The sequence below is a fragment of the Arachis ipaensis genome, chromosome B9 (assembly GCF_059453495.1).
Source record: "Arachis ipaensis isolate K30076 ecotype BB chromosome B9, ASM5945349v1, whole genome shotgun sequence".
NCBI classification, from domain to species: Eukaryota; Viridiplantae; Streptophyta; class Magnoliopsida; order Fabales; family Fabaceae; genus Arachis; species Arachis ipaensis.
Window position 1 is genome coordinate 142,935,653 of NC_142444.1, and position 67,698 is coordinate 143,003,350.

Sequence of the window (67,698 nt, forward strand, 5' to 3'; positions counted from 1 at the left end):
CAAGTTAATTGTTTCTTTATGCTTCTCCCACCTTTTCACTCTTTCTTTGACACTTTCAGCATATTTTTCTGTTGCTCTGTCTGTACCATATATCTCAAACAGTTTATCATAGTGTTTGATTGGAGTACGCATCCACTTTTTCACTTCTGGTTTTGTCTAAATCAAATAGAAGAATATTTACTATGAGTGTGTCTATATGTAAATATATATTATTGATATAATTCTTCAATATTTACTAGTGAAATTTCTAACCAAAAAAGAGAATAAATGCATAAAGTTTACCTTAATCAGCCTCAAACATCTTTGTAATTGGATTTCGAAAAAATCCACTAAGCCCATGAAAATGATCATAACAAACTCCAAAATGATCCTTTAAAGTCTTGAATCTATTCTTAAGATTCTCTTTGCGGAGGTGGTTACTGATAAACCACTATTTTATGGTTTATCTTGTGTTTAATTGAATGGTTTCATCAAGTTTTCACCCACTTATTCATATTAATTGCATGATTTTTTAACTCCTTCCTAATGTTATTTTATGATTGAAAACTTGCTTCCTAGAGATCTTTAATTAGTATATTTTGATTCTCCTTTATACCATTCGATGCCGTGATCCGTGTGTTAAGTGTTTCAGGCTTCATAGGGCAGGAATGACTTAGAGAATGGAGAGGAAGCTTGCAAAAATGGAAGGAACACAAGAAAATAAGGAGATGACCAGCGAACACCAACGCGTGCGCATGGCTCACGTGAGCGCGTGGAATGGAGAAAATCGCAGCGATGCGAGCGCGTGCCTGAAACGAACGCGTGGATTGGAGTCTGCACGAATGACGCAAACGCGTGGACGACGTGTACGCGTGACAAGGTAAATCGCTGAATGACGCGAACGCGTGGACGACGCGTACGCGTGACCTACGCGATCTGCAGAAATAACAGAAAACGCTGGGGGTGATTTTGGGCCGCGTTTTGACCCAGTTTTTAGCCCAGAAACACAGAATAGAGCCAGGAAACAAGCAGAGACTCAACACACACGCATAGATGGAGAGATACATTCATTCATATTAGGATTACTTTTAGTTTTAGATCTGAATCTAGAGAGAGAATTACTCTTCCTCTAGTTTCTCTTTACATTCCTAGTTATTGCTTTTGCTTTTGGATATTGAAGAGTCATTACCTCCGTTGAAGATATTATTCTAGTTTGTTTACTTTGTCCCTTATTCTTCCATATCCTTATTTATTTTATCTAGAGTTCTAATTGGATTATTTTCATTGATTGTTGATAAAGAGGATTACTTTTACTTTTAATTAATTTTCAGTCTCTATTTTATTTGAATTAATTTATTATGTCTTCTTATATTTTTCTGAGTATTATATTCATGTCAATGGAGTAGATTTTCCAAACTTGACATGGGGGTTGATTAAAAGGAGACACTTGAGTTGGAAGGCTTAAGTGCTGATTAAATTGGAAGTTGTTGGCTAGTTCTGTATTTACTAATGCTAGACCTTCCCAAGCGAGATGACTAGGATTTGCGAATAAGGATTAGCTCAATCACTTGACTTTCCTTTATTTAGTAAAAGTTAACTAAGTAAAAACAACAACCTTTTTGATACTACACTTAAGAGATCCCAACAAGGATAGAACTTTGATGAACTAAAAGATTGATGGTTTAGAATTCACAATAAATTCTCGTTTGCAAGTATAGTTTCTAAACCAAGCAATAATCCTTTCTTACAAAAACTTGTTTGTCACTTAAGCAAACCCAATAAAATTGATAACCGAAATATTGAAACCTCGGGTCATCTCTCAAGGAATTACAGGGAAGTATGATTTATTATTGGTTATGAAATTGTATATTTTTGGGTTTTTGAAATAAGGAACAAGTAATTTAAATGGCAAGAAAAATAAATTAATAATTAGAAAAATCTCTTGACAAGGTATGAGAACTGGAAATCCTATCCTAGTTATTCTTATCAGGTGTGATGAGAATTGGATTTTGCTCCCACTTAGTTAACCCTTACTAAATAAAGGAGAGTCAAGTGGACTAATTAAATTGATCCTCAAGTCCTAGTCAACTCCTGTGGAAAGACTAGCTTTAGAGCGATCCAATTCAATCAGCAATTCCCAAATCTTAATCAACTGCTGAGTTTGACAACTCAAGTGTTACCAATTACTTAACCAAAGCCAAAAGGAGAAAATAAATCTAAATTAAATTGAAAGCATCATAAATAGAGTAAAATAATCATTAATCTGAAATACCTCAAATTATATTAAATAAAATATTCAAATCTAACATGAGAAGGTTCATAAGCCAATTTGGAAAGATAAATAATAATTAAAGTAATAGAATAAATAAAAGTAAAAATAAATTAAAGGAACATTGAACCTGGAATGAAGAGAAGTAGCCTAATCATAATAGAAATCCTAAATCCTAAATCCTAAGAGAGAGGAGAGAGCCTTTCTCTCTCTCTAAAACTACATCTAAAACCTAAAAATTGTGAATATGAATGTTATCTCTGTTGTTTTTAGTTGTTCAATAATGAATGGATGCATTCTCCCACTTTATAGTCTCTAATCTGTGTTTTCTGGGTCGAGAACTAGGCCAGAAACAGCCTAGAATTCGCTGGTTGCAAATTCAAACACACTGATTTTCGTCACTGCGACGCGTCCATGTAGAGTACGCGTTTGCGTTGCTTATCTGTATGGCCACTATAGCAAATTATATATCATTTCGAAGCCCTGGACGTTAGCTTTCCAACGCAACTAAAACCGCATCATTTGGACCTCTGTAGCTTAAGTTATGGTTGATTTAGTATCAGGAGGTCAGGCTGGATAGCTTTAGTAGTTCCTTCAGTTCCTTGTATTCCTTCCACTTTTGCATGCTTCCTTTTCATCCTCTAAGCCATTCCTGCCCTGTAATCTCTGAAATAACTTAACACACATATCACGGCATCAAATGGTAATAAGAGAGGATTAAACATAGGAAATTTAAGGTCAAAGAAGCATGTTTTCAATCATAGCACAAAATCAGGAAGGAAAAATGTAAACTCATGCAATTACATGAATAAGTGAGTAAAGAATTGATATAAACCACTCAATTGGGCATAAGATAAACCATAAAATAGTGGTTTATCAATCTCCCCACACTTAAACATTAGCATGTCCTCATGCTAAGCTCAAGATAAGCTATAAGAGTGAAGAGGAATGGTAGAATGAATGAAATGCAACCTATCTATATGAATGCAACTATATGCTAAGATGCTTCTACCTACTTGGTAAAAAGTAATAAATATTTCAAGAACAAATATGAACTGGATTTCACTAATTCAAATCACAAAATAAAGTACAAGTAAACTTGCGGAAGAAAATAGCTCATGAAAGCCGGGAACAAAGAATCGAGCATCGAACCCTCACCGGAAGTGTATACACTCTAATCACTCAAGTGTTTAAGGTTCGACTCTCTCAATTCTCTACTAACCTTGCTTTCTAAGGCTTTCTCTTCTTCTACCAATCAACAAAATTTTAATGCACAAATACACATATCAAGAGGTCTTTTAAGGGTTGTAATGGGGTTAGGGTCAAGGTAGGATTGTATTTGGCCAAGTGGACTAATTAAAATCTGAATCCTTAATTAACTTAAACTTTCCACCTAACTTTAGACAATCTATGTAATTATAATACCACATCTAACTATCCATTAACCATGTTTTCCACATATTCATGCATCCAAATTTTGAGTACAGTACATATGCATTACTTTCACCACTTACTTTGGGGTATTTTGTCCCCTTTTACTTATTTGCTCTTTTTTTTTCTCTTTTTCTTCTTTTTTTTAATTATTATTTATATTTTTTTATTTTTTTTATTTTTTTATTTTTTTCAATGCATATGATTAAATTATTGAAGAATGCATGAACATGTTCTAAACATTTCTTTCACATTTTCATAAAGATATATAACATACTCAATTCTCAAACCAAATGTTTCCAAACCTACTTTTTCCCACACTTAATTCATGAGTACTCTCACTAGTCTAAGCTAACCAAGGATTCAAATTAAGGACATTATTGTTTTTTGCTTAGAGTTAATGATGTGCTAAAGTAAAGAATAAAAGGGGTAAAATAGGCTCAAATTGGTTTGCAAAGGATAATGAAAGGTTAAGGCCATATGGGTATGTAAGCTTAGTGAAACAAAGCCTCTATCACATAAGTTCATGCATACATCAAACCATGGAAATATAGAATTAAGCAAGACAAAGATCACAATTTTAGAGAGAACAATGCACACAAAAAAAAATTGGTTGATAAAATATAACCAATCAAATAAGCTCAAAAATCTCACAGGTTTTGTGTGTTCGAGTTCTAAACCATGTTCCAGTATAATATTTCTTCAAACAAGTTTAAAAAAATTTTTAAATCAAATTAGTGAAATGATATAAAAAGTTTCTTGAAAAAGAAAATATTACTTTAACCAAGCAGTGGTAGAATATGCACAAAATCAAGCAAATATGCAATCAAACATGCAAATGCAACAATGAACAAACAAAAAAAAAATAAAACATTGGTGTTAAGAAGGAAATAACTAACCCACGGAAGTCGGTATTGACCTCCCCATACTTAAAGATTGCACCGTCCTTGGTGCATGCTAAGATGTGCGAGTGGACGGGTTGCTCCAACTGACACTTGTAGATAGAGGCGCCTTAGCTGGAGGTCTCTTGGTTCCTCTCCGTGCCGGTATCTTGTCAGTGGCCTTCTCTTTTCCTTTCTTGGTACCCATGCCTAAGGAAGAAGAAAAAGGAAGAGTGTGAAATATAGAAAACTAAGACCAGAAGGGAGGAAATTCCAAGTGATAAGGAATGCCAAAGGAAAGATGATAGCCCAACTACATGGTAGCTACAACATGTAGGGAAGATAACAATAAAGATCAAAAAGGGCAGTTCAAAATAATTAGATGCAAGAGGGTAAAAACATGCAAATAATAGGCATGAGAAGCATAGCTCAAGCATCAAGTAATAAATGTGCCAAATTAAAGGGCATGTGTAATGATGACAATTGTGAATGATAATTCCAAATACATGTGGAGCACAAGTGTTGTGAAAAAGAGGTATGCAAGTGAAAGAGTAAAATAAAATAAGATTCAAAATGCCATAAAAGCTTTTTCACAAACACTGGGTGTGAAAGTTAAAATAGGGATTAAAATAATGTAATCCAAATGTATATGAGAGCCATAAGTAAATGTTAATTGTCAAATCTCTTCTCAGAATAGCCACAGGCTCAAGTAAAATAAGGTACTATCCAAATAAAACTCCAACACCAACATAAAAATGCATGAAAAAGAATTAAAAAAGAAACCAAAAGGAATTAAGCTAAGATAAAATTAAGAAGAAAAAAAGAACAAATAAATACATTAAATTAAAGGGATATAAGAGTAGAGGGGAGAAGAAAAGAAAGAAAGAAGAAAGAAGAAGAAAGAAATTAGGATTTGTGGAAGAAAAGATAAGATATCTTGGCTGATCTGGATAAGTTGGACGTCGCATATGACGCGGACGCGTGGGTGACGCGGTCGCGTGGCCTGATTTGTGCGGTCAAGTGGACTAATTAAATTGATCCTCAAGTCCTAGTCAACTCTTGTGGAAAGACTAGCTTTAGAGCGATCCAATTCAATCAGCAATTTCCAAATCTCAATCAACTGCTGAGTTTGACAACTCAAGTGTTACCAATTACTTAACCACAGCCAAAAGGAGAAAATAAATCTAAATTAAATTGAAAGCATCATAAATAGAGTAAAACAATCATTAATATGAAATACCTCAAATTATATTAAATAGAATATTCAAATCTAACATGAGAAGGTTCATAAGCCAATTTGGAAAGATAAATAACAATTAAAGTAATAGAATAAATAAAAGTAGAAAATAAATTAAAGGAACATTGAACCTGGAATGAAGAGAAGTAGCCTAATCATAATAGAAATCCTAAATCCTAAATCCTAAGAGAGATGAGAGAGCCTCTCTCTCTCTCTGAAACTACATCTAAAACCTAAAAATTGTGAATATGAATGTTGTCTCTGTTGTTTTTAGTTGTTCAATGATGAATGGATGTATTCCCCCACTTTATAGCCTCTAATCTGTGTTTTCTGGGCCGAGAACTAGGCCAGAAACAGCCCAGAATTCGCTGGTTGCGAATTCAAACATACTGATTTTCGTTACTGTGATGCGTCTGCATGGAGCACGCGTTCACGTCACCTAGCTGTATGGAAACTATAGAAAATTATATATCATTTCGAATCCCCGGACGTTAGCTTTCTAACGCAACTGGAACCGCATCATTTGGACCTCTGTAGCTCAAGTTATGGTCGATTTGTACCAGGAGGTCAGGCTGGACAGCTTTAGCAGTTCCTTTAGTTCCTTGTATTCCTTCCACTTTTGCATGCTTCCTTTTCATCCTCTAAGTCATTCTTGCCCTGTAATATCTGAAATCACTTAACACACATATCACGGTATCGAATGGTAATAATAGAGGATTAAACATAGGAAATTTAAGGTCAAAGAAGCATGTTTTCAATCATAGCACAAAATCAGGAAGGAAAAATGTAAACTCATGCAATTACATGAATAAGTGAGTAAAGAATTGATATAAACCACTCAATTGAGCATAAGGTAAACCATAAAATAGTGGTTTATCAAACTTTCAATTAATCATTCCCCCAAGTCAAGGCTTTTTATTAGAATATTAATAATCATTCTTCAAACTCAAACTCTCTTGAAAATTCCTGATTAATAAGTTAGCACCCTTCCTGCAACTTGTTGGGAGATGACTTGGGACTCATACTTCCAGTATTTTTATTTCTAAATTTCATGACAACTTTTCTAAATTGACAAGGCGGATCTTAGCTGGTTAAGAACTATACTCTCAACGCATTCTCTATATTGATTTCTTAATTAGCTGACTTCTGTCTGCACGTCAGTTTTTGGCGCCGTTATCGGGGAGTTGTAATTGTGTGCTGAATTATTAATTAGTGTACATATTTTATTTTATTTGCATATTTTATTTTTATTTTTACCATGAGCTATATGCTTCTTTCATTGAATGACGTGTTCATTGCCTGATTTGAGCTTAGCCGCGTTTGATCCTGAAATTGAAAGAACTCTTTCACGTATTAGGCGAGCTCGACGCAGGATAGCCTCTGAGGGTGGTGAAGTGATTGTTATCGATTCACCAGTCTCATCTGAGGGCGAATCTGAACCGCCATCTGAGAGCGAAACAAGCTCCTTTACTACTGATTCAGTTGATTCTCGTGAAGATAGAATGGCAGCACCTAGGAGGATTACTCTCCAGGAGGCTGGAGCCCTAGATTTTACACTGCAGCCGTATCAAGTGCATCATCCAACTCTGGCTGTAGATTTTAAACTGAAAACTGCACTAATCAACTTGATGTCCAAGTTTCATGGCTTACCTGCTCAAGAGCCTATCAAGCACCTAAGAGATTTTCAGACAGCCTGTTCTACTGTTAGGCGTAATGGTGCAGATGAAACTTCTATTTTGTTAACCACCTTCTCGTTTTCTCTTGAGGGAAAGGCGAGGGAGTGGTACTACTCCCAACCTGAAGCGATTGTTACCAACTGGGATACGCTCAGGAGAGAATTTTTGGAAAAATACTTTCCAGCTGAAGTCACAGATAGACTAAGAAAAGAGATCTCCTGCATTGTTCAAGGAGAATCAGAGACTCTTTATAAGTACTGAGAGTGCTTTAAGAACCTTCTAGACGCATGCCCCCATCACATGATCGACAGACTGGTGTTGATCAGCTACTTCACACAAGGCATGAAGCCTCAGGATAAAACTACACTGGATGGTGCTAGTAATGGTTCTATGAAAAAGTACAAGACCGCAGGTGAAGCATGGCAACTGATCAGCGAGTTAGCTGAGTCCACTAGGAATCACAGGCACAGGCATGGCCACTCAAAAGTTGTTGCAGAGGTTTCCTCTAGCATTGAAACTACTGCTCTTACATAGAGTATATGTGAAATGACCAACCTACTAAAGCAAATGCAGTTGAACCAACAACAACAAGCTCAGCCTCACCCACCACAACAGAGCCAACAGTTAGTCCGACAAAGAGTATGCAGAATATGTGCTGATTATAGTCATTATACTGATGAATGTCCGCAGCTCCAACAAGAAGACAACACTGTGGCAGCTACTCATAACTTCTATGACCGCTCGAATCAAGGATACAATCAACAAGACAGCAATTACAACCAAGGTGGAAACTATAACCAAGGATGGAAGGACAACTCCAACCAGGTTGGAGAGATAATTCCAACCATGGCTGGAGGGACAACTATAACAGAGGAGGCAGAGATAACAATGGAAACTAGAGATAGAATAACAATAACAGACAGCAGAATCAAAACTAGCCTTACAGAGCACCTCACCTAAGACAATCTCAAGGATTCCAGCATAACCAACAACAAGTTTCTCAGATCACCTATCCTAATTCCTCATCAAATGACAAGATGCTTCGTTCTCTTGCACAAGGACAACAAGACATGCAGGTGCAGCTGAACTCTACTTTGAATGGTCTGAATGCCACTTTACAAGCTCTCGCCTCTAGGATAGATTCATTACCTAATTCCATTAACCAACCTTTAAGCTCTAGTGGAATTTCTTCTCAACCCCTACCTAATCCCAAGGGTGGCATCAATGCCATCACATTGAGGTCCAGAACCACATTGCAAGAGAAGAACCATGAGGAGCCAAGCCCACCAGAACACGCCCCAACTGAGAATGTAGTAGAAGTGGAAGATGCTGAAGAGAAAGAGGACGTACAAGACATAGTTGAAGAAGAAGCAGTTCAACCAAAGAACGGAGAACCAAAGGAAGCTGGAGCTGTACAGGACGCCATCCCTATCCCTTTTCCACACCTTGCAAAGAAATCCAGAAAGCAGATGAAACTTGATCCCAAAATGATAGAAATATTCAAAAAGGTTGAGGTAACTGTTCCCCTTTTTGATGTCATTCAGCAGGTACCTAAATACGCAAAGTTTCTAAAGGATTTATGCATTCATAAAGATAAAATTAATGAGTTAGAATCTATTCCTTTAGGTAGTTCTATATCTGCTTTAATGGGAGGTATACCTGAAAAATGTAGTGATCCAGGTCCATGCATGGTTAACTGTACCATTGGAGGTGTAATATTTTCTGATTGCATATGTGACTTAGGAGCGTGTGTTAGTATAATGCCATTGTCTATATATGATACCTTGAGGCTCCTTCCCTTAAAAAGGTCAGCAGCTCATTTTGTGTTAGCAGATAAAAGCATTATTACAGTAGTTAAAATTGCTGAAGATGTATTGGTGAGCATTTAGGGGCTCACATTTCCTATTGACTTCTATATCCCGGAAATGTCCCCTAATGACTCAGGAAGACCATCATCAATCCTGCTTGAAAGACCATTCCTGAAGACGTCAAAGTTCAAGCTGGATGCATTCTCAGGAACTTACTCCTTTGAGATAGATGGCAGAGCAGTGAGTTTCAGTTTAAATGAAGCTATGAAGCACCCTCCAGAAGATCATTCTATCTTCCAGTGCGACATCATTGATGAAACTGTAGCTGAAGTTCACCAAGAAGAAATAGAAGAGGAGCACATGGAGCAAGGTCAAAGTGTGGGGACACCCTCCGAACACAATGCGGACACTTTGCCATTATCACTAGCCCCGAATGATCCAGAGCCTAGCCATGAGCAGAAATTGGAATTAAAGCCCCTTCCTCCACACCTCAAGTATGCTTACCTTGAGGATAATCAGAAGTTTCCAGTTATCATTGCAAGGGAACTCACTTCTCAACAAGAAGAGCAACTGCTCAGTGTGCTGAGAAAACATGAGAAAGCAATTGGATGGAGCTTGGCAGATATAGTAGGCATCAACCCTCAAATTTGTGAGCACAGAATATTCTTAGAAGAGGGAGCAAAGCCTGTCCGTCAGCCTCAAAGAAGATTGAATCCAACCATCTTAGAAGTTGTCAAGAAAGAAGTAACCAGACTACTTGAAGCAGATATCATTTACCCCATCTCAGACAATGAATGGGTCAGTCCAATACAAGTGGTGCCCAAGAAGTATGGAGCCACAACAGTAAAGAATGAGCATGGAGAGCTCCTGACAACTAGAGTGTAGAATTCATGGAGATTTTGCATTGACTATAAGCGTCTCAACCAAGCTACTCGCAAGGATCACTACCCCTTGCCATTCATTGATCAGATGCTTGATCGCCTGTCAGGTAAATCCCATTATTACTTTTTAGATGGTTATACAGGCTACTTTCAAATTCATATAGCTCCTGAGGATCAAGAGAAGACTACTTTTACATGTCCCTTTGGAATGTATGCTTACAAAAGGATGCCTTTTGGCTTGTGTAATGCACCGGCTACTTTCCAAAGATGTATGATGAGCATCTTTTTAGATCTTATTGAGAATTGTATGGAAGTTTTTATGGATGATTTTAGCGTATATGGTGATTCGTTTAGCCTTTGCTTGGATAGTTTGTCTAGAGTATTAGACAGGTGTGTTAGTACAAACCTTGTATTGAATTTTGAAAAATGTCACTTTATGGTAAAACAAGGAATTGTACTAGGACATGTTGTGTCTAATACCAGTATTTCTGTAGATCCAGCAAAGGTAGATGTCATTTCTAGTTTACCTTACCCCTCCTCTGTGAGGGAAGTCCGTTCGTTCCTTGGCCACGCAGGTTTTTACAGGAGATTCATTAAGGGCTTCAGTAAGGTAGCATTGCCTTTATTCAGATTGCTACAGAAAGATATTGAGTTCGAGTTCAGTGAGGATTGCATGCAAGCGTTTGATAAGCTGAAGATCGCCCTAACTCAAGCTCCAATTGTGAGAGGACCAGACTGGAGCCAGCCATTTGAAATTATGTGTGATGCCTCCAACCATGCAGTAGGAGCGGCGCTGGCTCAGCGCGAAGGTAAAGACCCTTTTGTAATTGCTTATGCGTCTAAGACTTTAGACGCTGCTCAGTCTAATTACACTACTACTGAAAAAGAGCTTCTTGCTATTATTTTTGCTCTGGATAAATTCTGAGCCTATTTACTTGGTACTAAGGTGGTAGTGTACTCATACCATGCAACTGTAAAATATTTATTAGCTAAAAAGGAGTCTAAACCAAGATTGATACGTTGGATACTGTTGCTGCAAGAATTTGATTTAGAAATTAAGGATAGGAGTGGTAACTAGAATTTAGTGGCAGACCACTTGAGTCGCCTTGAGCACATTAAGCATGACTCCACCCCTATCAATGATACTTTCCCATTTGATAGTTTACAAGCAGTATCTGAAGTAGTTCCTTGGTATGCACCTGTAGCTAATTATCTAGTTAGCCATACTTTCCCTCCCAATTTTACTAAGCATCAAAGGGACAAGCTGAAAAGCGAGTCTAAATACTTTATATGGGATGATCCATATTTGTGGAGGTGTGGTGCTGACCAGGTAATTAGAAGATGTATACCACAATCAGAATTCCAGTCCATTTTAGAGGCATGCCACTCTTCTGAGAGTAGAGGACATTTTGGCCCTCAAAGAACAGCTAGAAAAATCTTAGACTGTGGATTCTGGTGGCCTACTCTTTTTAAAGATGCTGTTGAATTTTGTAAATCTTGTTCCCCATGCCAAAGGTTTGGTAATATATCCAAGAGGGATGAGATGCCTCAAAAGATTATGCTTTTCTGTGAAATTTTTTATGTTTGGGGCATTGACTTCGTGGGACCCTTTCCAAACTCTAATGGTTACCTTTATATATTGTTAGCTGTAGATTATGTTTCTAAATAGGTGGAAGTAATTCCTACCCGTACTGATGATGCTAACATTGTTGTTTCCTTTGTTAGAAACCATATTATTTGTCGCTTTGGGTCACCACGAGCAATCGTGAGTGATCAAGGCACTCACTTTTGTAACAGGAGATTGACAGGATTACTGAAAAAGCACGGGATTGTTCATAAAGTAGCAACAGCTTATCATCCCCAAACCAATGGACAAGCAGAAGTGTCTAACAAAGAGATTAAATGCATTTTGGAGAAGATAGTAAAACCTCATAGGAAAGATTGGAGTGCTAGGCTACAAGATGCACTCTGGGCATATAGAACAGCGTACAAGACACCCATTGGGATGAGCCCCTTCCGCTTAGTATACGAAAAGGCTTGCCACCTTCCAGTGGAGGTGGAACACAAAGCTTTCTGGGCTGTAAGGGAGTGAAACATGAATTTTGAAGAAGCTGGTGCTGAAAGGAAGCTGTAACTAGCAGAATTGGAGAATCTTCGCCTAGAAGCATATGACAACTCCAGGCGTTACAAGGAGAAGATGAAGGCTGTCCATTACAAGCACATAAAAAGGAGAGAATTCAAACCAGGAGAGTTAGTTCTTCTATATAACTCCAGGCCGAGGCTTATGCCAGGTAAACTGAGATCAAGATGGGAAGGTCCTTATAGAGTAAAAAAAGCAGAGCCATACGGAGTTTTTCACCTGCGTCACCCTTCTAGCTCTAAATTCATCAAGGTCAATGGACATCGCCTAAAGCTCTACCATGGAGAAAAGATTAAGGATCACAAAGAACTAGAGGGTTTCTTCTTGAAAGACCCACCAACAGAAGCAGAATGAGCCTAAAGAACGTCCAACTTAAGGACGTAAAAGCAAAGTGCTAGGTGGGAGACAACCCACAATGGTATGATCGTTCCGTTTCAGTCTTAGTTTTATTTTACTTTATTCTATTTTTGTTTTTGTTAATGACTTTTCTCATAATCTCTGCATATAGCCTGCATCTGCATTTGCATTCTGCATATAAAAAAAACGCACGCGACGCGCAAGCGTCGCTGACGCGTCCGCGTCATAATTGCATTCGAAAGAAAAGAGAATTGAACAGAAAGTCACGCGAGAGCGTGGTTGGAGGCGTGCCTTAAGCACAAATATGCCCACGCGACCGCGTCTGCATCATGTTGAAAAATAGCCTTCCCACGCGTCCGCGTTACCCACGCGACCGCGTGGCCCTGCAAAATTGACGTAAAGAGGTGTATGGCAGAGAGTTATGATGGAGCTGGGCTGAACTCGTGCTGGAAGCACAAGTCCTATCACGTGAACGCATGCCCCACACGTCCGCGTCATTTTTCAAAATATGGCCATTCACGCGATCGCGTCACTCACGCGAACGCATCACCCAGATTTTTGGCAAAACGTATATAAAACAGAGAGTTGTGTGTACGCGAGGTTGCACTCGCGCCAATAGCACAAATCAGGCCACGCGATCGCGTGACCCACGCGTCCGCGTCACCTGAAAAATATCACACACCACGCGATCGTGTGACCCACGCGTCCGCGTCACATGCGGCGCACAACTTATCCAGATCAGCCAAATATCTTATCTTCTCTTCCCCAAATCCAAATCTTTTCTTTTCCTTCTTATTTCTTTCTTCTCCCTTCTTCCTTCTTTATTCTTTCTCACTTTTTACTTTCCCCATTCCTTATTTTTCACATCCATTATCAAGGTTATTTTCTTTCTTTCTTTACTTTTTACTTTTCCTTTATTATTTTTCTTTATGTTTTCTTTTTCTTTTTACTTTCATTATCTATATTTTCTTTTTTTTTCTTAAATTGGTGTTAAAAATCTAATTGGGTGATTATTTTCTTTTACATTTTGCTTGTGAATTATTGTGGTATTGTTTGACAATTAATATTACTTCTTAAAGGGTTGCTTGCATGTTCAACTTAATATTTTCAATAACATATTCACCATGCATGCTAAGTGTTTGTGAAAAAGCCTGTATGGCATTGTGCATTATTTTTATGTTACTACTATTCTAATGCTTATTTTTCACAAAACACATTTTTTATTTTATTGATTAAATATAATTGTCAATACAAACATGTTGTTAGTTTGAAAGAGTTGATAATCTAACATGGACATTTAATGCTTGATCTATGCTACTCATGCCTTTGCCGGCATGCCAATAAACATCTTGCATTTAATTGTCATCACCTGCACTTGCTATATTTCCATTGATGAACTTCTCACATGTAGTCATGACCATGTGTTAACGACATCCTTCTTCACCGTGCATTGATTATCACCTATACTATCCATTCCCTTGCTCGAACCCTTAGCTTTACATATTACCTTCTTTTTCCCTTTTCAGGATGGCCACCAAGAAAGGTAAAGAGAAAGCTACTCCCAAACCACTAGCAAGGAAAGGAACAAAAAGGACACTAACGACAAAGCCATCTTCAACAGTGGTAAAGCCCTCAACAAAACGAATCAAGAGGATCATCAAGGTCGATGAAAAAGAGAAAGCTTTTCCAGCAAAGGACACTGCGCGGTTCACTAACCGCTACTGTGAGCAGATGTTCCCTATCCTGGCATAGAGGAATTATAACAATGAGTACCTTCTCGTCCTCCTGACCAACATTGTTGAATTTGTTGAGCCCCGCATTGAGTGAAGACAATGGGAATTCCTACAGAGACAGCCACGGCAGGTTAACCTTTCATGGGTAGTTGAATTCTACTCTAATTTTCACATGCCAACCATGCAGTCTGTCTATGTCTGTCAGAAGCAAGTCCCTATAATAGAAGAGGCCATTCAATGAGCTTTAGATCTTTTCCCTGCTCCAGAAGGATTGGACGCATTCCAAGAAGCCTCACTCAAGCGCCAGACATACCAATTTGACTGGGACGCCGTTCTCAGAGTTATCGCACAACCTGGCAGCATATGGATCTACGGATACCATCGGTCCCGACCTAAGGGAATATTGGCTTCAGCACTCACCTTGGAGGCTCGAGTATGGGCACAGATCAGGTCCCATTATGTCTTTCCGAGCACTCATGAGTCCTCCTTCATTGCAGACATGGCTGTTTTACTCTGGTGTATCCTTACAGACCGACCTCTAAACCTACTAAGACACATTCGGCATGCTATGGGACACGTACAGATTGCGGACAACTTACCTTTCCCCGCCTTGGTTTCAGATCTAGTCTCAGCAGCCAGAGTCTCCTACAGAGCTGGGGACACTAATGCCATTGATTCCACGAGATGATCAATACGTCCCTAACGGGAAGTATATCAGACCTCCAGCAGCCACTATCAACCGGAGCATAGAACCAGCAGAAGATATCCCTTCTTCTTCCACATCACAAGCACCTTCAACAAACCAACTGCTCCATCAGATACTTGAGAGGCTAGACTGGCTTGACTGAAAAGGAAAGCAAAGAGAGCACCGTAACAAGCGCAGATTTACATACCTCAAGGAGCTACTTGTTGGTAACCACCCACCTCAAGAAGACCCAGACACCCCGGACTCCACTTCATTTACTAGCACAGGGAGCCATGACGGCCCCGATAGTGGAGATGCTGCTACCAGCCCCCCTTTGTTTCTGACTGATGGCACCGAGGACGGTGCAAAGCTTTAAGTGTAGGGAGGTCGGTCAGTACCTGACTTCCGGAGGTAATTTCTCTTCCTTAGCACCAATAAAATAGGATATTTATTTTATTTTTTTCTTCTTTTGTTAGGATAGGATAAATTGCATAGTAATAGGTTAATTGCATGCATGTTCTATTTGGTTGAAAAATTAATAAGTTTCTTTTTAAGACCATATTTTTGAAAAATTTCACTAATTTAAATCAAAAATTTTTTGTTAAAATGGTTAGAAGTTGTATTTGGAACATAGTCTAAAAAGCTAAGAACACACAACCTGAGAGATTTGAGCTTAATTACATGGTTACATTATTTAACCATAATATTTTATTCTTGTGTGTTTACTTCTCTATGATTGTAATCTTTATTTTGTTCCATCCTATATGTCCAATGTTTAATGTGTTATATGCATGCATATGATTGAGGTCATTAATTATTTTAGCTCACTTATCCCAAAATAGCCTACCCTTCCTTTCACCTTTGTTAGCCACTTTGAGCCTTTTAAATCCCATTTGTTCTATATTTTACCACATTACTAGCCTTAAACGGAAAAACAATTAAATATCCCAATTGAATCTTTGGTTAGCTTAAGATAGAAATTGTGTGTCAATTGAGTATGGGAAGATTGTGGGAACATGGGTTAATAAGGGAATATGTCATGATAAAATAATAGAAATTTGGGTACCTACTCATGTGAAACTAGAAAAATTAAAAATTCATGTGCATTGGCAATGTTATGTTTATTTTTATGCTGCAAAAAAATAAATAAATAAATAAATAAATAAATACTCAAGTAATTAAGTAATTAAATAAGGGGACAAAATTACCCCAATGCTAAGTTAAGTTAATGAAAAGATCAATGCATATGTGATACAAGTTAAGAGAAAAGTTGATGCATGAGTATGTAATACAAAAGTGGGAAAACTTTGGGTAAGTTAAGGATGCTTTAAGAAGAAAATAAGAGTGTGTATGTTAGGTAAGAGCTTAGGTTAATCAAGGATTCAATTTATAGTTCACTTAGCCATATATATACCCTCACCTTTACCTTGGTCCCATTACAACCTTGAAAAGACCTCATGATGTTTGCATTGGTACATTAAATATTTGTTGATTGGTTAGGTGAAGAACAAGGTTTAGAAAGCATGATTAGAGAAGATTAGAGTGATTACCCTATACACTAGAGAGACTAGAGTGCATATACACCACCAATGAGGGTTCAATGCTTAAATTCTATGTTCCCTACTTTCATGAGCTATCTTCTTACAAGTTTACTTGTCTTTACTGTATAGTTTGAATTAGTGAAGTTTGAGTTATTTTCGTCTTGAAGAACTTATTTATTCTAACCAAGTAGACAGAATCATATAGTTGCATTCATATACATAGATTGCATTGCATTGCATGAGTCTTACTTTTCCCTACTCATTTATTTTATCTCCTTAAGCTAAGCATGAGGACATGCTAATGTTTAAGTGTGGGGAGGTTGATAAACCACTATTTTATGGTTTATCTTGTGTTTAATTGAATGATTTCATCAAGTTTTCACCCACTTATTCATACTAATTGCATGATTTTTTAACTCCTTCCTAATGTTGTTTTATGATTGAAAACTTGCTTCCTAGAGATCTTTAATTAGTATATTTTAATTCTCCTTTATACCATTCGATGCCGTGATCCATGTGTTAAGTATTTCAGGCTTCATAGGGCAGGAATGGCTTAGAGAATAGAGAGAAAGCTTACAAAAATGGAAGGAACACAAGAAACTAAGGAGATGACCAGTGAACACCGACGCGCGCGCATGGCTCACGCGAGCGCGTGGAATGGAGAAAATCGCAGCGACGCGAGCGCGTGCCTGACGCGAACGCGTGTATTGGAGTCTGCACGAATGACGCGAACGCATGGACGACGCGTACGCCTAAAAAGGAAAATCGCTGAATGACGCGAACGCGTGGACGACGCGTACGCGTGACCTGCACGATCTGCAGAAATAGCAGAAAATGCTGGGGTGATTTCGGGCCGCGTTTTGACCCAGTTTTCGGCCCAGAAACACAGAATAGAGCTAGAAAACAAGCAGAGACTCAACACACACGCATAGACGGAGAGACACATTCATTCATATTAGGATTACTTTTAGTTTTAGATCTGAATCTAGAGAGAGAATTACTCTTCCTCTAGTTTCTCTTTACATTCCTAGTTATTGCTTTTGCTTTTGGATATTGAAGAGTCATTACCTCCGTTGAAGACATTATTCTAGTTTATTTATTTTGTCCCTTATTCTTCCATATCCTTATTTACTTTATCTAGAGTTCTAATTGGATTATTTTCATGGATTATTGATAAAGAGGATTACTTTTATTTTTAATTAATTTTCAGTCTCTATTTTATTTGAATTAATTTATTATGTCTTCTTATATTTTTCTGAGTATTATATTTATGTCAATGGAGTAGATTTCCCAAACTTGACATGGGGGTTGATTAAAAGGAGACACTTGAGTTGGAAGGCTTAAGTGCTGATTAAATTGGAAGTTGTTGGCTAGTTCTGTATTTACTAACGCTAGACCTTTCCAAGGGAGAGGACTAGGATTTGCGAATAAGGATTAGCTCAATCACTTGACTTTCCTTTATTTAGTAAGGGTTAACTAAGTGAAAACAATAACCTTTTTGATACTACACTTAAAAGATCCCAACAAGGATAGAACTTCCAATTAATCATTCCCCCAAGTCAAGGATTTTTATTAGAATATTAATAATCATTCTTAGTTTTATTGCTTTAATTTATAATTATTTAATTGCTCATTATTCAAACTCAAACTCTCTTGAAAATTCCTGATTAATAAGTTAGCACCCTTTCCTGCAACTCGTTGGGAGACGACCTGTGACTCATACTCCCAGCATTTTTATTTTTAAATTTCGTGACAACTTTTCTAAATTGACAAGGCGGATCTTAGCTGATTAAGAACTATACTCTCAACGCATTCTCTATATTGATTTCTTAATTAGCCGACTTCTGCCTGCACGTCAGTTACCATAGATAAATCTCAAAAGTGAAAGTATATTGTCATATGCCATTGTAGTAAATGTGCCATACACTATATTTTTTTTGCGACATTCTTCAATCAAAGCATCAATGAAGGTTGTATCCATTTCATCGGTCCATCTTAGGGTATCCCGGCTAGTGGCCTCACTTTGGCATGATGCTTTCTTTGTTATTAACACCTGTCAATCTACAAAATAAGTGGATAGAAACAACATACCATAATCTTAAATCAAATTATTTGTAAACTATCTTATCAGTTATTCAACAAATAAAGATTCAATACACTCCATAAGTACAACATGTGACAAGTTGATTCAATAATTGCACACCAAAATCAATAAACAGAATATAATAATACATCAAGAGGTAACATGAATTTAATAATAACACATCAAAGTTAAAATATCAACTCAGCATACACATAATACAACTAAAAACTTTATTTGCAAAATTTTTTAAATGAGTGATCAGAGCCCTAGTTGATAGTCAGCCCACATTTGAACAGCTATTTAATCCCTTAACATGGCTCTCCACCTATAGTCTTCATCTTGTTCATGTCGAACTATTTCATCCTCTTCTGGATTATTTTCTTGTAGTTCTCGGTCAACTTGAGCTATGAGATGTGGATCAGGATCTACATCCATTAAAATGTTATGTAATATGCAACAAGCTAGCACAATTTCAGTCATAGTTTCAAAGTCATAATGTGGTTCAGTGCCACTTGTGATTATTGCAAATCTTTTCTTCAAAACTCCAAATGACCTTTCGATAACATTTCTCAATGAAGCATGACGAAGATTAAATAATTTCTTTTTATTTTCTGGGTCACGTCTTGCATACTCTTTTAAGTGATACTTTACACTTCGATATGGGGTAATTAATCCATGCTTCAGCATGAATCCAGCATCTCCAAGGTAAAATTTTCCTACAGAATCCATCATTTAAAATGATTAATTTAGTATAAATACACAAACTACTAATCTTTACCTACTAATGAGACAATGATGTTTTATGTATATGCTAACCTCGTGGAAGTTTAAGATTATCATCCCTCAATAATGCATTTTTAATAACTTTTGAGTCAGATGTTGTTCCTTCCCAACCCGTTAATACATAAGTGAACTTCATATCAAAATCACATGCAACTAATACATTTTGTGTCGGCCACTCTTTTCTCCCTTAAAATTTGGGTTGATCTGCTATTGGTACTTTGACACGAAAATGTGTTCCATCTACAGCTCCAATACGGTCCTAAATAATAGTCCATTATTTAATAAAATAACATGAAATTGTATATATCAATCAAAATTATTTATTCCTATAATTGTACATGTCCATACCTTAAAATAAGGATAAAATCTATGATTGTGAAGGATCGCTGGAGAAATAATGGATGCAGATGGTTGTCGAAGAAATTCATCTTCTAGTAAAATAATTGCCCATAACATAGCATGGAAGTAGCGGCTAACAGTTTCTCCAGACCGGTGGTAGAAAAAAGAAACGGTTCTAATTTTCACATTATGAGCTATTATATACAAGAACCTAGCAACTTGCTCCTCTATTGTAACATGTTTTGTATCTCTCACTTGACATGTTACTCTTAATTTCTCACACAATTGAAAAAATGCATCAGGGTCCATGCGTATGATATCACAACACCTATGAGTTTTCCTTAATTGTTGCATTAAAGTAGCTCGAATTTGTTCTCGCCCAACCATTTTATGGGAGATGAATTTGTCAACTCACGTAGACATCAATCTCAATAAATATAACATGTACACGATGTAACATATCAGTGTTATTGTGCATAATTTCTGTCGTCTTTTTCAATCCTCCTTCAAAACTGTTAATATATGTTCTTGGTTTTCAAGGGTTAACATATTTTCCTGATTATCAACCCCAAACTTAAAGGAAGGGTTTAGTGGAAAATCACAATTAAAGATGTCTTTCATATTGGCGACCAAAAAACGTTCTTCATGATCAGCCTTATCCATTTAACAAGCACTTTGTAGTTTTAAATGTACATATCGTAGATTTACGGCACCAACAAAAAGAAAAAAAATGTAGCATCATAAGTTAAGCATAAGCAATGCAATTAAATAACTATTATTTATATATAGAGTAAAGTATTATTTTTGTCCCCAACGTTTGGGGTAAGTCTTATATTTGTCCCTAACGTTTCATTCGTCCTATTTACATCCCCAACGTTTGAAAACTGATTCAATGTTACCCTCCCGTTAAATTGACTGACGGAACACTAACGGAGATGCTTACGTGGCTAACTTTGTCCACTGTGGCAAATGTTTTTCCTAGTGACCGTTACTGAGAAAGAAAAAAAATAAATATTTATTTAAATGGGGGAACCCTAATTTGAGAATGCAACTCTTGTCCCCTTCTTCTTCTCACCATCGCCGACTCTGCACTGGTCGTTGGTGAGTCCATGGCTTCGCAGGCCTCCCAGGCGGCGCCTAGTTGGAGTGCTTCGTATCGAAACAGCAGCCAAGGGAGGCGACGGAGAACAACTTGTTACTGTGGGGAGAGGCTAGTACTTGTGACTTCATCAACGGCAGAGAATCCCGGAAGGAGGTTTTGGGGCTGTGTTAACTATGGGGTAAGTAGAAAACGTAATTGTTGGGGTTTAGCTGTTACCTGGTTATCTGATTTGAATTTTTTTTTTTTGTTTTGGCCTAGATTGGAGAAGAGTGTGGGTACTTTGTATGGGCAGAGTCTGAGAAGGAGCAAGAAGTTGCACGATTGAAAAGGAAAATCACAGGCTTGAAGGGTAAAGTTACAACACTTGAGAGGATGTTGACAATGGCGGTAGCAGTAGCTCTGGTTGGATGGACATGTGCTATGATTTTATTGTGAAAATTTGTCACTGACAAGAAATGGGAGGTTTTTTCTGCATTAAGGTTGCAAAACATAGGTGGTAGTGTAGGCTTCTTGGCAATATCTTGTCTGTATTTTGGAGTATGGGTGTAGGAATTGGGTTGGATGAAATGTAAGATGTTGATTGAATGATTTTGAATGAAAATTCATTGTTACCCAATTTTATCTGTTCAGTTTACATTGTCATGGAACATCATTGAAGTAACTATTTGCAACCTTGATTAAATGAATCATTGACATGGGAATAACATCAAATATTTGCCTCAACATTAGGCCTATATAGGCGATAGTCATACAAGTTAACCAACATAGATGTCATGTAGATATCCAAAAACTGGAAATATAAGTCAACCTAGATGATAAACATTGTTTTTGAAGTAGCAGCACCTCCAGATACAAAAAGTGAAACCAACAACCATAGTTTCTAACAGAAAACAAAATGCAAAATACAAAAGGTATCACAAGTGATATAAGTTCACAAGTGACCATAAATCACTCCAAATTCTTCCATGCTCTTGGTGGAGTCCTGGCCATGAACCTAAGGGTGGACTGGCTGACCCTCTTCACTGGAGTGGACAGAACCCTTGCAGTGGTTGGGGCTGGTGCAGAAGCAGTTTGTGAATGATCCACTTTAGCCCTTTTCACTGTAGCTTGTGATTGCTGGGAGCTGACACCTGAGTTTCTCTTTGGGTGTGAGGGTGATTTGTTGTTGCTTCCCTTCTGATTCCTATTTCCACTTTCACTAGCCTTACTAGAAGGTGTCTTGGCGGAGAGTCTCACACTTTTTCTGACCCCTCTCTATGACCTCCGCTTTGAAGCAGAATTACCAGCAGTCTCAACCTATACACAAGACAGAGCAACAATTAATTGAGATAAGAAAATGAAGACATCAGTAAGCACAACAACAAATAATATATGACATATACTTACAGCAGGAGATGGAGTGACTTTGCGCTTCTTTGGACAACTCCTTTTGTTATGACCAGAGCACAAACAATAAGAACACTTTTGTTGCTGTCCTTCACGAGACAGGCCAGTCCTACTTGATTGCTCATCAGCAGCTCGTGTCCTCTTCTTCTTTGGCCTCCCAATGGGTTTTCTATAAGTGGGAGGCAACACATCCTCCATTTGTGTTCTGTCCCAAAGGTTTGGTCCATTAACAGGGAACACAACATGTTGGTAGCAGGAGATGTATGCAGCCTTCTTATAGTAGCCAGATACATAGGTATCAACGTTGAAGCACATTTTCCTTATACAAGTCATCGCATGTGCACAGGGAATCCCAGACAGTTGGAACTTCCTACACGAGCACTCTTGATTCCTAAGATCCACCACAAATTTTTCCTTCCCCCCTGGATGCTAACCACCTCATATGTATCACGTCCAGCATACACACTAACCCAGTTCCCACTTAGTTCTGCCTGTTTTTCTACTTTAATTCTAATCCGTGGTAACACATCTCTATTGTAAGGCATTATCCTATCCCTATTGTCAGCACAACGTTTCATTATATAAACACGAATATCCTCTAGCATAGTCACTATTGGCTTCTCCCTAGCCTCAACCAGAACAGAGTTAAACACTTCACACATACTGTTAACTAAAGTGTCACACCTAGGTCTACACACAAACCTGTGACGACACCAGTACTTTGTCGGTATCTCCATTAGATAGTTGTATGCCCCTTGATCCACCTTCTGTATCTCACCCATCCTCCTTTCCCATTCTTGATAATAGGTAGCCTTGGTAGCATTCCACATTATTAGCTTCAACTGGATCCCTGGATATCTCTTCTTGAAATTTGCATACAGGTGTCTAACACAAAACCTATGGTCAACCCCAGGCAGAAGCTCCTCAAAAGTTGGCACTAAACCTATTGCATCCACAAAATAAATGAGTGTGCATTATTCAATGTATGCTACAACAGTTGTATAGTAAGGGGTAGAGAAAAGAATAGTACCTTCTGTTGGTCAGACATGAAGGTGCAGGTCCTAATCTTGTCAACTCACAGATCATCACACAGAAGCTGGAGAAACCATGTCCATGAGTCCTTGGTTTCAGCTTCGACAACTGCGTATGCTATCGGTAGGATTTGATCGTTTGGGTCCCAACCCATTGTAGTTAGGAGCCAGCCTCCATAGGGTGTCTTCAGGAAGCAGCCGTCCAGCCCAATCATCGGCTTACATGCCATGAAACTCCTCCTACAAGCATCTAACATCACATATACCCTCTCAAATCTGGGTCTTAAATCTACCCCTGGCACTGGTCGTTCAGAAGCAAACTCCGAGGCCTTTGGACTTTCAAATGCACGGAAGACCCTAGGTTAGTCTTCAGCAACTCATGGCAGTAGTCATACAACCTTCTATACTGCTCTATGTATGTCTCCTGCAACTCATCCAGAGCAAACTGTCTGACCCTAGAAGCCTTAGACTTGGTCAACTCCACATTCCACTTTGTGTAGGCTTTCCTCATTAGTGTGGTTAACTTAATCTTTGGGTTCTCAGCAATTTTATTCAGAAAAACTTTACTCAGCCACTTGGCATGCATGATACCAATCTTCAACTCCCTGGAGTAGTTGTGCTTGTTATTGCAACTCTTCAACTGCCAACTTCGCTCATGTTTCATCTTTTCACAGTATGCATACCACTCACAACCCTCCACACACTCCACTTTAACCCTCCTCAGATCCACCTTAGAGAACCTAAGACCTCTTCCACTACTGACAGCATATGCAGTCACACAGTCTTTGAACTCCTCCCTTGACACATACAAGGTTCCCACTTCCCACTTGTATTCACTCATGTTCTTCAAGGGCCTGTGAATCGGAAACCTCTTTCCCATGTCCTCTTTATCATCACTCAACGGAATATCTAGAAAATCCTCACTATTATAGCCTACATCCTCATCCCCAAATCCTCCTACAATTTTTTTCTTACCAACAGTTGGTGTAGCTGGCTGTGAAGATTGACCCTGGGACTGACTAGGTATAGACTTTTTTTGCCCCTCTTCCGTGATGTTCACATCAACTAATCCTTCAGCTCCCTCCCTATCATCATCACTGTCACCAAAGCCAAGGCTTTCATCTGATGCATTCCTAGCAATTGATTCAGAGCTCCATGAACTTTCACTCCCCCTAGGTTCATAGTCATCATCATCAGTGGTCTCACTCCCCTCATCCTCTTCTTCAACAGCATCATTGGGCCCAACCTCATCCTTTTCAGTGGGCCCATCAGTAGCTAGTATTGACCCAAGCCCAACACCAGGGCCTTCATACACAACAATTGGGCCAGGCCCAGCCTGAACACTTCCTTCAGCAGGAGCAGTAATTTGCCCAGGTTGCACATCTTCTCCCACTTCACTTGTCTTGTGAACAACATAAACCTCAACCATATCATCTCTCACCCCAATTCTTGCCATATCCATGGCATCTTTATCATTTTTTAGCATGGTCAATTCGTCCTCTAACCTAGCATTCACAGCTTTATACCACATCGCAGCGATATCCTTCTTCAAATATCCCTGTATACTAACTATCTCATACACCTCAATCAAACTCCATTTATCGTCATTACAGAAGTCTACAATGGATGTCTCCCCACCCAAATACCTAACAGCACCTCCTTCAAGCCGAAACCTCCCCTGGTGATAAATTTTTACACTAAAGTCACTCATCTCTTCCGCTACGTTTCCTATTACAAGTTTCAAACATTATAAAACCACGGTGATCAGTGTGAAGGCCAGAAAGTCTAAATCAAAATATTGCCTTACATCAACAGCCTCAAACCCTAACAGCAACAACATAACAATGACAGAACCTTATGTATACTCATCTTTACTTGCATGACCTATTCACATCAAACGAAAATCAAACATAGATTCAACATACCTTTTCACTCTGTCTCGTTTCCGAGTTCCTGGTACCACCAACACGGGGCAATGCTATTCTCTGTAGGGAATATAGACCACACCAGCACGCTTCAATCGGTCTTCTTCCTTAGTATTCAAGGGCAAAGAACATGCGATCACAAGTCGATAGGGTTTACGGAGTGTGGGTGGAATGCGAAGTGTTACGTTTTTTGTTGCTCTCCTCTGTTTGCAAGCATTTTGTATGCTTAAAGGAAACATTACGCGCGAAGAAAAACTCGCGTCAATACACACGAGTGGGGTTACCAACGTGTCTGGTCCACGTAAGCATCTCCATTAGTGTTCCGTCAGTCAATTTAATGGGAGGGTAACATTGAATTAGTTTTCAAACGTTGGGGACGTAAATAGGACGAATGAAACGTTAGGGACAAATATAAGACTTACCCCAAACGTTGGGGACAAAAATAATACTTTACTCTTATATATATGACCTCCTAATCAAAGAATATAATTAATTGTAAAAGAATCTTAACCAATTGACAAATAACTATTTTTTATAACTTTCGAACAAATTTAAACATATACTGCATATGAAAGGAAAAAAACAAAAAAATAAAAAAATAAAGCAACTAATAGGTGTTAATGTGGTTTTGGGTTTAAGTTTACATAAAAAAAATTATGGATATATAGAAAAGAGTATTTTAGAAAAAAATTATTGAACACTATAAAAGAGAATTTTCTTTATATATAATGACTATTCACATAAAGATAGTAATTAATTTCTTTATGTTATATCATAAATTAATTTAATCAAATATTTAAAATTACTTAACGATTTTTAGCTGTCCTTTTTATATAAAAAAATATTTTAATCATCTTCATCACCTATCCCATAATCTATGTGAGAATTACTTATGAATTTTGTGTACAAATAAATAAAATAGCTGAATAGTTATAAAAGTGTAGATTATGGAGCAAGTTTGCGAACAAACACCGTGGACCAAGTTTACTTTGTGTGTGTCCTGCGAAGTCAATTAGTTTACCTTAACCAAGTTTACTTTACGGGTTATATTTTCAATTAGAGCATTTTATCAAACAGTTTACAGACATAAAAGTTAACAAACTAATAAATCAAACTAAAATGTAATCTCTGTCCATATACTTCAAAATTGAATCACAAACACACAGATCCATCAATATATAGAGTGAAATATGAAATAAGAGCAACATAAAAAATTATCTATAGTCTATACACATGTCAATTCTCCCAATTCTGATTAACTTACGAATAAGTAAATTTGCATTTTTTTAATTGGAGCATTTGATCAAACAGTTTACATATATGAAAGTTAACAAACTAATAAATCAAACCAAAATGTAATCTCTGTCCATATACTTCAAAATTGAATCACAAACACAGATCCATCAATATATAGCGTGAAATGTGAAATAAGAGTAACATAAAAAACTTATCGTCCATAGTCTATACACTTGTCAATTCTTCCAACTCTGATTAACTTATGAATCAGTAGGTTTGCATTTTTTTCATTGGAGTATTTTATCAAATAGTTTACAGACATAAAAATTAACAAACTAATAAATCAAACCAAAATGTAATATCTGTCCATATACTTCAAAATTGAATCACAAACACACAGATCCATAAATCTATAGAGTGAAATGTGAAATAAGAGCAACATAGAAAACTTACCTAATTTCACTAGTAGATGCAAGACAATGTAACCAGACTAGTTGAGCAGTGGTGGAGGAATGGACCGTTGGTAACAGCTACAGTGGTTGATAGTGTTGGAAGTGGGTAGCATGAATGGCTGAATCCCAGGTTGAAGAAGAGTCTTGGAAGAAAGGAGAAGGGTAGGATTTGGAATTATGGAGTGGAATAATTTTTCCTTCTGTTTTCTCGCCTAAGTTGGGGAGAAAATTTTTTGGTGGGTCCCTTTCACTTTTTGTCACTGTTGTATATTTCCCTTGACATTTTCTTTCGAAACCAAACAGGTGAAACTTCACATTTCCCTCCTATATCTTTCCGTCCGTGTTGAATCCCTCCTATTTTCCATCTAAATAAACACAGTGTAAGTTATTCCACGGTAGATCTAAATTCTAGTTAAGGGGTTAAAATGCTTTTATTTTTTCATAGTTTGCCATTGGCTAATAGGTTGCTGTATACAAAAGACAAGATTCGAACCCACGATACTTATTTAAGTTGACTAATTAACTAACCATAAACAAACCCAAATTGGTTTGAAATGTGAGTTTAATTTGATGCACTGACAGTGTAAAATATTTTACGCATTCGTGCAATCACATCCGTTCTTTTGGATGATGATTCACGCGGTCACTATAAAAGATAGTTATTTTTACGATGTGGCGTTATGTAATTAGATAGACGTGTAAAAGTAAAACTACTTTACACTACAGTCTACAGTGCATCAAAATTAAGTTCTTTTTTTTTGGTCTTACGTTCTTTGTACATAAGCCAAATTATAGTTTGTATTTTGAAGGACTAGATTCAAGATCCTTTGATGCCTTGTTGGTCCAAATTTCAGCAACGATCCCAATCGAATTCGCCAACAAAATGGATTTTCCTTTTCCGGACCCTCTCCGACTCCAAACGAGCTGGGAAAATCTTAGTAATTAATTAATGAGTAAAAGACAAATAGGTCTCTGACCTTTTTAAACGCGGACATTTTCGTCCCTCAGGATTGAAAAATACATTTAAATCCCTCACCTTATAAAACGCGTGACAATTATAGCCCTCCATCGAGTTGGGGCTCAAAATGGCAACGGAGAATGCTGACTTGGAGGGGTGGAGAGTGAGCTGTCCATTTTGGTTGATGATGTGGATGGGGAACAAATTGTTAATGGACAAATTGGTCTTTAGTCTTCAAAATGACGCCATTACCTGGAATGAGCCCTATTTGATCGAAATGCATCGACGAAGCCATGGCCATTGATGGTGCGATCGTCCATGACGAGTGAAGGGACTTTTTCATGCACAAGACCTAGAGGGAGATCTTCATGCACAAGACCTGGAGGGAGATCTTCATGCGTTGTGCCAGGGGGATTTGAGCGAGATGGGGTTGCGCCAAAGTGCTCCTGCAGCGTATATGCCATTCTGTATAAGTCAAGAACAACAACTAACCCTAACAGAATGTTTCTCAGGTGTCCATTCTTCAAGGTAATTTACTATTTTGGCAACAGTTGGATGAGACTGTAATGTGTCTAATTGGGTGATTTTTTAAAAATTTGCTCCAGGCTAAAGAACGTCACTGTCGGTTCGTTGTCTTACTTGATGAACACCTGAAAAAAATCAGGGCCATAGAGTCTGAAGCATTTGGTCCTGTGGATGATGCTAAGGGAATAGAAGTTGAAGAACAGCTGTTTCGAAGGCAAGAATTGGAAAAAAATGGAGAATTTGGAGAGGAAGCTGTTATCTATGTCTCTAATGTGCATGTCTTTGAACCGGTTAATGAATTTCTTCCACATGTGCATTACATAGTTTTGATGATGTGCTCTCGGCATTACCTCCTTTAAGGCTAGTAGCAGGCCCTACATAGAATATAATGATGCAAACACATAATATTGTCAAACCAGTCCAGAGTCATGCAATATGCTAACCAATGATTACTAGCCTAATCTACCCAAAGAAACAGTGTAAAAGTCTGACCTTTTGCTGGTCGGACATAAAGTTCCAACCCTAAAAACACAGGGAGGGACTGTGGAATAGGCTTCACATCAACTCTTGCTGTCGACCCGGGGTTACTCTTAATTATCTCCATGCTGTAGTCCCTGAGCTTCCCATACTGTTCTTTTTCATTTTCCATTATCCTCTCTTTAGCCTCTTTCACTGCTCTGTAAACCATCTTCGGATGCACCACCAGGTTAAACTCTTCTCTAAGAAAGTCAATTGCCTCATTAGTTGTCATATGAGGTTGACTTGCCATTCTTTTTCCACTTTCTTACTGATCCACTGTTGATCAGCATCATTACTACCCAAGTCTCTTGCACATGTATGCTCTGACTTGTAAGTCTTTGCCTGGAAGCATAAAAGTGTCTTGTGGTAGGATAGATATGCCAGCCATAGACAGTCTTCACCCCTGCAGCCAACTCTCACCCTTTCCTTATCATTTTTTATCCAGAGAAGTTCCCTACTTTTAGATATGAACATATCTCTTATCAATTCTTTGAATCCATCAATGGTTGCAAACTTGGTTTCAATCTCAAATCTACCCTCTCCAAACCCATACTCATCATTAAACACTGGAAATTCATGCTTGTCTCCCTCATCCTCTAACGACACTAGTATGTGAAGATCCTCTGATTCATACTCATAAATGGGGTCATCATCATCTGAATCCTCCTCATTTACATAGAGGCCGATTGGAGGCCTATCATTGGGCTGCACAGTAGGCACAGCTTCCTTAGCATGTACAGCAGGCCTAGTTCTTTGGGGTTTTACATTAGGCCCAGTTCCTTTGGGCTTGGTAGCGGGTCTAGTTCTTTTGGGCTTCACAGTAGGCCCATTTCATTTGGCAGCACTTCCACTTGCACTCCTTGGTCCAGCCCTTTTTTTTACCTCCACTTGACTCTGCCCCCGTCCCTTCTTTCACACTGACCTTTTTTTTTTGTGGCAGAACCTTGTCCTTTCCTTTCAGAATTCTTTTTCTCCTCATCCCATCATCTTCCTCATCATGGCTAGAATAATCCTCATCTGAAACAGTTTCAGAAACAGTCGGAGGAAGTTTATACAGTTCGTCCTCCCCAGTTTCATGCCCATCATCTTCTGTGGATGGTGATGATTGAAGCTCCCTCATGATGCTATCAACATCAATGGGATCATCAAATTCTTCCGTCCCCTTTTCTGCAGCAGCATCTTCTTCCACTATCTGTGGCTCATCAACGGGATGGTCGAAGTATATGTAAAACTCATCAGTGGTTGAATTCCTGAGCTTGTTCTCTCAAAGTTCATTGATTCCTGCATCCCCTTTCAGAATTTGCAGTCCAGACTCAATGTCACTGCTTGTTGGGTCATACCAATAAACTGCCATATATGATGGATATCCCAGACTCTTGAACAATGTTACTAAATTCCCAAAATTCACAAAGTCTAAGTCCATCTTAGAAAAAATTTTCAACTTTTTCACTAATATACTCAAGAGTTCCACTAGGTGTTCTACCAAAATGGTCTCCGTGATGAAAATAGGTACCACATATATATCATCCATCTGCATTATCCACAAATACATAAATCGGAGATTATACCCTAGATCAAGTGCCCGAAATTTTAAAATCAGTAAACTCCACATAGCTTTTTCTCATTCTTTTACCCGAAAGAAAATATGCAATCACCCCTAAGTCCAACCCCATGCATTATATTGTCACAAACATTTAAACAACGACGCACGTAGCCTTGACTATTACCCTTACCTCTGTAGAAGATGTCAACTTCTTCGCAGTCGAAGCTTGCCGTAACCTTCGCCAACCACTACGTCCACTAAGCACACTACCACTTTCAGCTGGAGGAAGACGTTCTTTTTTTTTTTTTTTTGAGGGAGAAAGACGTTGTTAATGTTCTGATAGGGTTTTCTGTAATAACTGGAGTGACTTTTGGGTGTTATGAGGATTACAAAGGGTGAAATAAGGTGGGGGATAGAAACAACGTTGTTTTGAAGACTAAGGACCAATATGTCCATTAACAATTTGTTCCCTATCCACATCATCAATCAAAACGGACAACTCACTCTTCACCCCTCCAGGTCAGCATTCTCTGTTATCGTTTTGAGCCCCAACTCGACGGAGGGATATAATTGTCACGCGTTTTATAAGGTGAGAGATTTAAATGTATTTTTCAATCCTAAGGGACGAAATGGTCCACGTTTAAAAAAGTTAGAGACTTATTTGTCTTTTTTTCTTAATTAATTATAGGTCTTATTGGGCTCTGTGAGGAATCATGGGTCGGAAGGGAATGGCACCCAAACAAGAGAAGTGAATTGGGTCACTTTTTGATACTGTCCACAAAACAGATCATGCTTGATTCGGCCATGTCTACCTCAGAACGGCAGAACCTATTTTGTGGATCGTTTTTCAATCAAATGCAGTCAGCTTCCTATTATTCCTTTAAGCTCATGTTTCGGTTTCAATGTAATCAGAGAATTCTATTTCATAGTTCTATACTTCTATTCTAGCAAAAACCAGGTATTGCCAATCAATATTAGTACCAAAAGGTTTAAGGGAAAAACCGAATAATTCTCAGAATTTATTGTTTGCTTTGCTTGAATCTTGGTTTGGCACATCTTGAAGTTCTTTAGAGGCAACTGTGTAAAAATATAAAATGCTCTTCTATCAAAATCTTCACCTATATTTTACCTCAATCACATCACCGTATGCGCACAACGATGCCTAATGAATATCGGGGGCAAGGCAATAATATATTCAGAGGCACTGGTGCAAGGTTTTAAAATAAATCTTTCATTCTCATATTTTTCCTCCTTTTCATTTCTTAAAATCCTTTTTAAGTTAATCCACTAAACTACTTGTACAAGAGACTGGTGTGAGGGTCATTACTTGAAGACAAGATGTACATACAAGCAAAAGGTAAAAAAAATATGTACACAATTACAATATTTTCCCTTTTTTAGAACAAAAAAATAAACAACGGCCACTGCAACCCTTTGTGTAATAAAAATTGGGGTGTGATGATAATTTAGCATAAGGAATGGTTGACTCTACCAGTCAATCAAGAAAGTGTTCTGCCATCTCATTTACTGATTCTCCGGCCTGAGACTGAGCTGCTTCGGCTATTCTGACCAACATGGTGGCCTTGTAGATGGCCAAATCTGCATTCTCCATTAGAGACTGAGCCCTCTTCCGCTTCCGTACTGCATACTCCTTTGATTCGTTTGCCGATGCTTTTGCATGTTCAAACTTTCGCATCGCATTCTTCTCCTCCAAAGCATCTTGTTCAGCTACAATTGCTAATATAAATGAACAGATCAGATCAGATATAATCACCTTATTTTGGCTCTAGTTCTATGAGAATATTATGGATTTGAATGTGATTTGACTAAAAGCAAATCACTAGAATCAACCAAACAAGTGAACAATATAGAACACAATGTTAATTTTCACTATTAAACCAGAAAAGAGCCAAATATAGAACCAACATCAAATCAACAAAGAAAATTAATACATAAAAAGGTCATGTGAGATTTTCACAAAGGCTTCTATTTCTCTTTTACCTGGTTATGATATGCACTTTCTATTTTCATTTCATATTGTGTTTCAGGATTTTATGAAGGAAACTATATAAAGGTCAATTTTTCCCCTCCTCTGCTTGTTTTAATTTTATTCGCAAAAATTCTTGAAACTGAAAAAAGACAAGGAAAACAGAAAACCAAAGTAACAATTTATATTTCATTTGAAAACACAGATGATTACATGATATATTGAATGATGTACCACAGAAAAAAGCTGAATAGAAAAAGCCACTAAACAGGATCAGCGGCCAACACTCAACAAATTTTAGTATAACATGTGGGTATATAGCGTGTGGGTAAGATGAAATTAGTCAAAAGAATGATAGCGCCAGATTACCAATAAGATGTAAGCCGAAAAAAAAAAACATCACATCCAAAATATTCTCAGAACTAGAGGACTCGATCTTTGTTTATGAAGAGGACAAGAAATCACTACCTTACCTTGCAAAACCCTTGGATGTTTGCCTCTGCCAAATTGACTAGGCTGTCTCTTGAATGACCTCCTCTTTCTCAGCAAAGGCCTGGGAATGAGTGGAGCCTTCTTTGATTGATTACTCTGAGCAGAGAAAAACCATTTCAAACATGTTAATTATTGGGAGCACACTGTATATTTAAACATGCATAGATTTGATCCTCTCACTCTCATATAAGCTCACTTTTCTCACTAGGTATCTCCCCTATTCAGGTAAACATGGGACACATGCAGCTACAGACAGTGACAAAACCACTGACCCACTTGAAAAACTATATCCCTTAATAATGAATAAGAAATATTTTTTGTGATCCTCTATTGCTTCCAAAAATACAAAACATACATGGAGAAATATATTTAGGCCAAAAAATAATTAACAGATTCAAACGGATCCTAATTTACAACAGACCAGAAGTGTTTTTCCCGCTTTGCAACCAAGAGATGAGAAGAAAACAAAAAGGAACAATATCCAGAAAACTAATTACTTTTACAATATGTAAAAACATAGACAAGTTACCTGGAAAACCCTAAGCAGAGAAGAACGTTTTTGTTTCCGCTTTCTCATCCAAAAGCTACAAACAGCTTCTAAAACTACCTTGCAACAAAGATCCCGGCACTGATTAACAAGGTAAGTCTCATCAAGACAATCATCTGGGTTAGAGTAGCTAGCCTTCTCCAAAGCATCAACAATTAACTCAAATTGATCCTCAGATACATGTTCTTGATACTCAGCATTAAACTTGCTCAACCATTCTTCATCTTCAGAATCCAAGTCATAATTTGCACTCTTCCTTGTTATTGCTCTAGATAACTCGTCACCATTTGCTAATATATAACTTTCAGGCCTACAGAAGGGAGCCATGATATTATCTCCATAGCCAACGACATCTCGGACACCTGGCACTGGAATAAATTTAGAAACAGGAGCAGGAACATTTCTGTCAGAACACACTTTGTAAAGGTCTTTGAAGACAACCCAGTCCGGTCGATTAGGAAACTCCAGTTTCAACCCATGGTCCAACGAGAACATTATCACATGGGTATAACGATTAGAAGAGCAGGGTCTCATCACTTTTTCTGGTTTGAGGGTACATCTTGTCAATCCATCTTTCTTTACAGCAAGATGCCACTCCCTTGATGAAGACATTTCTACAGTGACAACTGCTCCTTCTATCCGGTAACATCTATCTGACTCTGTAACCAATATATTTGTAGAACAAGAAGATGAATCCAGTCCTTCGGTTGAGTTTACTGCGGCACAACCTGCTTCTGATAAGCTTACTGAAGTGTCACTGTTAGCCAAATTTCTAAGCTTCATATTAGATGCTACAGCTGCAATATTTCTTTTAGGCCCATTCCTTAAATTATAAGTAATTGTTCCATTACTTCTTTCTAACAATAAATTATTCCGAGTCTTCCGTTTCCCGAGAGAAGTCCTCCTCCGTTGAATGCCTTTAGAGTTCACATTTCTGTATTGTCCACTTCGACCAGGTAACCTGGAACTCTTGTTGGATGCAAGTGCTGATAAAGCATCATTGATTTTAACAACCTCAGGCAGGATCATTCCACTCTCATCAGGTTCTCTCACGAAAGAATTGTACGAAACCTTCAATTCATTCTGCAACTCTGGGAAGTCAATTTCATCCTCGACATCACTAGACTCATGTACCGGATTATATACAAGAAAAAATGATCTAAACATCGATCTCAAAAACACTGAAGAACGCAGATAATTAAAACAGTGAGGAACCGCAGAAAAATCCAGAGAGAATGATGGCCCAAGCCTCATGTTCCCAAAAAACTGACAAACACCAACGTGGACCATAGGAGAACCCTGAAAGAGAAAAGATAAAATACAACTTACATGTTAGGAAAGATAACCCGAAACTTAAAAAATGCGCAATCAATATGCGGATAATCACTAAAGAAAAACCTCTATAGTAAACATAACTAAATCGACTATCCTGTTTTCCATCCATTCATTACTACTATTCAAATCACAAATACAAACCCAAACATAATCATAATACCTGCAAGAACTGTATTCCCCTTGAAGCATAAGCACCACAGAGAGGCTCAGAAAGAAGGAATGCAGAGAGCTCCTTCATCTCAACCCCGGTCCTCAATGCAGCCCTCAACACTAAAACCAAGAACCGCGAAAACATATCATCCTCCGTGCCCAAGCACTGCCTCCTGACAACAGCTGCAAACACGCACGGATCCTTCCTCGGTTGCTGCCGCCGCGAAAACCGCAACCCAAACTTCTTCTTTTTGGCATCAACAACAGCCCTCTTCCTCTTCCTCGTATAGACAATCCCAAAGAACTTATCAGGGCCTTTGCTCAACGACCGAGCACCCTGCACCGTCCCCTGCTTCCTGATCTCAACGGCTTTAACAACGCTTTTCTTCTCATTGGCACGAACAGGAACTGCATTTTCTTGCTTCAATTTCGCAGTTCCGCCGCCGCCACGAGGCGAGGTGAAAGCTGCGGCATCAACGTTGTTCTTTTCGGGCTTCTTGGGCCATTCATCCGCCTTTCCACTACCTCTCTTGGGTTTCAAGCTCTCGCCGGATTCCGGCCACAGACGCCGCCCCGACCGCAGGACACGGGCGTTTTCAGAGCCCGTGACCACCCCAAACACCCTCGTGGTCCGCCTCATCCCAACCGCCGGCATTGCCGTCCGGTCCCCGAAGAACACCGCCCGGGATTCGATCTTTTTTGGCCCTATTCCCAACCACCTTCGAATTTCACCGAGTCCGTACAACGAGTTGAGTCAACTCAGCACCGAGTCGCAAAAGTTGCCCAAAAACCCCCCAACACTTACGGAGACGACCTAGACTCTATTTCTCAGCAACAAAGTGTTAAATAAGCCCAAAACCCAAACCAACTTTTTAAAATATAAATAAATAAACAAAAAAAAAAGAAAAAAGGAAAACACATACACTGATACACCCACACAAAGTCACAAACAACACCCTTAACCACAAACTTGATTATTCTAGAAGGTTCTTAATCTCAGAATCGGAACATAATAAACCATAATCATCAAAGACGAACAAAGTCGGTACAAGAGAAATTTAAAGAACGATCTCGTGTGATACATGAACGACGGATTTACAGTGACCAAAAACAAAATTTTAGGAGGGGGTATAAAGAAGAAACGGAGGGCAAACGTTACAGAAAGCGAAGACGAAGAATTGAAACCGAGAAATTAATCACAAAGCTCGAGATCTGCGAGAAGAGAGAGGGGGAGGGAGGGAGAGAGAGAAGGGGGGAAAAGGCGGAAGCGGGAAAGAGCGCGCGCTTAGTTAGAGAGAGAGAGAGAGAGAGGGTGATAGAGAGAGAGTGAGAGTGTGTTTCGATTTCGGCTAGGGTTTATGGTTAAAACAATAAAACCATTGTGTGGGGAAAGATGGGGGTAACCACTGGTGAAGGGGGAGTGATGTGAGCCGTTAGATTAGAAGAAGGGACGGTGGATGTTTGTTTTTTTGCAGAGCAGTCACTTCGATGGCTCAAAAAGAGCGTTTCGTGCTTCTCACTGCTCTGGTCTTTAGAGAGGAGAGAGAATGAGAGGAGGGAGGAACTAGGAAGAGGATATTTGTTTCGGTGACACGTACGAGTGATTTGTGGGATACGAAATGACTGATTTGGGCTTTTGTTGTGTAACGTGTGAGATGGAGAGAAGGTTATGGTTGTGAGTTTTGGTCTTTTGGAGGGTATTATGAGAATATTGAGAGAGGTGACTCATGAGATTCTAGTGAAATTATTAACTTCGGTAAAACTGAAACGGATTATTGACAGTTTGACACAATTTTTAATTATTTATTCTCAACATAATTAAATATTTTTTGATCAATTATATTAAATATTTGTTTAGGTGAATTTGTATGAAAATATTTTTTTAAGTGATATTTTTTTAAAGATAAAAATAATTTTATGTTTAAATATTTTGTATAAAAATATTTTTTATTATAATATTATATTTAAAGTACAATAATATAAAAATATTTTTTATTTATTTATAATGTTAAAAATATTTTTTTTAAAAAATATAAATTGAAACTTAAAAAGGATATTTTTTATTTTTTTACTATTTTTATTTTTATTATTAAAATTTTATTAAACACACTACAAAATTTAAAAAAAAGGGCGAATAACCTAATTAAGCTAAGGAGATGAAAATTTTACACAAATCCGACAAACCAAAATCTGGTTCATTAATCAACCAATGCAGGTTTCTATGTAATTCGAACCAGGTCAATTCGAACTCCATTTATATATAATTCGAATCATATCGATTCGAACTATACACAGACGCAAAGACACACTAATTCGAATCAGCCTTATTCGAATTACACACACATAGTAATTCGACTCAAGGTGATTTGAATTACTCCCTAATAAACCACTATTTTATGATTTATCTTGTACTCAATTGAGTGGTTTTTATCAATTCTTCACCCACTTATTCATATAATTTGCATGGCTTTACAATTCCTTCCTTATTATGTGATACATATAAAAACATGTTTCCTAAGCTTTAAAAATGTCAATTTTAATTATCCTTTATTACCATTCGATGCCCTGATGTGTGTGTTAAGTATTTTCACTCCCCAGCACGCAATCCCAAATAATTCGATACTGGCTGATTCGAATTACACAATGTATAGTTCGAATTAGACTGGTTCAAATTATATAGGACCAGACGTGTATAAATAAGGTGTGAACGTGAATTGATCTCATTAGAGTGGGAAAATGGCTAGTGAGGAGAGTTTTGTAGTGTTGGTTCACCATAGAGGATCGATTAAGAGGAAAACATGGTCCGGTGTGAAGTTTACCGATAAGGATCCTCTCAGTATTTTTATGAGGCCTACGACGAGCTATGATGACCTAGTTAATTCTGTACTACAGAAACTTAGTCTGGAAGGCGTGAAACGGGTTAAGAAGTTTTTCTATCGCATTCCAATTTCGGTGCTGCAAGAAATCATGAAGTATGATTGTCTCACGATAGGGAGTGATGAGGACTTGCAGGTCATGTTTCATTGTCGTCGGCAGTTTCCCGAAGTTAGGACACCTGAACTGTTGGCGAAGTTGGTTGACGTGGTATCCAGCTCGGGGGTTCGAACCGGAATACCCCGACTGTAGGCACGGTAGCCGGTTCTAGTTCCAGACCTGCTGGTGCATCTTCCTCCATCCCTGTGTATGAACCTCTGGTCGAGCATGTCGCCTCCCCTTTGTTCGCTGCTGATCTCAACTGTAGTGGAGGGGGCGAGGTTGGAATAGGGGATACTGTGCCGACCTCTTTACAGTGTGCTGCACCGGCTGGTCTGGAAGATGCATTGTTGAATGATCCAAACGATGATGATGTGGAGCCGGATATCATTGCTGATGACAGTGGCGATGATATAGGAGCAAGTGAGCCAGTTGGGGCGGGAGGTGGTTCTAGCTCTGGCACACAGCAGTACCCTTCGCACTTTTCATCTTTGGACTTGGATGCCATGAGGCAGGATGGGGTTCTTGGGGAGCCTGCTGGATTTGGTGCTAGAGATGCCGAAGGGTCTGCAGGTCTGATAGAATTTCAGGTTGGTCAGCAGTTTCAGGATAAAGATGAGACTGTGTTAAGTGTCAAGACGTACAGCATCCGACGCGGGGTACAGTACAATGTGGTGGAGTCTGACTATCGCCGGTATGTTGGGAAGTGTTCTGAGTATGGGAATGGGTGCACATGGTTGATTAGGCTTAGTCTCTGGCAGCGCAAGGGAATTTGGGAGGTTAAACGGTACAACGGACCACATACGTGTCTCGCAACGTCCATCTCCAGCGACCACAGGAGTTTGGATTATCATGTGTTCTCGGTATTCATCATGCCAATGGTTAGGGCTGATGCATCCGTTAGCATCAAGGTGCTCCTGAATGCGACGGCAGCACACTTTGGGTTCAGGCCGACGTACAGGAGGGTTTGGTTGGCGAAGCAGAAGGCCGTTGCCCATATCTATGGTGATTGGGATGAGTCGTACAACGAGCTCCCTAGGTGGGTGTTAGGAGTTCAGCTGACGATGCCTGGTACTGTTGCAGTCCTTAGGACGAGCCCTGTTCGAGTTGGGGGTCAGGTGGACGAGTCGCAAGCTTATTTTTACCGACTGTTCTGGACGTTTCCACCATGTATTGAGGCATTCCGTCATTGCAAGCCCTTGGTCAGTATTGATGGCACCCATCTGTATGGCAAGTATGGGGGAACGTTGCTCGTCGCAATTGCACAGGACGGGAACTCCAACATTTTGCCTGTTGTATTTGCACTGGTTGAGGGTGAGAATGCCGAGTCCTGGTCCTTCTTTCTCTCCCACATGCGTCAGCACGTGACCCCATAGCCGAGTCTGCTGGTTATATCAGACAGGCATAACGGCATCAAGGCTGCCCTTGAGGCTCCGGACGGAGGATGGCTACCTCCAGCTGCCTACCGTGCATTCTGCATTCGACATGTCGCATCAAATTTCGCCTTGACCTTCAAGGGCAAGGACGCAAGGAGGCTTCTTATGAATGTAGCCTATGCTAAGACTGAGGTGGAGTTCGATTACTGGTTTGATATTCTGCGGTCTGAAGACCCTGCCATGTGTGAGTGGACGAACCGGATCGAGTATTCGTTGTGGACCCAGCATCAGGATGAGGGTCGGAGATTTGGTCACATGACGACAAATATCTCCGAGTGTGTTAATTCAATCTTGAAGGGAATCAGGAATCTCCCTGTGTGCTCGCTGGTGAAGGCAACTTACGGGAGGTTGGCCGAACTATTCGTTCGCAAGGGAAGAGAGGCTGAGGCCCAGCTGGGAACCAGACAACAATTCGGTCAACATCTGGTGAAGTGTATAGAGGCCAATCTGAAGACGGCGAGGTGCTTCACGGTAACTTTGTACGACAGAGATAACTCGGAGTTCACCATTTCGGAGACGACTCCTACTGGTTCGTTCTCACTCGGTAGCTAGCTACAGGGTGTCACTCGAAGCTCAGACATGTGACTGTGGATACTTTCAGGCACTTCATTTCCCGTGTCCTCACGCCCTGACATGCTGTGTCTATTCACGGCTAACTTGGCAGCCGTATGTCCACCAGGTGTATCGTCTTAGCTCTGGTTCGTTCTGAAAATAGCGTCCCCGGACTAACCCATGGTTGACTCTCCTGAAGTGCATGGTCGTCAGCGGGGACATCAACGAAGTAATCCCCGAGTGGCCCTAATGCAAGTTCACCATCACCCTGTGCTGAACCATCTCCCACACCGGACCCGTACCACTCTCCACCATGACCACCATGATGAGGACTAACACCCCCTACACCAGCATGGCCACTAGCGTCTCTCCCACCAGGCCCATGCTAGTCACTATCGTCGTAATCGTCACCATGATCACCGTGATCATCCCACGCAGCACGTGCCTTGTGTCGGCCTCCACGCCCTCGTCGTCTGCCTCTACCCCTACCCGCCGCGTCACCCTCCTCCATGGCCTGGTCGAGCCACCTCCACTCACGCTGGCTCTGTTGTGTCCCAACACGAGCTCTCTGCTCAACTTGACGCCTATCCGGAACGTCGTCAACACGGTCCATCTCAAGAACTCGTCCGGCACCCCTCTGCGCCGCCTCAACAGGAATAGGCACGGCTCTCGGATCCCCAAAGTACATCTCCGGTGACAAGAACCTCTTACCATGCTGACGCCACCAATCCAAGAAGTCATGTGAGGGACCTGGGTCTGCGACAACATCAAACCGGAGAACGTGATCCGCACAGCTCTCCTAATGAAGATGCCAGAACTGCAAACTGTAGGGGAACCAACGATCACCGCCTCTGCCGTCCTTCGACATCAAGAAGTCGATGTTCAGGGCGGGCTGCGGGTGGGGCTGTAATCCGCCGAACTGCGGTAGCACCCGATCAATCTGATGCCACTCTATAACGGCGAAATATATCAAAGAAGTCACACACCGCCATAACACCGTATGACGAGGTTCCAACACCTCCGAATGCACAACCTGAAGGACGTCGGGAGAGCTATACGACATCTAAATAAACTGCAAATATATATCAACAATGTTAAGCCACCTCGTGAAGCGAAGTTTGAAACGTTACTTAACTAAACATAAGCGGTTAGTATACTCATATCCCTGGCCTGTAACAAGTCTATCCTCAGCCTCCACATCTGCACTCGAGGTCCCTTCTCGCTAGCGGAAAGATTGTGACCTGACCATCTGCAACTCACATTGGTGTTATAACGAAAGAAAAGTGTGATATAATAGTATAACATTATAGGCGGACATGGAACAAAATAATTTAACTCGAAAAAGAAAAGTCCGACAACAGTACCTCGAGGCCAAGGGCCAGCTGAACGTATCATACCCAGCAGGTCTAAACCAAGGAAAGCGCCAAAAGATCCAAGACTGAAGTAACTGCAACGGGCCAGCTAACTTCATCACATGTCTGTTGGCCACTCGGCACATGCACTTGTACAACCACGCTAGTGCTGCCGACCCCCAGCTGTAGCCACCCATCTCCTCAAGCCTAGCAACGTAGGATAGCCATCTGATGTGAATACGGTTGCCGGACTTGTCGGCAAATAGTTGAGTGCCCAATAACATCATGATATAGGCACAAGCATAGCGCCTCACTGTCTCCTCATCGGCTCCCTCGGGGCACTCTCCAAAGGTCTCCTGGAACCAGGTGCAGTTCACTGCAAACTTCTGAATTTGGTTTGCAGGAGGTAACACTCCAAGCAATTCCTAGAACCAAACCCACGCTGGACGGCCTCCCTAGATGTATATTTGGAAATCCGTCAAGCAATCACTGACATAACGCCCGTCGACCGGCAACCCCAACTGGTACGCCACATCCTGTAGTGTTATCGTGCACTCCCCAAACGACATGTGGAATGTGTGCGTCTCCGGACGCCACTGCTCGACAAAAGCACTGACAAAGGGGCTCATCCAATCTAAACCATCTATCGTTTAGTCTCGCAAGGTGGTATAATCCGGCCATCTGCAAGTACGGAATGTACCTCTCGTCGAGTCGCATAATTAAAACCACTAACAAAACCACTAACAGAAACCACTAACAACATAATCCACTAAAAGAAACCACTAACAGAAAAACTTAACATAAACCACTAACAAAGACCACATGCAAAACTATTAAAAAAAACCACTAACAAATCCACCAAAATAAACCACAAAACCACTAAAATAAACTACTTCTGAAACCACTAACAAAACTGCTAACATAAACCACCAACAAAACCACAAACAAAACTACTAAGGTAGATCACAAACAAAACCACTAACATAAACCACATGCAAAACCACTAACAAAACCACTTGCAAAATCACTAACATAATCCAATAAGCAAAATCACTAAAATAAACCACATGCAAAACCACTTACAGAACCACTTGCAAAATCACTAACATAAACCACTAACATAAATCACTACAATAGACCACATGGAAAACCAATTACAAAACCACTTCCAAAACAACTAACATGAATCACTAACATAAACCACTACAATAAACCACATGCAAAATCACTTACAAAACCACTTCCTAAACCACTATAATAAACCACATGCAAAACCACTTACAAAACCACTTGCAAAACCACTAAAACAAACCACTAAAAAACAACTTTAACTACTAATCTCGTCGTTGATGACCCCGGCTATATGAGCAACTCCATCCAAACGATATAGTCTTTCTGGATCGTCCCCTATCGCCTCAGTATCCTGCTTGAGCCTTTGTCGGAGTGAATCTGGGTCGTTTTCTCTGGGATTTGGTGGGGTATGAGTTTGGAAAAGTGATTCGAATGAGGGTGGTTCGAACTCCTTTTATAGGCGAACCAAGTGTAATTTGAAACACCCCAATTCGAATTACTACTAGAGCTAACAAACAAGTAATTCGAATCAATCTGATTTGAATTACTTAGGGTTTCGTTGTTGGGTGTAATTCGAATCAGGTTGATTCGAATTAGTGAGTGTGTGCGTGTGTGTAGTTCAAATATATGTGATTCGAATTACATGTAAATTGAGTTCGAAGCAAACTAGTTCGAACTATATAGTAATGTGCTTTGGTGGATTCATGAACCAGTTTTTCAATTGGCTGATTTGCGTAATTTCCTTCTACCCTTGGCTTAATATAGTAATTTGCCCTAAAAAAAAAGGATATTTTTCAAAGGATACACTAAAATTAGATTTTTTAAAATAAATAAAATAAATATTTTAATTACGAATATATGTTAATTTGAGGATATTTACCGATTTTCATCATGTGTCTTATCTCGTTTACACTGTAAACGAGAAAAGTCCAGAGAGCGACTATAAATAGAAGTTGTTCACATCGTCCCTGGCCCCATATTTCTCTCATTTCTCTCTTTCTTGCACCGTTTTCTTGATATTTATTAGTTACCCAGACGTTATGGCATGCAGGGATGCACGCACGGACGCACGGGACCCTGACATCAACCGCCTCAACGCTAGTTGGCACATTGCGGGAGCTATCGACTTTGAGGTTAGTGTTAACTTTATTGTTTAAATTAATAAGTGTATGCACTTTTATTTCGAGAATTTTTATAGAGTTGTTGTTTTAACACATGAGTAGACTGGATGATATTGAGGTAACACAGTTTAGGTTAGTTGGCAAGTTAGTAACATGAGTTAGGTCTATAATTTACTCATAGTCAAAGTTAGATAAGTAATTTCTTTGATTTGATTAGTTAATTAAATGTTTTTGTTAGTTAATATTTTTTTTAAATTTGGAGAGGATTTTTAAGTATTAGTTTTGTATCTTGTTTATTATGTTGTGATGTTTATTTGAATTACATTTTAGATTTGTTAGAATAGATTTGGATATGCTAGAAAACTTAGTTTGGAATCAGATCTTTATAAAAGTTTTTCTTTTAAACAGAGGCCTCACCTGCTACTACCTAGGCAGGTTATTCACACACTTGCACCCCCAAATGTCATCGTCTCTTGCTTGAGGGAGGCTGGGTTCGGCGACACGGTACAACTCAGGGACTTTGTTTTTGACAACTCCCTGATCACTATATTTGTGGAAAGCTGGCATCCAGAGACCCACACTTTTCACCTGCCATAGGGTAAGTATACCATCACCCTGCAGGGTGTTGTGTACTACCTCGGGTTACGTACACACAGGAAGCCAATGGGTGGGTGCCTGTATGACTTCCAGATTTGGTACCAGCGACTGACATGGGAGTACGTGGAGGAGTTCTTGGGTACCAGACCTCTACACGGTCCGTAGTAGGGTGTCCAGAGGAAGGAGTCGTTTAGCATCAAGATGACATGGCATTGGGATAGAGTCTGCCACATGCCTCTGAGTACCACGGATCCAGCCACGCTCCGACAGTACACTAGGTGCTACATCATGTTGTTGATCAGTGGTTACCTGATGACCAACAAGTCCAACAATCAGGTGCATATCAGATGCTTGCCACTGTTGGCTAACTTCAGGAGGAGCAGTGGTCTGTTATGGGGGTCCACTGTGCTTGCATGGACGTACCACTCCTTGTGCTATGCAGCACATTGTGACACCACGGACATAGCCAGATGTACACCGCTGCTAGTCTCGTGGATATACCATAGGATTCTACAGTGGTATCCGCCGGAGAGGCAGGTTCCGACCTTTCCCTTAGCAGTGAGGTAATTATTATCGTTTAATGTTCCTATCAATTTTTATTTATTCAATTCAAGTTTTACCTGCACGAATTGACGCAATTTGATTACTACGAGGTTGATCGGGATGACCCAGCAGACTAGGGACCATCATGCACATAGAGTCCTCCATTGGCGTACGACCTAGATCGGATACATTTGGACGAGGTATACCCTTATCTTTTACTTGAATATGAAATATTTGAGTACGATTATCGTATAAACTGCTTCTGATGAGCCTATGACACTCGGTTATGCAGTTTTGGTGGACGTCGTATGCTGACCCCAGACTGCATGACATTACTCCAAATTGGATGAAGTCCGCAGGGGAGTCGGAGACTTGGTTGTCTGTTGTACTCCTGGTGTGCTTCAATATTGTGGAGTTTCACCAGGCCGATAGGGTGAAACGGCAGTTCACAAGTGAACAGCCAGTTCCTGCCGATCCGGTTAATGTCGATAGGTTTCTGAACACTACTAGATGGGGAGAAGATGTGTGGTGGCCTACTCGATGGTTTCAAATCCCGGTTTGAGGAAGGCCACATGATCTCCATTTAGCCATCCTCCGACGATAGGCTGACGCAGGAGTACTCGGTTTGGTACTAGCAGGCCTGCCGGGTCAGACATCTGTCCGGAAAGGATGTGCTTGATGAACCCAAACTTTTGACCTTCCCTAACGACATGCAACCCACACCTAGTCAGCCTAGGGATGTCCTCTACCTTCTACGAGATATCCCTTATCACCGTAGGCATGCCAGGGAGGTGCAACCAGACACTTGGAGACCTGCCCAGAGGGAGAGGGGTGGGAGGGACCCCGGAGGAGCTGCAATGCCTCGACCAGAGCACGTCAGACTCAGCATGGAGAGGCTGGACGTTGCGTCTGAAGAGGAGGTAGAGTATGCTCGTTTGCTGGAATAGCCCGCACCGTTTCTCTTTGTGCTCCACCTCGTCCATATTGCTATAAAACCTCGTAGAAATTGGTCTGCTGGTTACCTTTCTATGCATGGCCGGATTAGGGTACAAACGTGTCCCGTGCCACTCTGGCCAAAGCTTCTCGTCAGGAATTGGGTGAAACTCTACCTCATAAACCTTGAACATAGACTCTTGAAAGTAGACTAGATGAACATATGGCCCCCACTCGACGCTGACAGTAGCACAAGCAGCAAGTGCATGACGACAGAAGAAATGAAGTGACTGGAAAAGCATGTAGTCACATGTCCCTGAGCTCAACCAAACATGGAATGAACCCTAGCTCCAACCCTTAAACAACTTTAATTCCTGTATCAAAAAAGCCAAAGCCCTCGTGTCGCAATGTGTAACTCGCATTTTCTGGATACCCTCTCTATTCTTTTAAACCGTAGCCTACAGCCACTGTGAATACTGATTACCCGTTGCCATTTGAGCTTGTGCCTCCCTACCCTTCCGGACAAACAACTGATGCAATCTCTCATACGTGCATCTAACAATATCTGAAATGGGTAGATATGTTGTACCCTTCAGAACTACATTAATTTACTCGGATAGGTTAGTTGTCATGTGCTCAAATCGACATCCACCATTATAATGTTGTAACCATATTTTCTTATTAAATCTATCGGCCCAGTTAGCCATCTCACACGATAACATCCTCAGAGCATCCATGTACCACTCATACCCAGCATTACTAGGATTTTATGCAGCATTAATGAGATACCACTTGCCCTCGGCTAACTTGAACCAAGACATATAGTTTGTAGCTGTGTGCCTGACACAATACGCATGGAACGCCCTGAGAGGCTCCTATAGGCTGTCATCAGCTCTAAGTGCAGTCTTGATTACTTGAGATCTATCAGATATAATCAATATCCCTTCTTGTGGTGTCACATGACGTCCCAGATTAGTAAGGAAGAAGGACCATGACTTCATACTCTCAAACTCAACAACGGCGAAGGCCACTGGGAGGATGTTACTGTCACCATCCTGTGCAACTACAATTAGCAACACTCCATCATATTTGCCATACAAGTGCATGCCATCTACGGAGATGTTCGGATTACAATGCTTGAAAGCTTTAATGCATGAAAGGTATGACAAGAACACCTTGTCGAACTGACCGCAATCGTGCACCATCAAGTGGCCATCATAATACGGCAACGCACTGATGTCACATACCATGCCAAGGAGACAACTCTGCAATGCTTGGAGCAACCACGACACCTTGTTGTACGACTCCTCTCAGTCACCATATATCTACGCAATTGCCTTTTGTTTTGTCATCCAAATGTTCTTGTACGACGGCTTGAAGTGATAGCTCTATCTCACTGTACTCTGTAGAACAGGAATGTTCACTGATGGACTAGATTGTATGGGTGGCAGGATGATTCTGCATATGAGGTTGTTGTCCAGCTGTCGGTGATCCTGTGACATGGTGGGGGCTAGACACATGTGTGCTCCGTCGAATTTATGCACCTCCCTAACCATTTTACATATAGTCGAATTAAAATTTGACCAAAATAAGAACGATGAAACAAAAATCGAATTAAAATACAACAACACTCACCAATATCCAAAATTTTGTTAGAGGGCGACACAGAGACTCTAAAGACATCTGTAAATTGCCGGCAATGGTACATAGTACTTTAACCGATCCGACTCGACTACTCGACACTCGGTACTTCTCCGAATGCTGTAATTCTTCATGCCTTGCAGCACTGCCTCTCTGCTCCTGAATCTATGACCAACCCAAAACTCCACACCACCTTCGGTATTGTAATCGTTGACCCCCATATTCAAAAATGAAGTTTTCTCGTGCATCGCATCCAAATCCAATGTATAGTAGTGGCTGGGTACAGATGATAACTCTGGAATTGGACGCGGAGTAGGCAAAATGTATCGAACTGATCCACCCGCAGGAGTCTCAATATGAACTCATCGTCATTGTCATCGTCAGAGGAACCACTTTCGTGACTATCGGCAACATACTCTTCGTCAGATTCTTCATCCTCAATGTCCATGTCTTGGACTGGACTAGCACAGTGCAACGGTCGTGATGCGAGAGGAGGGTCTTCCGTACAAAATTCGAGCCGCTAGCACCACCACCAACATCATGAACCTTTGCAGAAAGCTCCATCACTTGTTCAAATATAATTCTGCCATGCATGTCAATCATTAGGGCACATGCTCATCGCCATCGAGCTAGAATAGACAAAACCAAAATATACAATTTTCTATCGGTGCTAGCATTCTATACCCAACTCTACCGATTTTTTTCTCTCACCATCGCCGATGTGCGTCAATATCATGCTCTTTAACTCGAACAACAAATTTTCTCTTCGAATTTGGAACAACGCAAGACTCTCACACTCAAATATAACCCCGCTGTCACTGTTTCTTATCTGATAGTTGGGATACACTATTACAACAAAGAAACCACTCCTACTAGACATTTTTGCTAAGTTTTTCGAAGAAAAATGGAAGAAAAAGAATTGAGAGATTTCTAAGGAATACCAATGGTTTCCTGATCCTTTTATAAGGGTTTAAGTTTTGTCCTATTCTATCTCGTTTACTGTGTAAACATTTTTTTCTCCCACGTATCTCGTTTACAGTGTAAACGAGATATGACTAAACAATTATTTTCCACGTATCACGTTTAATGTGATACATTGCCACGTGTCGTGCCTATTCTCGTTTATAGTGTAAATGAGATACGGCTAAACTTATCTCATTTACACTATAAACGAGATAAGACACTTGATGGAAATCGGTAAACATCCTCAAATTAACGCATATTCATAATTAAAATATTTATATTTTATTTATTTAAATTAAATCCCAATAAAATTAGCAATCATGTTAGGTAAGCAACTAGGGATGCAACCAATTGTAGCCAATTAATTTTTTGTTTTGAATTTTCTCATTAGAGGGAACGTGAATTCAAATATATCATGAGAAACATCCAAAATCTAAATAAAAAGAAACATCCAAAATCTACAAGAAATCATCTAAAATTATTTTAAAATTTCTAAAATCATTATACGAATTTCTAATAAAAAGAAATATCCGAAACGTACCAAAAAGATATAAAAATCCTAACAAAAAAGAAATATCCAAAATCATTTTAAAAATTCTAAAATATAACAAAACAAAATATTTAAAAAATATTAAAAAAAAGAACATCCAAAAAGTAAGCAAGAAACATCTAAAACTATTAAAAAAATATATAAAACCCAGCTAGCTTCAATTTTTCGTTTCACCCAATCCACCATGTTACTGTACAACCCTTTCCAATCCCACTACAATCGTCTCTCCTCTCATCTTTACATGTACCATTTCACCCATATGACATACCACTTTTCCTTTCTTAGATACCAAATAGCCACCCATAGCAAATCTATTATCAACAGGTATGTATGTGCATATAGCCACCGTTCTCAAAATCCTTCTTTCCTTCTATCTAATATTATTGTCAATTTATCAGCTCTCCTCATATTTTTATTGATAAATCTCTCTGTCTGCCACTGTTTTATATAGGATTTAATTATTTTCCAACAATTCTCCTAAGGTTCTATCTTATTTTCAAAAATCAACTAATTTTTACAACTCCAAACAACCCAAACAATAACAAAGAAATACATAATTTATGTTTTTTTCCCTAAAACATACATCTTGACTCATTCAAATATTCAATTTTCAAACCAAATGTTCATATCATGTGGACCCACCTAATATATTCCTCCCTCATTTTCAGCCCTCATCCATAAATTATATACAAACTTACAATATAAAAATGAATGAGTTGCTTATTCTAGAGCTTCTTTGCATAAAGCACATCCTTCATCGTCTTGATTTATGATATTCTTGTTGTTCAACTTATCTTTTGTGTTTAATCCATCCATAATAACGAACTATGTTAGTATCTCCACTCTTGGCGATACTAATCATTGCCAAACATTGTCAAATATGTACTTCGCCACAAGCACGCCATAAATCTTTTTCATTGTAACATTTGTAAAGTTCTTCGTGTTATATTCTCCATCAGTACTGAAAGTCCACATCAAAGTATCCTTATAATGTGCAAACAAACAAACAAACAAACAAACACTTTCTAATAAAATATTTGTCTCACCAATTTGTATTTTTTCTCTCTCAAGAACTCCCTCTTCCATCAATGGTGCTCTTCCTCTAATTTGAGATCATGAATAATCTCGAAAAATGATCTAAGATTTTGCCCCTACCCTGATATCCTTCTAAACTATCGTATTCTTCCCATATATGGCATACATTCTCCAGTCCTCATTGCTCATTTCTCTATATACCTCATTATCCTTAGCTATATTCACAATGTCCTTCCATGATCCATTTGTTCTTTTGCATTTATACTCCACCACATACTTACTCAGATTAATGTCGTAGAATGATCCTATCACCTTCTTCCATAATGGAATACTTCCATTTGAGAACTTCTACCACCACTTGAATAACATTGTCATTTTTTATTACTAGATCCTCACTTCTAAATCCTCGTGTTTCTTTGGCTTCTGAATTAAGCTCCACTTAATTATTAGTATTACCCTCTTATCCTTTTTATCTCCCCTCCCCCAAAAGAACCTCGACTGCATGGAAATAATCTGTTTTGCCACCTCCTTCAACATTTTGAATAAACTCAAAAAAGTATATTAGTAAGCTATTAATCACTAATTTTATGATTACCAGTCTCTCAACTTTAGACAGTAACTGATTTTTCAGTTTGTCACTAATTTTCTTGCAGGTTATTTTTTCAATAACCCAAATCGTTTTTTCTATTGATTTTTGGTTCGACTGATTCTGCCAATTGGTTCGAACTAATTAAAAAAATTTAACACCATCATGTGTTCAAGTAGTCTATTACAACAGAAGTTGCTTATTTGTACTTTGCAAAAAAGTAAAAAAGGAAAAGGACATAAAATAATACAAAATGCTTTTCAAAGATTATAATAAGACAAAAAAATAAAAAATAAAAACTTCTCACAAGTGTTAAGAAGTTCAAATTCTATATTCTTACATTTCACTCACAAACCTTATTTTACAGTGTTATACCAAAATTAAATTCATATCTATATTTTTTTAGCTTGAAACATTTTGCTAAAGTTTATTGAAAAATCTTATTACATGAAAGGTGAATATTGATATTAAACCTTTTCTTGTTTTTGTTGAATAAAATGTATTGATGTGTTTGATATAAATCCTTTTAAAAATAAAACCTTCTTTGTGTTATTTATAAATGGAAAAGACTATTGTCACTCCCAAAATAATAATTGAGAGCTTTCTTGTTTAATTTTTGTTTATTATGTCTAATGCACTATTTAATTATTACATAAATTAATCCAGTGTCATTTCAGACAGTAAAACTTTGGCCGTCCAAGCCACAACCCAGAATTTTGAATCTTCCAAAAGGATAAATCACAAAAGATATACTTAAAATTATTTTATTATTGACAAAAATATTACTAAATTTTATTATTGACAAAAATATTATCAAATAATTTAAAAAACATATTAAAAAAAATACTCAACCACAATAGAAATCCTACTCTATTAACAAAAAAGTGTAGCGTAACTCACTTGCCAATATTCTTAGTCGCAAAAAAAAAAAACTCTATTTTTGATATCACTTTTTTCTATTGATATAGAATATTATCTCAGTACACGAGTATATATTTTTGTCATATTTTTAAATAATTTAAAGGCATTTTTGTCAATAACAAAATTTAAAAATATTTTTATCAACGACAAAATATTTGGAATACATTTTTTTGAGGTTTACCCATCTTCTAAAATATATAACTTGATCAAATACAAAAATGAGTTAAGAACTACCGAATTAGCCAACAAATTTTATATACTAAACAAACTATTGATTCATGTACTTAATCAATAGTTCTGTTAGGTAGACAATGTGGGATGCGAACAACGTGAAAAATAGGATGCACACCAGGCCCACTAAAACAAAAAATATTCTACCACATTTATCCACCACAATCCTAACTTCGTTACCCCTTTCCTGTCGTGCTGTCACCAACGCACCTCACCACCGCTGTCACTGTCTGAAGAAGCAACTGCTGCGGCTTTTTCTCTCATGCGTCGCGCCACTCCTGTGCTCCTTGCAACCGACGCACTGTTGCACCTTCTCCCATGCGTCGCGCTACCTATGTTCTCCCTGCAAGCGATGCTGTCGCTACGTGCCTTCTTCTCCCTTCTATGGCGTCGCACCATCGCAGAGCCAGCAACCTAGTTTCACCGCTGCGTCATGTCTTTGCCACTTCTATCACGTGCCACTTGGTTTCATTCACTCAAATGGTATGACCCAAATAAACATTCACATTTTAATGAAAAGAACCATCCACATACATAGTAAAATGATTATCTTGCAGAATATATACATGCAGAATCAAACGAATCAAGTAAAATACCAATCGTATATCCAAATAAACATCAACTTTAGAATGAAAAGAACTATCCGCATATATAGTAAAATGAACACCCAACTTAATTAATAAGAAACAAGTAATGAGATAGCAACTGCGGAGAGCACTGAAATCGTGATACAGCAGCGGCGGCGGTAGCATAGGATTGCAAGAGAGGGAAGGTGTCATCGTTTGAAAAAAAATGATTCAAAATAAAAATTTTAAAATTATGATTAAATCTAATTAATTTAAAATTTTATTTTTAAAATTAAAATTAACTTTTTTTAAATTTATTATTTACGTTGTTCAGAAAAAACGTTATTCTCCTATCCTTTCTCCTTAATCAATCACTCTATATTTTATCAACGTATATCGAGATCTAAAAATGATAATCTTTTATGACAATGACATTAATTTAAATGTGATAAATAAAATACATAATTTTTCCTTTTTGCAAAAATAAGAACAACAAAACAATACACATACATACCCAAATAAAAGTGGCATCAATGGAATTAAAATAATGTAGCAGAAAAATTTCACAAAATCCAGAAACCAAGAGACGAGAATATATTAAGATTTTTAAGTGAAAAATTTATTCTATAAGAGAATAAACCAATCACAAAGAATAGAAAAACAATTTTATTATGATAAAAAATAAGGACAAATTACTTAAATAAAACAATTGGAGTTTATATTTATGTAAATGCAACCATTTCAAACTGATTACATATGTATCTTATTTTGATTTTATATAAACTAGGGAACCCCTTTAATGGTGGTAGAATTCCAATCACAGTTTATGAAAAGGCACATTTACACATAAACTGTAAAACTCCTATTATGGTTTATAAAGAAGCATTAGTTACACATAAACCATGAAACCTCTACTAGGTTTATGAAAAGTTAAGTCTTTACATCAAATGCGAGACTAAGCAACGGATTCTTGAGTGTGTATTAATTATTTATAAATTAAATAATTCACATATAAAAGTCTAGAATTATATGCGACGATCCATCTTTTGGGTACCTGCGTAATTTTTTACTAGGTGGTCGTTTAGCAAGGCGACCTGTAGGTGCTACACACAAGTCGCGTGCTAAAAGTGACCTGCAGAATAATTCTTGCAAATAAAATTCTACCTCGGCCAACTTTAATTCACTCCCACATAAAGAACCATCGTTGTGATGGCAAAGAAAGTTTCGGAGAGAATAAGAAAAAATTAGGAAAGAATAGAGAACTTAGAAATAATTTGTACTAAAAAATATTGAGTTCTCTATTAGACATTTTTTTAGAATTTGGATTAGTCTGATTTATTCAATTTTTAAAAATATTATGTGCACAAATAAATTAATTACTATGTAATTGTATATAAATATATGTATTATTTAATTTTTAATAAATATTTTATATATATAACTAATTTGATGAGTACAAATTTTTGTAGTATATTTGTTAACGAGTAAAAATATTAATCTTTTTATTTGTGCACATAATATTTTTAAAAATTGAATAAACTAGACTAATCCAAATTCTTTCAAAAAGAATGTTTAATAAAGAACTCAATATTTTTTAGTACAAATTCTTTGTAGATACTCTATTCTTTCCCATTTTTTTCTTATTCTTTTCAAAACCTTCTTTGCCATCACAATGGTGGTTCTTTTGTGTGGGAGTGGATTAAAGTTGGCCGAAATAGAATTTTTTTTGCAGGAACCGTTCTGCCATCTAAACGGCAACATGTGTGTTGAACCTGCAGGTGGCTTTGCTGAACGACGACCTAGTTAAAAATTATGCACATAACCCAAAAATAATGGATCCTTCGTATATAATGTTGGATTAATTATTATTGAAAAATAATGTTTTGTATTTATTTATTTTAGAAAAAAAATCCTAAACTTTTATCTGTGAATTATTTCATTTATAAATAATTAAGACACACTTAAGGATACAATCCGTCACTTGGTCCCGCATTTATATACAGACTTAGCTCTTTGTATACCATGAGAGGAGTTCTACAGTTTATGTGTAACTGATGCCTCTTCATAAACCGTGACAGGATTCTATGGTTTACGTGTAAATGTGTCTCTTCATAAACTGTGATAGAGGTTTCACGGTTTATGTATAAATGTGCAAATCGTTGAAGAAGGGGTTTCACGGTTTATATAAAATCGAAATAGGACACACATGTAATTAGTTTAGAATTGTTATATTTACGTAAATATAAACTCTAATTATTTTATTTGAGTAAATTACTTTCAAAATAAAGTTCAATAAAATCACAAATTAAAAAAATTATTAACGTATAACAAACCAATGGACCAAACATCAAAACTTATAAACATAAACAAAAAACATTAAAATACTAGAAAATAGAGTTGTTGCGCCAACAATATTTCTAACGACATAACTGTCAACAACGAGCCAAACTACTATAAAAAAGAATATCCAAGTATCATGAACAATTGAATTCAACTAGATTTACTGCAAATTAAGTGTTGTATATCACTTATTTAGTATAATTTGAAAACCTTCATATCAAACTACTAACTCAAGTCTCATTTTGGTTGCTATAGTTTTAGTTGTTAAGAAAGAAATATTATTACAAGTATTGAGATATTCTATTTTGCAAAGAAAGTGGCTAATTTTCACTTATTTTTTAAGGTGATTATCGAAAAAGTACAAATTTAATATAGGTGTATATTGCTTAGAGATGAGGTTGATACTACTTTAAAACTTTTGTGCTAGTTGATTAGCAGATAGAAAGTAAAATTATTAACTTGTTGATTGTGCACCAAAAATATGAATTTTTTGTATAAAAATAATTTTAAGATGATCCAAAAAATGGTAAAAAAAATTAAGTTCCTTATAGAGGTGTTGGATAAGAATTTTTTATTTCATTATTGGTGAGAAGATGGAGTTTACTTGAAAATATCTATAAACGGTGTTTAACAGGAGGCTGGGAGCGCCGTTCTGATGGAATAAGAATTCGGCCCCTTGTATTGTTTCTGACAATCCGCCCCATGGAATGCTTGCATGGTCGACACGTGGCAATACGCTTTCATTGTATTGTGTTTTTGTATTTAAAAAAAAATCTCCTTAAAGTAATCCGCTCATGCGAATTGTTAGCCCCTAGAACCTTGCAAAATACCACAACATCCAATAACAAGGAATTACACCAATAATTACCCAATATCCAAAAAAAATGAGCCGTTGGATAATAGAATGAAATAAAAAAGAACACCTTGAAGAGTTAATTTTTTTTAGTAGGATCTAAATTGGTAGAAGTGGATTGGTTGGATTTGAAATATAAAGAGTACCATTTAATTAAAAAGAAAATAAACTAGATGTCCTTTCACTAGTGTTACATATCATGAGCACCTTTTTTACCCAGACACCTCCTTTCTATAGACACCCACAGCAGAACTTTAGCTTAATTTGTGGGAATCAACTTCCTCTATTTTTTGTTAAAAATACTTGAAATGATAGAAACACCTATATTTTCTACCAATTATCCTATTTAGTAATAAACCTTGGAATAAAAGGAGTAAGCTAAATATCATATTGTAACCATTGGACAATAAACTCCCTCCTTAAGACTTTACACTATAAAAGGACCTCAAGTTACCTCTTTAGAAGGACTTTTTGCTGAAACTTGGAAGCTCATATCCATCTTTTTCTCTCCTTAAATTCTTCTCATTGTTCTTCATTTTGTTCATCAACTTCGTACATAAAATTAGTATTCAGATGTTCTACCAGAACATCCGACAACAAGATTAATTAACCCTTGTCCACTCTAAAAGAGATCATTCATCCTTTTATTACATTAGTGGAGGTCTCAAAACTTGTTCTCTACCTCTATTTCTCATCATTAGTTCTTGTGTTGCTTATTTGCCATTAATAGAAGTGTTTTTTCACAAGTTTACTTATCTCTAATCTCTCATCTTATTCTTTTTTCACTTAATCTATTTTCTACAAAACTCACCCAAATCACTTGTAAATTTTACAATCATGTGTGTTAATAGAATGATTCATTCACAAACTTTATTGACTCATCTAAAGACTGTAACGAACGACGACAATAATTGTGACGAGGAAAAGGAGGGTGACACTACTAAAAAATTACATATCTCCCGATCTTATGGCCATGATGGTGACCTTTTTTTTGTTAGTTTCATTAGTTAACTGGACTTCATACTTTATGCATTCTTTCTTAAGTTTTTTTTTTTGGGATTTTGAGACTAACTTAGTGTAGTTTGTTGTGATTATGTTAGATTTGATGTGAATTTAAAAATGTTGCATGTTATAAATATTTTTGATAAATTAAAGTTACGACAATGTCAAACTGTAAATCATGTTGAAACTATAGTATAATTAGGTTTAGTATTTGGATTTTGTTTTTAGTCAGTAAAAGAGGAAAAATTAATTAAAAACAATTTAACTATTACTGTCACATGCAAAAGCTAGAAATAAAATTCAATGCAATTATCGACAAATTAAATCAATCACTATCATCTTAGAAAAGTTGGATTTTAGATTCGGGTTAAAGATGAATCTTGTAAAAAATTTATAGCTATTCAGTCACTAACTAGCGACGAATAAAAAACATTGTCATTAATTGTTAGCGATGCTATTATTACTGTCGGATATTATCTGTTTTCAATAATATCAATATCCATTACTAACCTATAAAAATTCGGCACAAAAATCTGTCGCTAATGCAAAAGATTTTAGTTGTGGAACATGTTCAAATTTTAGCTCAATCTAATGGATAAAAAAATTTACAATGACTATTATATAATGGTAGAAAATATTTTCTCTTCTCCTCTCTCAAATAATTGTTCAACTTTTTCCTTCAAAACCTCTCTCACTCAACCCTAATTAATTTTGAACCCTCCATTTGCAACAACTAAGAATAAGCATGGATTTAGATACTAATATTTGGTTTTCTCTAAAGAACAGAACTCAACCCAATAAAACGATATTAAAACTCTCGTTACCTTGAAAATTTTGAGTTTGGATTTCTTCAATGTAGCTTAAACAAAAGTAAGTTAAAGAAAATTTTAGTACGGCACATTGGCAGTGATGTATCATGTTTTTGAACATGCACGGTAGAACCACCACTCAGTTAACACTCTATTATGTTTGTAAACATCATGTTTTTCTTCTTTTATTTTTTTTGGTGGTGGAATTTCACATCATCATTTAATTTGTCTCGCTGAAATTGATACACAAATATTTATGCACATTTTAACCAAAAAAATATGCGTATATAAAACATAAACAAGTAGAAAAATTGCTTTGACTTTTGACTTGGTTTTTATTTCGTATTATAGTTTTAATTAAGAAAAAACAATGGTTTGAAATTTCGTAAAAATATAATTTTACTATTTCATTTGTCAAATATTTTTATTGTGGAATGTGGTAGTTTATTCCATCCAAATTTCTTGAGTTACAATCTTATATGCAGTCTTCAAGTCAGGTTCTAATTCAACAAAAAAAAATTTAATTAGTAACAGAATTTGTGAATGTATTACACTCGAACAAAAATGACCCGTTTTATTCATCTTGTTTATTGGGTTTTGGTGGTTTAAACATCGTAATGAAGGTGAAAAAAATGTTAACCATTATCAATTTATCGAGGTATTTTACCATTTTACTAGCTATGTAAGATCTATATTTAGCTACAATCTTAATTAAACCATATTTTGATTTATTTAATACTATTCTTCTAATAAAGGATTTTCAAGTTAGTGGAATTCCACGCTATCAAGATCCTCAGATGGGGTGCAACTATTTACGACATGCACATCCATCTAGCTTCATCATAATTCATTTCAATCAGTATTCATCATGTTGTATTTCATGTTCATTCCATCATGCATACATTCATACATGCCAGGGGAACTATATTTCCTTGTATCAGTACTTCACTTTCTTTTTGCCACCTATAATTGTATCTTTTTAGTTACACACAAAACCCATCTGCTATATATATCTGGCCATTTTCTGTCAGCAATCAGAAAAGCAATCATTGTTTCAGTGATAACCAATCAGTGCCTCTGTTTTCATCAGATATTCATGCATGCTTATTGATTTCATCAACTTCCTAGCTTCAGTTTGATTTCCTTGATATTTTTAATTTGAATTTAAATCTTGAGATTATGTTTGGCCGGTTTTATTTATTTAACTTTTTTATTTTTTTTATATGTTTTTCCTGATTGTTTCCTTGTCCCATTTTCTATAAATTGTGCAATGCTATATCGTTTTCTACATTCCTCACTATATTTCTATTCCAAAAGGTTGCATTCTTTTTCACATAATAGTTCTTCTCCTCATTAGATGGCTCTTACTTCTAAGATAACTCAAAGGAGGTCATTTTTCCTGGAGGTATCATCTGAGATGGTAAAAATGTGTGATGATAAACTATTATCTAATTTATTAATTTGTTTATGTCTTATTCAATGTAGATCTCTTTTTGTTCCACCTCTTATATGACTATGACCACGCTTCATTGCTAATTTATGCTAACAGGACATGGGTGAGCTTTCAGTCACTTTCTACAGGAGATTTCAAGATGAGTTATCATCCTTATTATCTTTCACTAATTGTGTTGGGAACGAGTTGGAAGTTTTAATTGAAAAAGGCCTCCACACTGGAATTATTGTTAATGGTTATCGTAATTTTTCTTCCTTTTATGGGCTTAAACTTGGCGGTTGGCTTAAGATTTCATATGTAGGCCCTAACCAATTCATAATATATGAGGCCTTTGATCACAACATGAAGGTTAAGGATTTTTCATATCCTTCATTCAAGGTTTCTTTAGATGTTAAACCGACTGTAGCATCTGATCATGTCATTGATATAACTGATGATTTTTCTTATGTTAACTCTGTTCAGGTTAGAGACACATCTTACAAAACTCACATTCCATCCTCTAATCAAGTATCCATTTTTGGTGATAGCACCAGCTTTGATGTTCCCATTGATAATCATAGGCATGTTCCATTAAAACTTTATCAACAAGTTCTTAACACGTCATAAGTTGTTAACCCATCCCAAGTTCATTCATCTTTTAATGACAACTTGTGCGATAGAGCTGATTACATTTTCAATCAAACACATTCCCATGAAGATTCTAATCATGTTTCCTTTTTTTTGTAATGATAGGCAACCTAACTCTTCTCATGATTTATTTAGGACTAGGTGTCATAGTGTATTGAGAACCATACATCTTTCTATGGAGGATTCTACCATGTCTCTTGGGAATGAGATATCTAACTCATTCAATCAATGCCTGCCTATGCATAATATGAATCCAACTAATCAATCCCCCCAGTCCCACCTCCTCCCTCACAAGTCCCACCTCCTCCCTTACAAAGTTTATCTGTTGTTTATTCAATAGTTAAGGTCATATCTCCTTATCAAGCCCACCATTATGCAATGGTTAGTTTCTTTACTTCATTTAAATACTTTGCATTCATTAATAAACTGCTTTTGGCTGGTTTTATAGTTGATCACTAATTTTAAATCTTCTTTGTTCATTGTCCAGTTGCTTCCTACTAGGTTTGCTAAAAGAGCATTTCCCAGGAAGTTTGATTTTGTTAATGTTGTTAAACCCTCTAAACACTCAATAAGGATGAAACTTCAATGCCGTGATATTAGGCCCAACAAGGTGTTCCTCACAAAAGGATGGCGCACATTTTCTAAGAACCATAAGCTGGTAGAAGGCAGCGTGTTTACGTTTTAGTGTTTCCTCAATAGATGAGACAACCATGTCAATTAATATATTAAGTCTTTGAAGTACAATAGATGTTCATTTAGTGGGTTGGGTTTACTGTTAGTAATTTTTTTATAGTTATGCAATGTTATTGTTCAGTTTAATATTATGTTATTATATTCGCATTTAATTTCAGTCCATGTTATTTTAGAAAGTCTTTATTAATTCTATGTATATATTTTGGTCATGTTAATTGTTCATCTAATAGTTATTTTGAATATAAATTTATATTAATGCTAGCATATTCTACTATTTTGGTTTATATACTCATCCTAATTGATTTTGCTATAACTTTCTGTATATATCATTTTATCTATGAAGATGCAGCATTTAATTTCATGAGTAATATTAATTATTATATTGTTAGTCATAATCTTTAACCTTTTGTTTTATTCTTATATCAGTGAGCGACCCACTCATGAAATGTGTTTCTTAAGCATAGTGCTGCAGGCAATACCTTTCTTATTTCCATCAATGTTTTGTTTAATATAACTGCATATATATGAGTAGAATGATATTATATACTATTTTAATATTAGATTTCAACCAATCATCACCACCAGTTCTAGGATGATTTACTATCTCATATATGGCTCACACGGTTTCATATCTACATTGTTTAGTTATATATACATACCATGTGTAACAAGGTTGTACCAATTTTGTAATATTGTTTTCAATATAGTTGACAACTTAATTTTATTTATCTGCATAGCAGTTAAATTGATTTGATTTCAATTTTTGGATTAGATTTCAAAAGAAAATGATTTTAAGATTATACATGCTTATCTATCATTTGTATAGCCTTAATTTGATTATATATCAATCCTTAATAGTTGCTATTATTTTTTCTTATGCAAGCACTTTAGAGTAATTAAATCTGTCAATGCTTTAATCTTTTAATAACTTTTACTCTTATTATATTTACACCACAAAGTTAATGATGATATGCTTTATCCACTTACATGCTTATTATGCTGTTTGATAGATATTCTACTTTTGCCTTTTTTTTTCATTTATGCACATTATCTTGATTACAGGAGTGGTATTAGTTTTTACTCTATGTAAATTAAACTCTATTTTGCTTTTTCCTTTGATCTTACCCATTTTTTGGCACATGTCACATCTTTCTGCAGTTTTATTTTCTTATTCATAGCTCTATAAGTGTTTTTTAGATTTATTCTTATATACCTTTTGAGACTAATATTTTTGTAGCCATCTATGATTTCGCATTCAATTTCATTATATATGCATTAACCTGTGTTTGCACAGTTATAGTAAAATACATTTTTTTACATGTCTTCCTACATACGTTATAAATTTTCTTCCATACTTTATTTTTATTGGTTCATGGCATGCGCATAGTAGCCTTTTTTTCGAGGTAGTATACTCAGAAAACACAACTAGAAAATTTCTTAATATAGACAGATTTACAGATAGATTTGGTCTTTATTACCGACGAAATTACCGACAAATTTCGTCCCTCTGTAAAAGCCTCGTCGGAAATTATTTACCGACAGATTTTTTCATTGGTAATTTACCGACAGATTTTTACCAGTTACCGACAGATTTTCCCTCGGTAAATTCTCCGCTCCATTTTCCTGGAATGTCAAACTTTTCGACGGATTTTCTATCGGTAATTAGAGACAGATTTTTCGACGGATTTTTTGTCGGTAATTAAAGACATATTTTTTGACGAATTTTTCGCCGGTAATTAGAGACAGATTTTCTGACGGATTTTTTCTCGGTAATTAGAGATAGATTTTTCGACGGATTTTTTGTCGATAATTAGCAACATATTTTCCGACAGATTTTCCGTCGGTAATTGGAGCCTTGGAAAACCATTCCAAACTCTGAATACAGACAGAAAATCCACCTGTAAATTTGTCAGTAAGGTAAAATAGAATTTTTTTTAGATTTTTTCATTGCAAAATAAACCTGTTCTTATAAAGTCAATTCTTGTCAATAATTGAGAAAATTATTTTACAGAACTTAGTTGTTTGTCCCTTACTTCAAATAACCAACATTTAGTAACAAGTGAAAATCTATAATTGATGTTAAATGATGAACCGAATTGAGTATGAAATGATGAACCGAATTGAGTATGAAATGAACTTACAAGTACAGCCCATGCTGATAAGACATATCAGCTACGGTTTACTGGTCTGCAATACTAAAGTAACACTTGATGACCATTTCCTGCTCCCCTTCTCTCTTCATCTTCTCTATCTTGTCCCACCACTCATTCTCATCAAGCACCTCCTTCTGATTAGGGTTACCTGCACGGCTGAGGCAAGATCGAAGAGAAAAATACATCAACTAAGCAACACACGAGCGAGAAATGCACTTTTGATTTCTGCAAGAATAGCTTTGATCAAGAAATTAATGAAACAAGTAGCGCATAAATTCGAATAGGAGAAAGGAGAACGCGAATCTCAGAAAGAGATAGAAAAATGGAAGACGTACAGTTTTGAAAAACTCGAGGGATGACACCGGGAAGGTAGAAAGAGTGAACGCAGGAGAAGGTGAAGAGGATGAGGACGAAGGCGACGAAGACGGTGGCGGAGAAATGCATATTAGGGTTCGAAAGGGAACAACGGGAGCAACACACAGAGAAGAGCCGGGAAGGGGTGTGACGGAGTTTCATGGCAATGGAAGTTCAGTGCAATGGAGGTTCGGTGCGACGGCGGCGCAAGGTAAGACGGTAGTGCAATGCTGAGATGCACTGCCGATAGAGCATTTGGAGGGGATGGGTGTGGAGGTGCGGCGAAGAGACATGTGAAATGAGGAAAAGCTCATTTGGCCAAATCTTTATTTTAATATTTCCGACGGAATTATTGATGGATTCTCTTTTCCATCTGTAATTTATGCTAATTCATTTTTTTGTTTCCGACAAAAAATCCCTCGCAAATTCTATCTGTATTTCCAAGGGATAAAATCTGTCGGAAACATCCGTCTGTAATAACTAGTTTTCTAGTAGTGAAATAATGCAGATGTTATTAGTTCCTGTTTTAACTCTTTTTACAAGTATATAATTATGGGCTATACTATAGGTTTCACATTGTTACTCACAGTTTGCTATCATGTCCATTTATATCATATATGGTCATGTTTTTAGAGGACCAATTTCCACATTTTTTTTGTATTATAGAGTGTTGTATCTATTTAGACCAATTTTCTTTTGGATGTATCTATTTGTAATTTTGTAAAATTTGTCTTTTTAGTGTTGTCCAAGTCTACTGTCCGTTCCTATAAATATATCTACTTCGTTCTACAAATTTTTCATCTCATACTCTTCTGCTTATCTTTTGTTGCTTAATCCATCTATTCAAATATGTTTTTTTACATTTTCTACTCCTCAACTCCCATGGCAACCTCTTTTACTATGCTTAAGGACCTTGATGCCTCATCTGACCAACAGAATTAGTGCCTCAAGGTTAGAGTCATTAAGAAATGGTCAATCTCTGCTGCTGAAGACAAATATAGAAGACCAATGTTAGGTATGATTGTGATGGACCAAATGGTATGTGTTTTTTCTGTTTATATTTTTAAGTAGTATTTCTAATGGTAGTTACAGTATTGAGTTCAGTGATGTAATGACTTTTGTTATGTTTTTTTAGGGCCATAGAATTCAATGTTCTATTAGGAGCCCTTATAGGAGATTTTTCGAGAACGACAAAACTGAGGGGAGGCTTTACTCATTGACAAACTTCTCCCTTGCTGATAATGATAAAAAATACAAGCCCACTTCCCATGCTCTTCGTATTTATTTTAAGAGGAAACTCATTTTTGCCATGTTGATGATATTAATTTTCCTACTAATATCTTTCACTTTGTCTCAAATAAATTAATATTATCTCAGCAGAATCCATAGTCCCATCTCATAGGTAATTGTTTTTGTTGGACATTTTTACAAAGAATTTTATGATAGACGTTTTTGTTATATATTATTATCTTATAATAATTATGAACCCATTTTGTGTCTCAACTTTACCTATAAATGTTATGGGGCTGATGAGCGGATATTTTATACGCTTTTTGGGGATAATTTCATATAGTTTAGAGTATGTTTTAGTTAGTTTTTAGTCTATTTCTAGTAGTTTTTAGGAAAAATTCATATTTCTGGACTTTACTATGAGTTGTGTGTTTTTCTGTAATTTCAGGTATTTTTCTGGCTGAAATTGAAGGAGCTGAGCAAAAATCTGATTCAGGCTGAAAAAGGACTGCTAATGCTGTTGGATTCTGACTTCCCTGCACTCAAATTGGATTTTCTGGAGCTACAGAACTCGAAATGGCATGCTTCCAATTGCATTGGAAAGTAGACATCCAGGGCTTTCCAGCAATATATAATAGTCCATACTTTGCACAAGGATAGACGACGTAAACTGGCGTTCAACGCCAGTTCTCTGCCCAATTCTGGCGTCCAGCGCCAGAAAAGGATCAAAAACTGGAGTTGAACGCCCAAACTGGCATAAAAACTAGCGTTCAACTCCACAAATGGCCTCTGCACGTGACTCACTTAAATCTCAGCCCCAGCACACACCAAGTGGGCCCCAGAAGTGGATATCTGCATCATCCATCATAGTCCACTCATATTTTGTAACCCTAGGCTACTAGTTTAGTATTTAAACAACTTTTAGAGACTTATTTTGTATCTCATGACATTTCAGATCAAAACTTTGTATTCTCTGACGGCATGAGTCTCTAAACCCCATTGTTGGGGGTGAGGAGCTCTGCTGTGTCTCGATGAATTAATGCAAGTATTTCTGTTTTCCATTCAAACACGCTTGTTCCTATCTAAGATGTTCGTTCGCGCTTAACTGTGATGAAGGTGATGATCTGTGACATTCATCACCTTCCTCAACCCACGAACGTGTGCCTGACAACCACCTCCGTTCTATATCCGATTGAATGAGTATCTCTTAGATTCCTTAATCAAAATCTCCGTGGTATAAGCTAGAACTGATGGCGGCATTCATGAGAATCCGGAAAGTCTAAACCTTGTCTGTGGTATTCCGAGTAGGATTCAAGGATTGAATGACTGTGACGAGCTTCAAACTTCTGAAGGCTGGGCGTTAGTGACAGACGCAAAAGGATAGTAAATCCTATTCCAACCGGATCGAGAACCAACCGGTGATTAGCCGTGCTGTGACAGAGCGCGTGAGCGTAGTTTTCACTGGAAGGATAGAAGGTAGCCATTGACAACGGTGATCCACCAACACACAGCTTGCCATAGGAGGACGTGCGTGCGTAAATCAGAAGACAGAGGAAAGCAGAGATTCAGAAGACAAAGCATCTCCAAAACTCCAACATATTCTCCATTACTGCACAACAAGTAACCTTTAATTTATGCTCTCTTGGTTATTCACAATTCAACTAATAAACATAATTGACTTCCTGACTAAGATTTACAAGATAACCATAGATTGCTTCAAACCAACAATCTCCGTGGGATTCGACCCTTACTCACGTAAGGTATTACTTGGACGACCCAGTGCACTTGCTGGTTAGTGGTACGCGTTGTGAAAAGTGTGATTCACAATTCGTGCACCAGGGGCTTCTTACTGTAAAAGGGGACATAGTCGAATTCTCGAAAAATGGAAAAAAACCAATTTATATGGTTGTAGAGCTCGATGACATGCAGTATGTTTTTTTCCATATATTCTTTATAGGTGTTGTTGTCCATCTTTTTAATTGTTAATCATAGATTAATTTTTTCTTCTATTTCTTCATAATTTTTAGGGATAAAGGTACCATTACGTGTACTCTTTGGGAGGAGTTTGCCACAATGCAGGATAATCCTACTACTGAATACATTCTTATTATTCAGTTTGCTAAGTTCAATTTTTTTTAGGGTATGTAGCTTTCTTTGATTATATTGGTAAATAATGTATGCACATGAAGTTTATATTTGATACAAGGTTGATTTTCATAATCTTCATACCCTTAAATTCCTAGATTTGTTTTGCAGGTGCTATGGGTGTATCAAACACTAACTATAATTCAATTCTATATATCAATCCTGATTTTAAGGAGGTTAAGAATTTTAGGCAAAGGTTAATATTACTCTTTAAAGGTTTAGTGGTGACAATGTATAAGATGTTATGTTTAAATGTTTTTATGGTATTCTGAATTAGGTTTTTTTCCCAGTTTTATTATTGGCAATGATCAGTCCAAAAATGTCTTAACTCAAATTCCTTCTCACACGTCATACTCTCTTGAGGATGATATGCTTAATAGAACTCCATACAAGCCTATTTGTGTGATTAAGGAGTTAACTGAGGTATCATATTATTATTTGATAATGTACTTATTTTATTTGTGTATGCATTATTTATAAACCGTATTAAATTTATAATTTTCTAGAGCAGATTCTACTGTACTATTGGCACTGTGATTTCTATCAAGAACAGAAATGGATAGTGGTACAAAGGTTGCAAGTTGTCCTATCGTGCATTAAAAGAGGAAGAGAGTTCATTTTATTGCATGTTCTGTGATTTATTTCCTAATACTCATGTCCCTAGGTTGGTCAAACCTGCATTTTTGGATTTTTTTTGCTAATTACTTTATTTATTTGCAACCAGCAATTCTATATTAACCGATACGTTTTTCTCATTCAGATTTTGCATCCAACTCAGGGTTTCTGATGACACTGATAATGCATCATTTGTCATATATGATAAGGAGGCTTCTCGATATCTTCGCATTTCTGCTTCAGATCTCCGTGCTGCTCAGTTGTCTAAGTAAGTTCATCGATTCTGTGTAGTTGTTATTGTTCAATATGTTCCCTTTTTATCCATGTTAGTATTGTGATTGACAGTAATTTATTATTGTTTCCAGTAATATAGGGCTCTTCTAAGGATAATCTTCCAGATGAGCTTAATTCCTTTATAGGAAAGAAATTTTTGTTCAAAATTTCTGTCAAGCTTGATGACATAAATGCTTTCCAACCATGCAAGATAATCGTTCTTAAACTTTGTGAAGATTTGCAATTGATATCATTAGTTGCATTTAAATACAACATTTATGATGTATGGTTTCTTTTCTTTAATAGTGTATTATTTTTTTATTACCTATTTTGTGGTTAATTATTTTCTCTTATACTAGGAGAACATTGCTATGGAGAACTCTGAAATACAGAGTATACAAACTGATTCCAATGAAACTCCTATAGTATGTGTTGTTTTATTTCTAAGTCATTTTAATCTCAATTTTTATATAATTTTTTATGATTCTGATTTCATAAAAATTCTCCAGGATTATAACTCCCAATCATGAGAGATAATCAACCTTGACTCTAACCAGGACTATGTTACTCCTAAACGACCTATAAATTCTGTAGAGTGTGCAAAAAACCTTGCTGATGTATTCCCATAGCTCGATAACTCTTCATGCAAGAAGATCATCAATGAGTCTGTTATCACTGTTGACAAGGAACATGTTGACTAGATTAGAGATTACCTCTTATGTTTGAGTCACCTGCTTTATAGTTTATTTCCTTGAAATGATGTTATGTTTTAATTTTTAAATTCAATAAAGCATGTGTGTGACTATGTCACCATGCTATGTCAGCAAGTATTTGTAATTTCTAAGGTGTTATTGCAGGTGTCTTTTATTTGTATCTTCTCTTTCTTATTTTTTATCTAATTTCAATTAATGGTTCATGTTGCTGTTTTTCTTTTATAATTTAATCTTATATCAGATATTCTATTTTAATTCAATTATTTTATTTTTGTTATAATTTTTATTATTCCAAACGAAATGGCATATGTAAGTGCTTCAATAAATGTGCTTTTATTTGCCATGGATTTTCTAAT

The 67,698-nt window shown here is 37.4% G+C and overlaps 3 protein-coding genes and 2 pseudogenes across 5 annotated transcripts; 1 reads left to right on the forward strand and 4 right to left on the reverse strand.

Annotated features, from left to right (window-relative positions):
* Nucleotides 1-19,001: 19,001 nt before the first annotated feature.
* Nucleotides 19,002-20,132, reverse strand: LOC148546627 (uncharacterized). Its single transcript, XM_088499272.1, has 4 exons — nt 19,833-20,132; nt 19,702-19,743; nt 19,518-19,614; nt 19,002-19,417 (listed from the first exon to the last, which is right to left on the reverse strand). The coding sequence occupies exons 1-4, from the start codon at nt 20,130-20,132 to the stop codon at nt 19,002-19,004; spliced, it is 855 nt and encodes a 284-aa protein (XP_088355398.1).
* Nucleotides 20,133-21,631: 1,499 nt separating this feature from the next.
* Nucleotides 21,632-22,916, reverse strand: LOC148546628 (uncharacterized; annotated as a pseudogene).
* A 332-nt stretch (nt 22,917-23,248) lies between these two features.
* Nucleotides 23,249-29,126, reverse strand: LOC148546629 (uncharacterized; annotated as a pseudogene).
* Nucleotides 29,127-31,715: 2,589 nt separating this feature from the next.
* Nucleotides 31,716-36,609, reverse strand: LOC107618232 (Enhancer of polycomb-like transcription factor protein). 3 transcript variants are annotated; one of them, XM_016320240.3, is made up of 4 exons: nt 35,022-36,609; nt 33,509-34,825; nt 32,961-33,075; nt 31,716-32,228 (listed from the first exon to the last, which is right to left on the reverse strand). In XM_016320240.3, exons 1-4 carry the CDS (start codon nt 35,664-35,666, stop codon nt 31,996-31,998), a joined length of 2,310 nt encoding a protein of 769 aa, XP_016175726.1. In that variant the 5' UTR covers nt 35,667-36,609; the 3' UTR covers nt 31,716-31,995. The 3 variants fall into 3 exon arrangements, with proteins under 3 accessions (XP_016175726.1, XP_016175725.1, XP_016175728.1); XM_016320239.3 differs by having other exon boundaries at nt 31,716-32,237; XM_016320242.3 differs by having other exon boundaries at nt 31,716-32,237; nt 32,956-33,075.
* A 1,138-nt stretch (nt 36,610-37,747) lies between these two features.
* Nucleotides 37,748-39,972, forward strand: LOC107615953 (uncharacterized). Its single transcript, XM_088499273.1, has 6 exons — nt 37,748-38,023; nt 38,104-38,415; nt 38,500-38,771; nt 38,889-39,186; nt 39,253-39,317; nt 39,387-39,972. The coding sequence occupies exons 1-6, from the start codon at nt 37,748-37,750 to the stop codon at nt 39,970-39,972; spliced, it is 1,809 nt and encodes a 602-aa protein (XP_088355399.1).
* The last annotated feature ends 27,726 nt before the right edge of the window (nt 39,973-67,698 follow it).

Coding starts and splice junctions, on each gene's coding strand:
- LOC107615953 (XM_088499273.1), top strand. CDS start 37,748: ATGGCTAGTGAGGAGAGTTTTGTAGTGTTGGTTCACCATAGAGGATCG. Junction 38,772..38,888: donor GGAATTTGGGAGGTTAAACG/GTACAACGGACC, acceptor TGCATCCGTTAG/CATCAAGGTGCTCCTGAATG. Junction 39,187..39,252: donor TCCGTCATTGCAAGCCCTTG/GTCAGTATTGAT, acceptor GCAATTGCACAG/GACGGGAACTCCAACATTTT.
- LOC107618232 (XM_016320239.3), bottom strand. CDS start 35,666: ATGCCGGCGGTTGGGATGAGGCGGACCACGAGGGTGTTTGGGGTGGTC. Junction 34,826..35,021: donor GGGGAATACAGTTCTTGCAG/GTATTATGATTA, acceptor TTTCTCTTTCAG/GGTTCTCCTATGGTCCACGT. Junction 32,238..32,960: donor ACATCCAAGGGTTTTGCAAG/GTAAGGTAGTGA, acceptor CATTTATATTAG/CAATTGTAGCTGAACAAGAT.
- LOC148546627 (XM_088499272.1), bottom strand. CDS start 20,132: ATGGACCCTGATGCATTTTTTCAATTGTGTGAGAAATTAAGAGTAACA. Junction 19,744..19,832: donor GATTTTATCCTTATTTTAAG/GTATGGACATGT, acceptor ACTATTATTTAG/GACCGTATTGGAGCTGTAGA. Junction 19,615..19,701: donor GAACACATTTTCGTGTCAAA/GTACCAATAGCA, acceptor TTTGATATGAAG/TTCACTTATGTATTAACGGG.